Below are 72,089 nucleotides of genomic sequence, written 5' to 3' on the forward strand. Positions count from 1 at the left end.
AAATCTATAGAGTTTATCAGGTCAACGACCTGTCTAGATTTTAAGTGCTTATATATATTGTGAAAAGATTACTGACTATACATTATAATGAGGTAGATTCGGGCTTGGCAGTTTTCTGAAGATCAAACATTTCTTTCACTTTTTTTTTCAAATTGCAGTTTCTGTTGGAATTACCTTTAAATGTGAGATTGTATATGAAATTTACATATGCATTCTATTCACAATGACTTAAGAAAGAAGATAAACTTTAGTGGTCATGTTTTCATCCATGAGCATTTTAACAATCCCTGGAAAAATCTATTCCATGTGCCATAATTAAAATTAAGGGAACTTATTATGGTCTACTTTAAGTTTCACCTGAAGAAATTAATAAAACTCATTGAAAAATCCCAATTTGGAATATAGAAATATTTTAATATTGACTTCATGAAATGAGGTTTTATTCTATATATAACTGCTATTCTTATACTCAGTTGTGTCAATCATTATTATTTGGAAACATAAAGGAAATGAAACTCAGTTATACCATACTCTTATTAGGCCATCTAATTTTGGAATCTTGGTAACATTAAAAAAAAATGACCCAATTGAAATCTTGATTATGTGACGGACATTTTCAACACCTGGATGTCCTAATACGTTTTATAATGCTGCTTCTCTCTTCTACATCAATTCCAAATTCAATAATATTATAACCACCTCAAAATTTAACATTTCAGGCTACCATTCATGTTTTAGCATAGTTTAATAGAATTAAGATTCTTTGCACTGGTATATATTTAATATCTGTTTTACAGTCTACATGTGATCAAAATATCAATGCATCAAAGTAGTGGCTTTACAATCAATCTACTATAATTACGTCTAGAGATATAGCCTAATAAAACAGAGTCAGGGAAAAGAAGCACATAAAGCAAGGTGACAATTTACTTCCAGTAATATGGTCTGGCGATGAGTATCAATCCTACTACTGAGCAAGATAAAATGTCTTTAGAACTAATAAAATAGAAAACAATTACCAGGGGACGCCTGGGTGGCTCAGTCGGTAAGCGTCTGACTTAGGCTCAGGTCATGATCCCACGGTTCGTGGGTTTGAGTCCCGTGTCTGGCTCTGTGTTGACAGCTCAGAGCCTGGAGCCTGCTTCTGATTCTGTGTCTCTCTCTGCCCCTCCCCAGCTTGCACTCTGTCTCTCTCTCTCTCTCCCTCAAAAATGAATAAACATTAAACAAATTAAAGAAAAAAAGAAAATAATTATCAGGACAAAATCTAAGAGAAGGCAAGGACCCCAAAATTGGAAACCTGGAATTAAACCCAAGTTACCCTGAGAACACTTACTGAAGATGAAGCAGAAGCAGAAGCAGAAGGAGAGGAACAAGAAGAAGAAGATGAAGAAGAAGAAGAAGAAGAAGAACAACAACAACAACAACTATGAGACTGAGCTAGTGTGTAGCCAGCTTCATTCATGTGGAGAAAGGAGTAAAAATGCACATCAGGGACCACGCCCGTTTTGCGTTGATGTTGGAATTATCTGACACCTGTTGCAATCAACTATGTTTCAGGTCAGACAGTAAAACTTAAAATCTTAGCAGAAATTCAGACGAGCTGGCATCAGTCGATTTGGGGAAAGCTAAAAACCTTTTTACAACTGCAACTAAAACGAATAGACTCAAGAATTCAATTAGGGGAATTTAGGGCTTTCAGTAACTAAGACAGCTAAAGCGTTAATTAGTTAACCATTGAAAGAAGCGAGAAGGAATGTTTCAGATGGCTTGAGCTAGAACCACAGTGATAGAAGACGTCTAGGTGAGTGTGGCAACTGAAACGACTCAGTGAGGAGGTCTAATATCATGTGATCAGTACAGTAGAGAAAGCGAAACTGCAGAGGCAAAATTTGAGGGGAGGAGGGCTGAGGATTTGCCGGACGTGACAAAAGCTGCCAGTCCATGCATTCCAAAGCAGCAGTGAATCGCAAAGAGGATAAATAAAAGAAATTCACACCTGGACAGATTCAAACCGTGAAATTAGGGAACGATGTGTTCAAATTCTGGAGGGAAAACAAAACAAAACAAAACAACAAAGAATGATTACCACGTATTTCCGGAGAGCGGTCACGGACAGACCACCTGACAAGGTATCTCGGGGGTTTCCGGGGCTTTATGTATGATTTCTTAATTTTGGTGATTGATCCAGGAGCCCTTTAATTATAATAATTGTACACCATTTTAATGTCTATGTTTTTAAGAATGTATTCTTTAGGGCAGCTTTTGTTTCACAGCAAAGTTAAGAAGAAGATAACAGGCATTATTTCATAACCTTCCTGACCTCACATATGCATAGCCTTCCCCACCACTGACGTCCCCCACAGAGTACATTTATTATACGTTTGTTATAACTTATTATAATAAATGCATTTTATTTATTTATTCATTTATTTATGTATTTATATAATAAATGTGTTTATTATAAATAAATACATGAATTTATTATAATAGATGAACTTAAGCTGGCAAATCATTAACATCAGAATCCATAGTTTCTGAGTACACTCTTGGTGTTGTGCATTTTATGCGTTTGGACAGATGTATAATAACGTATATTTATTGTTAAGTATTATACAGAGTATTTTCACTGCCCTAAAAATCCTCTCTACTTCACCTATTTATTCAGCCCATCCTCTCCCCTAACCATGGCAACCACCGATCATTTTAACTTTCTCTGTTTTTCATAATATTACAGATCTGGGATCATAAAGTACGTAGCAGATTGGCCTCTTTCACTTACTGATATTCATTTAAGATTCTTCTGTGCCTCTTTATGCTAGATACCTCATTTCTTTTTTTTTTTTTTTTTAAGTTTATTTATTTATTTTGAGAGAGAGAGAGAGAGGCGGAGAGAGAGAATCCCACGCAGGCCCCATGCTCTCAGCCCGGAGACCGATGCAGGGTTCGAACCCATGAACCGTGAGATCATGACCTGAGCCGAAAACAAGAGTCAGATGCTTAACCGACTGAGCCACCCAAGCGCCCCACTCATTTCTTTTTGTCACTGAATAGTATTTCATTGTCTGGCTGGACCACAGTTTATTTATCCACTCACCTGCTGGAAGATCTCTTGGTTGCTTTCCAGTTTTGACAATCATAATAAACATCCGTGTGCAGATTCTTGTGTGAACACGTTTCCAACTCATTTGGATAAATACCAAGGAATGCGACTGCAGGGTCATGAGGTAAAAGTATTTAATTTTGTGAGAAACGGCCACAATGTCTTCCGAAGTGTCTTGCTATCATTCCCAGCAGCAGTGAATGGGAGTTTCTGTTACTCCTCATCCTCACCAGCATTTGGTGTTGTCAGTGTTTTGGATTTTAGCCATTTTAATAAATGTCCAGTAGATTCTCATTGTTTTTTTTTTTTAATTTGCATTTCCTGATGACGTGAAATATGAGTGTCTTCTCATATGCCTCCATGTCATTGGTTTATCTTTACTGGTGAAGTGTTAAGATCGTTGGCCTATTTTTTAAATTGGATTGTTTGTTTTCTTATTGTTGAAGTCTAAGAGTCCTTTGCTTATTTTGGGTAACAGTCTTTTATCAGATATCATTTTTGCAAATATTTGATGCTAGTCTATGGTTGTTTTCGTATTCTCTTGGGAGTGTCTTTCATAAAGCAGAAATGTTTAGTTTTTATGAAGTCCAGTTTATGAATGTTTTTCTTTCCTGGATCAGGCTTTAGGTACCGTATTTAAAAAGTCATCAGCAAATCCAAGGTCATCCAGATTTTCTCCTCTTTTATCTTCTGGGAGCTTTATAGTTTTGCAGTTTACGTTTAGGTTTGTAATCCATGTTGAGCTAATTTCCGTGGAGGCCATGAAGTTCATGTTTAGATTTTTTTTTTTTTTTCATGTGGAAATGCAGTTGTTCCAACCCCACTTGTTGAAAGGCTACTTTCGCTCTCTTGGGTTCTCTGTGCCTCTTCTTGAAAGATCAGTTAACAATGTATAAGGGGGTCTATTTCAGAGTTCTCTATTCTGTTCCATTGATTTATTTGTGTGTTGATTTACTGTCAATACTTCACTGTCTTAATTACTATCTTCATCACCCATCATATGTGTGACTTCTATTACTCACAGACGTACACACACACCACAGAACCTCATAAAAAAACAAAAGAGGGGTGCCTGGGGGTCTCAGTCAGTTACACATCTGACCTCGGCTCAGGTCATGATCTCATGGTTTGTGGGTTCGAGCCCTGCGTCAGGCTCTGTGCTGACAGCTCGGAGCCTGGAGCCTGCTTCAGATTCTGTGTCTCCCTCTCTCTCTGCCCCTCCTCTGCTCATGCTCTGTCTCTCAGAAATAAATAAACATTATAAAGTGTTTTTTTTTTTTAAATTGGACCTATAAACCAATGAAAAAAAAAAAGAAGAAAAATATAAGTGGTCAGCACCCAAAGAAAGGAAAATCATGGATCAGTTAAAAATAATCTCAAAGGAGATCAATGAATAAAAATTTAACCAAAATTAAGGAGATTTGAGATTAGCACAAAATTGTTTTCTGAACCAAAATGAAACATGGTTTTCTAAATAAATAATTTACTAAGTACTCGGGGCATAAGTTCAAAGAGGAGACTGGATTAAGTGACTTGGAAGAAAAAAATGGAAGAAATTTGTCAGAAGGAAACCATCAGGGAAAAGATAAGGGACTTGCCTTCAAATATGTCTAGAAGACTTAACATGAAAATAATCGGAATTTCAGGGGGGAGAAAAAAGAACAGATTGGAGACTGTTAATAATTAAACAAAGTAAATAAGTCATAGAGTATTTTCCTTCGCTGAAAAAATACCTCGATCTGTAGATTGTACTCAGGGAGAGACTAATGAGAAATGTTATGCTCTCACTTATTCTTATAAAATTTTCAATATCTGAGAAAAAATAAAACACAAAACTAAAAACAGGGGAAATACACACACTAGGGTTTTTTTGCATTTTTATTAGAAAATCATTGACATACGCCACGTAAAGTTGAGACGTGCAGCATGATGGTTTGATTTACATACGTTGTGAAATGATTACAATAGGTTCAGCTGACATCCATTTTCTCGTATAGATACCAAAAAAAAAAAAAAAAGAAGAAGGAGGAGGAGGAGGAGGAAAAGAAAAAAAAAGGGAAGAAAACTTCTCCTCATACTGAGAAGTCTTAAGATTTACTCTCAGACCACTTTCATATATGTCACAGACCAAACTTAGCTATGGCCGTCATGTTCTATGTTACACTGGTCTTGGGTATAACATTCAAGGAACAAAGCTAGATTAATAACTATCATGGTCCACTGTGAGTAAAGTACTTCTATCACACAATATGACATATATACTAGTTATCATGCTTCAGAGGAGAAGAAAAACACTGTGTTCGTGATAAAAAATAAAGTATCTTGTTTATTAAATTTAAATGAATTGTGGTGGAACTGGGCAATGTAAGTATAGACTCTGGATTCTTACAGCCAAAAGGGCATTTACTGCTCATACTGAGATACTAATTAATTTGAACTAAGTCACCTGGTTAAAAACAACGAAAAGGCTGAAAAAAATTTAGTTTGGTGGTATTAAATTAGTATGGCTGTATTAAATTAGAATAGTGGTATTAAATTAGTATGGTGGTATTAAAATGGTACATGACCTGTAAAAAAAAAAAAAAAAAAGGAAGCTCAAGAAGAAGCTAGCTTTTGGGTCCACTTTCAAATAAAGGAAAAGGAAGCTGAGAAGGTGGGAAGTGAAGGAAACATTTTGCACCTGGGACGTGACAGAGAGAATAGGATGTCAGGGCCACCAAGGTCATGGTAACTGGCCACAACCTAACCACAATCCAGGTAACTCCAACAACCCAAACCTTTATTTAGGGGCCCAAATGGTTAAACCCTCGAGTTAAGAGATTACTTGAAATAAACTAAAACAGAGGCAGGTCAGTGTAATGTGAAGAATAAATGGTTGAGAATTTTCCAAAAGTTATTAAATAAATAGATTTAAAACAAAATCTATAAACTGAGAAGAGAAAAAAAATGCAAACAAAATTTCAATTAAGTAGATGCCAGGAAAACTGCTTAAAAGAAAGTAACAAAAAGAAAATCATTAATGCAGGCAGAGGGTAAAAAGAACTTCATTTAAATAGAGCAACAACATTTTGTTTTGGCACATATCTCAAGAGCATCAATGGATGTCAAGAAATAATAGAATGACACTTTTTTTTCCCAAATGCTTTTAATATTTTATTTATTTTTGAGACAGAGAGAGACAGAGAGAGACACAGCATGAGCAGTGGAGGGGCAGAGAGAAGGAGACACAGAATCCGAAGCAGGCTCTAGGCTCTGAGCTGTCGGTACAGAGCCCCACACGGGGCTGGAACTCACAGACTGTGAGATCATGACCTGAGCTGCAGTTAGACGTTTAACCAACTGAGCCAGCCAGGCGCCCCTGGAATGAGAGTTTTAAACTACAGAAAGAAACTTGCTCTGGGCTCAGAATTCTGTAGCCAGAAGGAAACATTTCTCAGCAGGGAGATTGAATGTCATGAAAACAAGGACAAGTATGGAAGCAACACCTCTAGGATGGAAGAGAAGTCTAGAGAGGGCTCACCAGGAGACAGTGCCGAGAAGGACCCAATCGCCAACGTGCATTCCTAGTAGCCTTATCACACCTGGGAAACGCAGAGCATCTAACAGAGCAGATGTCAACATCTAGGAAGGCCATTTCACCTCTTGGCTTGAGCCTTTGTGCTGCCTGGGAGGAAAGCATCGCCCCTTCCTTGTCAGAATTCCACAGCAGTGTGTTAGGGCAGAACGTCGCTCCTTCCTAGCAGCTAGGTTTTCGGGTGGAGGGCTAACCACAAATCCTTCCTCGGCTATCATCAGAAGCTTTCATTGCCAAGGTTTGCGGATGCAGCTATGTGACCTAACAGTGCTAAGATTCACATCAGCATTCATGGTTACTAAAGCCACCCCCCTCCCCCCACCACCCAGCGTGTTGGAGTAGCTTGGGTCTAAGACTGAGCTGGACAAAGATTGAAGCCCTCACGCTGGGCCTCAGCCAGTTTCCATGGAGATTTTGCAGAAGTAAATTCCTTTCTGGGACTCCAGCCTACCCAAGATCTGTGTTGGACAAATAAATAAATAAATAAATAAATAAATAAATAAATAAAAAAAGTCACATACCTCTTGGGGCGCCTGGGTAGCTCAGTCAGTTGAGGGTCTGACTTTGGCTCAGGTCATGATCTGGCAGTTCGTGAGTTCGAGCCCCACGTCGGGCTCTGTGCCGAGAGCTCAGAGCCTGGAGCCTGCTTTGGATTCTGTGTCTCCTTCTCTCTGTCCCTCCCTCACTCATGCTCTGTCTGTCTCAAAAATAAATAAATGTTAACAAATTTTTTTTAAAAATCACATACCTCTCAGTGAAATAAATACATTTGCAGAAGAAAGGACCTGAGAGAATGTGTCACTAGCAAAACTGCAATAAAGAAAGAAACAAAACATAACAAACACTAAAGGGTATTATTGGTAAAGAAGGAAAATTATTCTAAGTGCTGGCTCAGAAATGCAGGAAGGGGGGCGCCCGGGGGGCTCAATGGGTTAAGCATCTGACTTCAGCTCAGGTCACGATCTCACGATTTGTGGGTTCAAGCCCCACATTGAGCTCTGTGCTGATGGCTCGCAGCCCGGAGGCTGCTTCGTACCCTGTGTCTCCCTCTCTCTCTGCCCCTGCCCCACTTGCTCGCTCTCTGTCTCAAAATAAATAAACATTTAAAAAAAATGCAGGAAGGAATAAAGAGACATTAAAAAAGAGAAAAAACAATCTGTGTTACTTGAATTAATATTGCCTTAATAAGAGAGTAATAATGGGGCGTCTGGGTGGCTCAGTCAGTTAAGCATGCAACCCTTGATTTCGGCTCAGGTCATGATCTCATGGTTCATGGAATCGAGCCCCATCTTGGGCGCTGTTCTGACAGTGTAGATCTTGCTTGGGATTCTCTCTCTCCCTCTCTCTCTCTGTCCCTCCCCTGCTCTCTCACATGTGCATGCTTTCTCTCTCTCTATCTCAGAATGAATAAACAAAAAGAAAAAGAAAAAAATAGTAATGATAATATCTTGTAAGGTTTTTTAACATACATAAAATTAAAATAGGTAACCACAATAACAAGTAAGTCAGGGCAAAGTGCACTGGTAAAAATGTGTTTTTAGAAGAACAGATCCATAAATTCACTGGAAGCATAACATACAAATTCATCGATGGTAGAGTTGTAATACCAGGGTTTCTCACTAAAGAAAATAAAATAATGTATGCTTAATAAGGAAATAGGTCTGAAAATGGATAAAAAATAATGCTGAAAAGTAAGAAAAGTAATATAAAATTGTGAAGACAGATAGATCAGGGATAATAAGCAAATGACCCAGTGTTTCAATTAAAAGGCGAAAGTTGGCTGACTGTCAAAATTCTACTGTATACGTAGAAAAAAGTCAACAGTGTGGTCAAAATGTTCCAAGTAAAAAGATAAAAAGACACCAATTAAAAGGAAGTTTGTGTAGCTTTATAAACATTAACTACATTAGACTATGAATATTACTAGAGATATAGAGGAAGTTTTTTACGATAAAATGGTCTATTCAATGGGAAGATGTAAGAATTCTTAATGTGGATGCTTTTAATAATATAACCTCAAAAGTTATATAGCTAAAAGTAAGGGACTAAACGTAAAAATAAAATATCCACAGGGCCACCTGGGTGGCTGACTCTGTTGAGCATCTGACTTTGGCTCAGATCATGGCTCAGATCATGGTCTCGCAGTTCGTGGGTTCAAGACCTGTGTTGGGCTCTGTGCTGACAGCTCGGAGCCTGGAGCCTGCTTCGGATTCTGTGTTTCCCTGTCTCTCTGTCCCTCCCCTGCTTGTTCTCTCTCTCTCTCTCTCTCTCTCTCTCTCTCTCTGTCTCTCTCAAAAATAAATGAATAAAAACATTAACAAAAAGAATAAAAAATCCACAATCATAATGGGAGATTTTAAGATATGATCTCTATTAGTGGACAAAACAATACCAATAATATGCAGTAAAGCAGTAAACTTGCTTTGGACAACACAATTAAACATGAATGCTTTGGTCTTTATAGCACACTGAACTCAAGAACTAGATAACACACAATATTTTGCAAGTTCAGGTGGAGAGTTTATAAAAGTTGATTTTACACACAAGTCGGTGAAGTATACAGAGTAATTTATTTACTTGCCATTTAATTAAGCTATACAGCAATTGAAAACACCAGCAAAAAAGGATGTAAACCCCTTATGTTGGAAATTAAGCAACCCATGGGCCAAGAAGAGACTGTATTTGACATTAGAATATATACTGAAAGTGATTTAATAAGAATAAAGTATATGCAAACACTGATACAGCATGTATCAAAAAGAATATTCTGAATATCTGTGGTCTAAAAATTTTTTCTGGAAGTTAACAGTACAATGGCAAATTTGGTACAAAACAAAAGGAAAATATAAAATACAAGCAGAAATTAGTGAAAGAAACCTGTAGTGGTATAGCTCTTCACTTTAATTTGTAAAATGTTATCTGCCAGTTAAATCTCAATAAAGCTGGAAAAGAGCTAATAAAAAATAACTAAGATGCTCTTAAAGTACACGCTGGAGGTCATTTTCCTACAAGTTATTATGACATATTTTTAATCAGTAATGATTTTAAACTCTCACCACAAAAATACTTATGACATTTAATATATGACTTGTATGATATATATATATATTCCACCCCATTTGTGTAAATATCATTCTTTTTTTGTTTGATCTTTTGTTTTGCATATGTATGTGTGTGGCTGTATATGTGTATATATTTTTACATATATATGTAGAAACAGAGAGGTAGTATGCATATAATATCACAATTTTTAGGATTAAAATGAAATTTATATTAATAAAATTATATGTAGAAAAGTATAAACTTTTAATGAAGGGATGAAACAAGGTCTGAACCAACAGGCATGCCTTTCATATTCTAGAATGGGTTGAATTAATATAATAAAAATTCCACTTCCCTAAAAACTAATATATCCAACAGCATGCTAGAAAATGGCTTTTTCCGTCTTATTTCAACTTGGGTGCCGTCTGACACAGATAAATGAATGAGTACGGAACCCTCATTCTGTACTCAACGTGCAGCTCATACAAAGAGAAAGAGTGAAAACCTCTTGTGCACTTACTGGGGCACTCAGATAAAGATTGCAAAAATGTTCAAGTCTTGGATATTGGTAGAAAGATTTCTTCTGGTAACAGCGTCGAATCACCTTTCATCCCATATACTGACAAGGCCTATCTTCTGTCACTAAGATCGCCAGGCAATCCCTTTCGGAGAGGTGTGGATCGTGCAGGTGGCTTAGGAAAAAAGATAGCACTATGGAAAACTACTCAGCATAAATGAAACGAAAAGGAGCTATAAACCAGCCCGAATGCCATGGCTCACATATCACAAACCTTGCAACGGTGTAGGTGCAGAGACGCGCTTGAAGGCAAGGATGGGTTCCCCCCATCCTCAGGGAGCCTGATGATAGTGGAGGAGCGATCAGCCAGCATTTGCAACTGCATTAACCAAAGTGGGCCTCCTGGGACTGGGTCATCTGTGCCATTTGTGTGGCATTGGGGGCTGGGGACGGCCCCCAGAAAAACGTGGCAGAGTAGCTCTTCCCTGAGCAATAATTAGAGGGCAGGCAAATTAACAGAGTCACGAAGGGTCAATCCAAGGCAAGGAAAGAGGCCGCATGCCAGGACTAAGCACAGAAAGATGATGGTGCGATCAAAGGCTAAACGTAGTTGGGATTTTCTGCGGCGCAGAAAGAGAATAGAGAGTGAGGTGCGCTGGGGTCGGATCACAGAATGGGGAGAATTGGAAACAGTGTCCGTGCGTGACTATTTCCTGAGTTTTTGGTGCATGACGACACATTTTCTGATCTGACTGATTTTTAAAAGGACCCTGTGTTCCAATATTAAGGTAATGATCGGAGTTCTTCAGAACAAGCTACTTGGGTCGGTCGTGTAACTCTTTCCAAACAACGGACAAAAAACGGTGTCACAGTTAGACACGGGCCTGTGCGGGTTTTGGTGTTGCCGTTGCTTGTTTTGGTTTGGGGTTTTCCCTGGAAGAATCTATTTATCACTATTCCGAAACAGGTTGCCTACTTGCAATAGAAGGAAGCCAGTTAAATATGAGCATTTGACACCTTTGCCGAAAGAGAGAGACCTGGGAGACTATAGAAGGACGTGGCCCGAAGAGTTCACAAGGAGGAGCCTTCCTCCTGGAGACCGATGATTGGGCTTCTGATATAAAGCCCTGGAGCTGCTGTCACTCAGAGAAACACCAAACCCAGCAGGGACAACTCCCAACCCCCCAGGGGAATCCTCACAAATGACGGGGTTTCCTCCGGGGAGATAAGTGCATTCACTCACCCTGGCGAGTTAAGCAATGAGTGAGCAACTTCCACAACGCACCTGAATGACAGAGAGCACCTCCCACGTGGCACCGGTGCAAGGCGTGCGTGCAAGAGCTGGGGTGTGTGTTGGGAGCCCAGGAAGGTGAAAGAGACACAGACCGAGGTCCCGGCAGCCCTGAGAAGTGACAGGGCAGCTCATCCTAACGGCACGCTATGACACAGTAACAAGTCCACATCGATTGCCAGGAAAATGATGGGTTTGAAAACGTACCAGTAGAAAACGGTATATTTGGTTCACACTGCAAAGAAAAGGATCTCCTAGTAAATTGCCAGCTTCTGGAGCAGAGCCTACAAGCCGATGTCAGCCTGCCTTAAGAGATTTGTACGGGAATGTTCATAGCACCATGATTCGCCACAGCCAAAAAGCGGGGGGATTCCAATGCCCGTCAACTGATGGATGGAAAATTACGACCTGTTCCACCCACACCGCAGAGTGTTTCTCAGCTGTATGAAGGGAGGGGTGTTGACGCAGGCTACAACATGGATAAATCTTGAAAACATTTTGCTAAGTGGAAGAAGCTCATCCCAAGAGACCACGGGCTATATGATTCCATGTGCATTAAATATCCAGTAGAGGTAAATCTGCACAGACAGCAAATACATTAGAGGTCTCCAGGGGCTGGGAACAGAGGAGAAGGAGGTGTGACTGCCGGTGGGCATTGAATTTTAGATATTTTTAGGGCGAGGGCTTGGTGAAAATATTCCCAAATAAAATAGTGGCGATGGTTACGCAATTCAAGGAATGGATTGAGACCATTGAATTACATACCTTAAATGGATGGATTTTGTGGTAAGTGAATTGTATCTCAACAAATCTGTTATGAAAACCAACGTAGGAAGAATAAAAAAAAAAAATCCTTGCCAGACACGAGAAATAGAAGATTATAGGAAAGTGTACGATCACTTTTATGACTTGACAATTATACCACCCCCAGTGGTAAATTTAAAAAAAAAAATATCTGTGAAAAATAAAAGCCCAGCCTTCTATTTCTAACAAGGGCAACGAAGTGATTTGCATAAACCTTCAAATGAATACAGTTCAGAAAACCCGATAAGCGTGTTTCAAAATATCAGGTCCTTCAAAACAGTGAAGAGTGCCAAACTATGAAGAAACTACCCAGCTAAGAAATGAAACCCTGAGGACAACACTTAATCCCCATTTAACCTTGGGTTCAGTATGTAACTCTTCTATGATTGGAAGGCAAATAAGTGAAAATAGAAAAGCCTGGGGCCCCCAGGTGGCTCAATCGGTTGAGCATCCAACTTTGGCTCAGGTCATGATCTCACAGTTCATGAGTTTGAGCCCCGCATCTGGCCATCTGCTGTCAGTGCAGAGCCCCCTCTGGCTCCTTGTCCCCCTTTCTGAGCCTGTCCCACCTGTCTCCAAAGTAAATAAACCTTAAAAAAATGATAATATCAAGTGTTGGTCAGGATAATAGCAACAATATCTCTGGTGGGAGTGCAAACTGGGAAAGCCAGGTTGAAAAAGAACTGTAAGAGTGACAGCAACACTTAGAAACCTAACAAACATAATTGTGAGAAAAGAACTAAACACAGAACACTGCATACATGTATAGTGTTATGTAAGAAGTTGGTGAGACAAATGTTGAAAAATACAAGCAACTATTCGTGGAAACAGTTTCAGATAGGGTCGCCTCTGTCACACGAAACTGCAGACAGCTTTGCTTGCTATGAATATTTTATAGGGAGGGAAGCAAGCAGTGTTCACCAACAGGAAATTTTCAAAACCGAAAGTGGTTACAAAGCTGAGCTGTCAGCAGTCACAGGTCAGGGTACAAAGCATGAGTGAGGCCCCCCCTTGTTGTGTGACACTTACTGGAAGCTCCCCTCCCTCGCTGAGCAGCAGGCTTACCGGGCTGTAACTGTTGGGCTTGGGGACCGTGACGCCATGCTGACTCGAAGAAAGAGAAAGTTCTGTTTCAGATCAGAGTCCGCATTTCGGGGGAGTCGGGACAGTGCAAGTTTCAGTTACGTGGGGATGGGGGTTTAGCCTAGAGGAATTTTCAACCCGTGGCCTCTGGCCTCTTTTCTGGTTTCTCTTTAACACTCTTATTAGAGTAGAAGAAGAGTCTACACGTTCATACTGATTACCTTCGTGGTGGATCATTAAGATTCACTTTAATCATAATTAATAGTATGTATAAATTTACACACACATTACTTACCATATGTGTGCACACTTTTCTGTCTATATTATAATTTACATTAAGAAACTGAATGCCCCATCTCAGTATATATTGGAGCATCTGCAAAGTTTATTTATTTATTTATTTATTTATTTTGAGAGAGAGAGAGAGAGAGAGCTGGGGAGGGGTGGAGAGAGAGGGAGACACCGAATCCGAAGCAGACTCCAGACTCTGAGCTGTCAGTGCAGAGCCAGTCGTGGGGCTCGAACTCACAAACTGTGAGATCATGATACGGGCCAAATTCCTATCTGAGCCAAAGTCCGATGCTTAACCCCCTGAGCCACCCAGATGCCCCCCGCGTTTCTTAGTTCCTTGAATCTTGCAACTGCTGTCTTTCCACACGGGGTGGGACCTTGAGCGGTTGACTCAATTTTGGCTTATTGTCCCAAGCTGATTCGCACAGAATTGTGAGTTGGGAGATGAGTCCTGTTGACACCAGAGAGGTGACCAGTAGGGGACGGACAGCATTCTGATCAGTAAAATAAGGCACCTTGGCCTCATTCAGGTGTTTCAGCTCTTACTTGGATTCTGTGAATCATCTCAGTAATCTTATAGTAAATTTCATGTTGTTTTCATACACAAAAATTTAAAATATAAGAACAATCTACCAGCCCACCAAAAAATCTTAAAGGAGCTGGATGCAGTGAATTGTTTAGAATGAAATTATTTTACTGATATTTATATGTTCAACTATAATGTGATTGTATTCGTTTTAGATACTCCTCTTTTAGTACAAGAAACCATTAAAAACTTCCAATTATGTATTGACATAACAAAGATCTAAATTTGGTGTATGCACTATTTATCATTCTACCCTTAATTAGCCAAGATTGAATGTGTTCTTAATTTTGGAAAAAATTACCTTGGATGTTAGTAAATTTTTGATAAAATTTAATGAACATATATGTTAAACCCAAATGTGCCAGATTTCTGTTCTTGATATGCATTATACCCATTTCACTTTTTTTGTTTTTTTAAGTTTATTTATTTATTTTGAGAGAGAGATGCAGAGAGCGTGAGCAGGGAGGAGCAGAGAGAGAGGGAGAGAGGGAGTTCAAAGTAATCCCAGAATCCTTTGAGAGCGCGGAGCCTGACAAAGGGCTCGATCTCAGGAAACCTTGATACGATGACCTCAGCAGAAATCTAGAGTCAGATGCTTAACCGATACAGGCACGCGGGCACCTCTATACTCATTTTATAAGGGATATCTGACATGTTGATTATATCACTCAAGAATACGATATTCATGCTTACATAAATTATCAATAAATTTACCTAGCATAACTTCGGGATTTGTTCAAACTAAACTTTATTGACTACTTTTATTCTAACGAGAAAATATTGAATTTATAACACAGAGAACATGCTGAGTTGCACAGGAGCGGCATCTCTTGGTCACAGACCAAGAAGATTCAAGGGTACATAACATGCTGAATCATAGCATTTAGTTGAATCGTATAGTTTAGTTTTCAAAGTGTTACATTATTCAAGAGAAGAATATACTACAGAAAATTATGAGTGACAACGTTAGATTAAATTGTAATTGCATAAATATTCCATCATCGTCAATATAACATAATGTTCAGCGCTCATCAGCAAAATATTTTTTTAAAAATCTGATTAGTCAGAACTGATGACTTAATGAGTTGGAGTGGAGAGCACTTACTGTCTGCTTTCTTTTTGATGGACGTTCCAATGATCAAAGATTATCTTAAAATCTCATAGTAAGAAAACACAGTGGGGAATCCGTTGTGCTTCCAGTAGATCAAAATGAGAAGTAAAATGTTTTACTCATGGATGATTTGTCTTAGGAGGTAAGACTCTATCTTTAATACACTTACATCATATATTCAGGTACATTCATTGATATACAAGCAGGCTATTCATTGATAATGTAGTCATAAGGACTTCAACACTTTCGTATTTTGTTTCAAAATTACATCAGCAAATTGAAATCTTGCTTTTCTTTCCATAGGTTAACAGTAACAAGGGTTTGCCAAACCTCCACTAATACAGTGATGAAATTCTAAGACATTCCTTTTAATTGTTGTGCCATTTACTTTTAGAACACTGCTCTTTATAATCAATTAAAATATATATCCTCCCAATTTCAAATTGTATATTTTGTTCTATTCCATTGGACTACATGGGCAAAATGCATTCTTTCACACACATGAGTTTTCTCTTATCTTTTGAAATGATTTTCTCACGTGTGACACATTACAGTTAATTTATGAAATTTTGTGTCTGCCTCACTTTTTTAATTCTCTCTTTATCCTCATTATTCTTCACTAAATAGAATTTAATTTGCTGGCATTGTTTGTTATTTTTAAGTTTCTTTCTATTTATTTTTTCCCATCTCTCTGTGTTCTCAGACGATGCAAAGGGCTTTACCGTGTTCGTGTAACACAGTAATATGTGCAGGGAAAGGTCAATTTTCCTAGGTTGCAGAAAACCTATCTAAACCTAAGTCTTCCCTCATACCTCACTTGTCCTATCCCACCTTGACAGAAATATTCACTGTCTCATGCATCACATACATAAAAGCCAGGAAAGGAATTTTGCTGACTCAGCACACCCAATTTCATAGCACCCTCCTGACCTCATGATTCGTGTTATCTGACTCTGCCGTCAGATATTGCCGTCACAGCCACTCCATGGTTATTCTTTCAGAATTTTGGTGCCTGTCCTTCCCTCGTTCTGAGTTTTGTTTTTATTTAAGACACATCATGGTTTAGGTATACTATCTTCTAATTCATGCTATAGATGCCTCGAACTTCTTAATCCCTAAGACATTTATCTGTACTTGACTTTAACTAACCACTTACCCCAAGATGCCACTCCAGACCTAAAAATCACACACACAAGAAGACATTTAATTTAAAATATCTCAATTGGCATGCTTCTCTCTATGTCCACAATTTCTGTCCATTGGATTTTCTTGGCTCTTCTGTGCAAATTCATTTGTCTTTTAACATCGTCTTTTGCCTAATCTCTTGATGTTTCTATTTTCTTCCCAGTCTCTAAGCAACTTCTTCCTTCTCTTACTTTTAAAGATTTATTATTGCAGGGACACCTGTGTGGCTCAGTTGGTTGGATGTCAGATTCTTGATCTCGGCTCAGATCGTGATCTCAAGGCCTGCATCAGGCTCTGCATTGATGGCACGGAGCCTGCTTGGGATGGTCTCTCCTTCTCTCTTCCCCTCTCCTTCTTGTTCTCTCTCTCTCTCTCTCTCTCTCTCTCAAAATAAACTTCAAAAAAATAAATGTATTATTGCAGTGTAGTTGGCATGCGATGTTATATAAGTCCCAGCGTACAACTTAGTGATGTGACAATTCCATACCTTACTCAGTGCTCACCATAACGAATGTAGTCAGCACCTATCACTATGCAACATTATTATCATATTATTAATTATATTCCTTATGCTGTATTCTTCATCTCCATGACTTATTTGTTTTATAGTTGGAAGTTTGTATCTCTTAATCCTTTTCACCTAGTTCGCTATCCCCACCTACCACTTGTCTAGCAACCACTAGTTTGCTTTCTGTATTTATCTCTTACATCTTTTTCCCTGGATGGTATACTATAGTGGTCTTACCTAATTTTCTCTTCTTTTCCTTTGTACGACTATCATTCCAAAATGTGCAGGGAAATGTGCACCCCAGCAAAAGCATGACTTTAATTACATTACTGGGGAATGCTATTGTCTAATTTCTTCCTTTTACACTCAGATTACTGAAAAGTACTGAGAATAGGACACATCATGTCCGTTAATTTCAGGGACTCCAAATTCAGCTAGATCATCTGTACTGCTGACCATCTTTGATTTGTTTTGTTGTTAGTATTCTCAGAAAGCTGAGATAACAGGGCAACCAATCATCTTGGTAGTAAAAATGATTGCCTCTAAGGAGAGGCGTCAACACTGATTCACGTGGGGATGAACCCAAGAGGAAGACTGCTATTTAGGCAACTACATAGAATTTAGCTACTTAAAAAAAAAAATGCTGAGTGTAAGTGAGCATGAAAGCAGAGACCCTCAGGGAGCTGCAGGAGAAAATAGTGTTTTCTTCTATTCATTGACTCTTCTGAATGGACCTTCACAACATGCTCACAACAAAATACTGGAGAAAGACTGGAGAAAGCTTTCCTAAATGTTGAAAGTCTAGAAGAAAAGAGCAGATGTCTTAGTGAGAAAAGTAATACATCTGATTTGCACTCTTCTTGTGTATGGATCAAAAGTCTTAATTTTCAGGGGAAGAGAAACAAACTTATCATTCCTAGAACTAAAGAAGAGAATAGTAAAACATACAATGAACTACCTCTACCTTTGGATGAAGAAAAGAACACTGAAATCATATTAAACATACACTATTAGAGGCACCTGAGTGGCTCAGTTGGTTGAGCGTCTGACTTCGGCTCAGGTCATGATCTCACAGTTCGTGAGTTTGAGCCCCACCTCGGGCTCTGTGCTGACAGCTCAGAGCCTGGAGCCTATTTCAGATTCTGTGTCTCCCTCTCTCTGTGCCTCTCTCTGGCTTGTGCTCTCTCTCTCTCTCTCCAAAATAGATAAACATTAAAAACAACAACAACAACATATACCATTAGAGATACCCAACCATTTGAGGAGGGTTAAGATTGTTGAAAAAGTCCCTCTTCCAAGACCCAAAGCCCATTCCCACTCCCTTCAAAGGTGTAATAGAAGAAAAGCCATGTTTGTTTCCAGACATAAACACACACACTCTGTGTTTCAACCGAAAATTTTCAGAAAGACACAAACACAAGGAGGAAAATGAAAAGAAAATGTGTTGTCAGTTCACAAAATAATCAAGAGGATTTGACTCAGATCTGACCCAGATGTTGGAACTATCAGCCAGAGAGTTAAGAAGAGTTGTGAGTAATATATTAAAGATGCTAGGAGAAAAGATGTGGAAAATTGCACCAAAGAGAGGGAAAGAGATAAATGAAAGTACCAGATGAAAAAGCAAATTGCTCACATATGAAGAATACCTTGGGCGTGCTCATCAATAAATTCTTGTTGGACTGAAATAGTTTAGATCAATAAGAAGTGTTGGGGCCGCCAGGGTGGCTTACTTGGTTGAGTATCTGATGCATGATTTTGGCTCAGGTTATGATCCCAGGGTCATGGGATTCAGCCCCATGTCAGGCTCTGTGCTGTGTGTAGAGCCTGCTTAAGATTCTCTTTCTCTTTGTCGGCTCCTCTCCCCCACTCATGCTCTCTCTTTCTCTCTAAAATTAAAATTAAAAAAAACAGAAAACAATAAAAAAAAATTTGGGTGAGCAGGGAAGGGACAAAGAGAGAGAGGGAGAGAGAGAAGGGACAGAGAAAGAGGGAGAGAGAGAATCCCAAGCAGGCTCTGTGCTGTCAGCGCAGAGCCCTGACGTGGGGCTGTATCTCAGGAACTGTGAGATCATTGCCTGAGCTGAAATCGAGTCAGACGTTTAACCAACTGAGCCACCCAGATGCCCATCGAGTGATCTTTTTAAAACAGATTTATTGAAGGCTAATGTGTGTATCATAAAAGCCCCCTGTTTTAAGTATATACTAAGCCTTTTTGTCAATTTACAGAGCTGTGCAAATATCACAAAAATCAATTTTATTGCATTTCTACCACCCTACAAAAATTCCTTATACCAATTTGCAGTTATCTATCTATCTATCTATCTTGCATGTATTTATCTATCATATATCTTATCTTTCTGCCTATGTATCTTTATGTTATTACAAACTGTTTTTATTAATTTTTATTTATTTTATTGTGCACATGCCATGTAAAAGGTACTTAAAATCTCATGTTTACCTTATTGTCCTTCATCTTAATACAATTTCCCTGTGTCTATTCTTGCTCTCTATATGAATACACACGCATACACACACACACACACACACACTCACACACTCACACACACAGACAGATGGAATCCAAAAACATTATAAATAGAATCAGATTGAGTGACCTAATCAAGAAACAACATGTGTATACCTACGTGCGCTGTAAAAGTAAGTGAAGAGACTCATGCAGAAATTCAAATGACTGCCATTTGGAAAGTCAGGGGTAGAGGAAAGGCGAATCTTAAAAAATAAAAGCTGAATTCAGGTGAAGACCTTTTTATGCAGACCCAAAAGCTTCATAAGCTGCTGCATCAAGGATGAAAAATTAAGTCTGAACACAACAAATATTAAACCAATGAATACTAGGGCTCAGCGTCTCCATAATGTAGTCATGTCACCTGGGTTTATTCCAATTAAGGACACTAGCTTCCTGAATAGGTGAGCATTCCAACTTATTTTTAGGTGTGACAGATGGAAACAAAGCTTCAGGATAAAGAAGGCACGTTTGTGATCATGTTAATGGATAAACCGGCAACAGATGTGCTCTGTGGGGATGTGCTAACTCCCCCAAAGATTAAACTTGCTGGCAGAGAAATTCTCATCTACGGAATTTCCAGGGGCGGTCCCACATTCGTCCTGACCCAGCGGTGCCTTCGCAGTGAGAGGGTCAAAGCCCGAGAACGGGTCCTTTCCCTGAATCTGCAATAAAAGAAGCAGGAATAAAATCACAAAATCTTAGGCTATACCTTGAATAGAGAAGAGAGATAAAAATAGTCAAACGTGGAAATATTTGCCTCCGCTTAAGAAGTTTCAACGCAGAGGAAATTGGTTTTCAGAATATCCCGTGAATTCAGATTTGTCTTCCTGCTACTAATTGTCTCACCTGCAGTAAAAATGTACTTAATCCATCTTCAGTTTTCAGCACTAAGGAGTAGGATTCTTACACCATCTGTAAAAAGTGAAGCAACGTAAATAGAAGCCACCTACAATATTTATGAAAAAATGTATGCAGAAATGTATTTGCCGCGGTCCAGAATAAACAAAAGAAAATATGAAGCGTAAAAGAACCTGTAAAGTACAAAAAGGGAAAAAATAGCATTAAAAGTAAAGTACATCTTTCCCAAAATATACGTACTCCTGAAAAAAATAAATAAATTGTATGCAACATTTATAGGAGTTCCAAAGTAAATGAAAAGTGCATTTTATATACACGTGATTCAAAATTGAGATGACCCGAAAACAGTTGAAAATAAAATGAAGCAATCCATTACAAAATAATTTAGGAGGGGACACCTGGGTGGACCACTCAGTTAAGCATCTAACTCTTTAAAAAAAAGAATTAAATTTATTTGTTCATTTACAGAGAGACAGAGAGAGCGTGAGCAGGAGAGGGAGAGCCAGAATCCCAAACAGGTTCTGCACTCTCAGAGCAGTGCCCAAGGCGTGGCTCAAACTCACAAAACCCCGAGATCAATGACCTAAGTCAAAGCCAATAGTCAGACGCTTAAGCAACCGAGCCACCCAGGTGCCCCAAACATTTGACTCTTGATTTTGTCCCAGGTCATGATGTCATGGTTCGTGAGATTAGCCCCAGATAGGGCTCTGTGCTGACAGCATGGAGGCTGCTTCGGATTCTCTCTCTCCCTCTGTCTCTGTCCCTCCCCTGTTTGTGCTCTCTCTCTCAAAATAAATAAATAAACTTTTTTTTTAAAGAAGCCTTTAAAAAAATAAATAATTTAGGAAAATTTAGAATCAAAGTCCAACTAAACATTTTCACTAGCAGAAGAGACATCTGATGCCAGGTCAGTAAATTATGGATGCTTCTTTTAGAAGAATATCACAACGTACACGGTCCAATAAAAAGATGAGCAACCCAAATCTGCCACTTTTATTGAGAAAAAGCAAATGCCATAAAATGAAGTGCAAATATCACCAAGTGAAAAGAATCAACACCTAAAGAATTACTAGAGCACACAGATGATTCTTAAGTACCTTGCAATATACTTCACAAAAGCTTTTTAATACTCACCGGAATTATATAAATACCATCAAAAATCATGAGAGACGTGTAAACAAATGGAGAGTCATGTATGTTTCTGAATGGGAAGCCTTTGTACCGTAAAGAGGTCAATTATCTGCATGTAATGTAATCAAAAAAAACAAACCAACAAGTTTCTGCAAGTAACTATGTAAGATTATACTAAGATTCACTAGGGAGATATAATGAGTATGAATAACTACAAAACTTTGTAAAACAAAATTAGTTCAGAGTTGTTATCTATGAGATAACACAAATCTTTACTAATCAAAACATTTTTTTGCTCGGACATATCTAAATAAGTCAATATAACACAATTATAGAATGCATGGGATTTAGTATGTGATAAAGGGATGTTTTCAATTTACTGCCGAGAGGGTAAACTGTTCAATAACTGAACTGGGACATGTGGCTAATAAGTTACTCTTTATCTCCAGCAACCAAAAATATAATTTCAAAATAGGTTGACTATCTAAATATGAAAGCTGAAGTGGATGAAAATAAAAATTATAGCATAATATTTCCATAATTCTCAATCTGAAGTACTATTCCTTTTAAAGACATAAAAATCATAACATACACAGAAAAACATTTGCAGAATATATGTCAATATACAGACCACCGATTTATTTCAGTAAGAAGAGAAAACTACAGGTTCTGACAGTATTTCACAAGATACAAAATACAAATAACCAACAAATTGGAAAAGTTGCTTAACTTCGCTAATAATTAGGCAGAAACAAATTAAAGTGTCCATTAAAATCATTTTCTGTCTGTGGGACTGTCAAATATTAAAATATATTGGTGAAGTGAGCACTCTTATGCGTTTGTGGGATTGTGAACTGCTATGAATGTTTTGAAGAGAATATAGCTGTCTCCGTTAAAATTAAAATATAAATATCATTGGGATCAGCTCTTCTATTTCTAGAAGTCTGTATTACAGACATGCTTACACCTGTGCTCAAAGATGCGTGCCTCGAGACAACCAGCAGCATCCAAAAAAAAATGGAAGCAAACTTCATGTCCATCTTTACGAGAGTGTTTGAATAAACTGTATATGTTATATAAATAGATATACCACACAGGCACATATAATACATTAAAAGTAAATATGACATTGGCATAAAAGTTCCCAAGATGTATATTTAAAGGTGAAAGTTGCCACCAAACTCAGAACACTTGTTTACAAAATGTATTACAACAGTACTTGTGTACATCATTATCTATTTATATGCAGAGTCAGAGACAGTGAGGGTCCCGCAAGTGGACACAGAGATGGTAAGTCTTCTGTTGAACAAACTGTTAACGGTTCTATCTGGCGAGGGCATGGACATAGGACAAGTGCCTGTATCTCTGCGGAGAAAGCACATTGCAATTATGTATTAGGTGGCTAAACATCGCTTCAAACAATCTTATCTAGAAAAAAATAATGTTTATTCATTTTTGAGAGAGGCAGATGCAAGCGGGGGAGGGGCAGAGAGAGAGGGAGACACAGAATCCAAAGCAGCTCCAGGCTCCGAGCTGTCGGCGCAGAGCCCGATGCGGGGCTCGAACCCACGAACCGAGAGATCATGACCTGAGCCGAAGGCGGACGCTTAACTGACTGAGCCACCCAAGTGCTCCGCTTCAAACAATTTTAAAGACAATGGTTCATATAATACTTTTGTAAATGTTTAAAAGATAACAGATCAAGAATAGTCGTCTGGTGAAGCCTGTTTTATTTTCTAGAGTATAGAGAGTGGAGAGAGTGTGTTAGGTCAGTACTATTTTCACAGAATTAGGAACAATGCTATGTTTAGTTGTCCTTTGCCTCTTGCTTTCTCATATGAACTTACTCCCCTGAATTGTTATGTGTTAATTAAAAATGAAAAACTTTGAGGCAATATATTCTACAAATGCTTGACGACGATTAGAATTTTATTGCATCAAGTTCATTAAGCAAATTCTATCGGACTGTGAGTTTATTGTCAATTTTAACTTGTTCAAATGTTTCAATTACAATTCCATTTTGAACTGTAATAAGGTGGCTGATAAATGACAATGGTTAACAACTGCTATTAAAACTACCCAGGGCAGAACTCCATAAATGTGGAACAATTAGAGTAACAAATGAGAGTAGCGATATGCTATTATTTTTACATTATTCGGTTGACATACTGCGGCATTTAAATTGTTCTAGCTGAGAAAAAAAAATGTTCCACTTGTTTTCACTGTTTTGTTTTCATTGTTTTTGAACTGATTTTATATCTATTTTGTTTATAGCACAGAATAATCAAACTTAGGATTTTGAGGAGCAAAGATCAAATAACATGGAAAAAGTTGTGATTCACTGACTTTGCTATGGTCACCAGGATACAGAGGTTAAGGTTTCAAGTCGATGGCAGTTTTCTTTGGGTAACAAAACTTAAAAACAAGACTAACAATGATTTTGCTTTTCTTTCTTCCAACTTTCGAATATGTGAAGAGGAAAAGATCGCATACGTGCTTAATTGTTTTATTTCTTGTCCTTAAGATTATCTATTTTGATGTACACTTCACCCTTAGTGGAAAATAAAGATGTCACGGTGTTTTCAATATCTCAGAACTACAATTGTCATGTTTCATTCATCCAAGGAATTAGGTAGAACATGCACAAAGTTCCAGTATCCTGAATATTTATGATTCACAAATAAAATAGTATTTAGCTAATGGAAATACATTCATTCTGTTCCTAAAGTTCCCCTTAACAATTCATTTATAAATATTTATACGTTGCTCAAAAATTGTTCAGCATTCTCCACAGTTATATTCACTGAGTATCAATCCTGTTGGATCATTAAAATTTTTTGATGAGTCTGTTTTTTCTTTTCAGAGAAATTGCTCACACTTTAATATGTCTGTTGTGTTGAAGAATGACTTAAAATGTAGCCACTTTTAGAATTCCCAGTTTTGACATAGTGATAAAAATTCAAGATTGGCTTTCAAGAAAAGATTCCTGAAACAGGACAGAACACCGGGTTTCAAATAATAACTAATTATTGGAGAAAATCTCCTAAACATCTATTCTTCTGAGAAAATTCTTCCGTGGTACATAAGTTTGAAACTAAATGTTTTTTTTTTAATTTTTTTAATGTTTTTATTTATTTTTGAAGGAGAGAGAGGGAGGAGGAACAGAGAGAGGGGGAGGAACAGAGAGAGAGGGAGACACAGAATCAGAAGCAGGCTCCAGGCTCCAAGCTGTCAGCGCAGAGCCCGGTGCGGGGCTCAAACCCACAAACTGTGAGATCACGACCTGAGCCGAAGCTGAACGCTCAACCGACTGAGCCACCCGGGCTCCCCTGAAACTAAAAGTTTTAAGAATATGTTGGATTTGTAATTAATTTTCCTTAAAATTTTATACTTTGGAGAATACCTTGCCACAGATTGAGACAGCAATATTGAATTCTTTTCAAGAAGATATGATAGAAAATACCTTCTCATAATAACAGAAGCAAATTTAAAATACTTTTTAAGAATCTTAACCAAATAATTCTCCGATATCTTCTAATATCATAGAGTCTTCTGATGGTCGCTGAAACTAGAATGCTTAAAATTACTCAAAACCTAAGAGTTATTTTGTGGGATGAGGTTATAAAACTTTATTTACTTTAAATCATATTGTGGCTTTTAATGTTTTAAATAACTCGCAAGCTCACTACTTTTGTACCTCAACTCATAAACCATCTGAGAAGGCTGAAAGCTTTATGGAACTTAAATTGTTCAGGATTTATCATCCTGAGATAAACTAAAAACAGCTTTGGTTTAAACTGTATACAAATTCTTACTCATCTGTTGGTTATTTGGGTTAGTATTCTATACATACGGGCCATGCATGTGACTTCTAAACGTCTCAGGGTAACAGCATTAGCTATATTATTCTACTAATGCTCATTCTATATTTTACATCACGAAAAGTGAAAAAGACAAGTTATGTCTAACTTAAAAACCCATAGCATCAGAATGTAGACAAAATAATAAAATATTATGAAAACTATCAGCTAAATACTAAATGATAAATTGCCAGTATGAGTTTCATCAAAATCAAGAATAAAACTCAGTAGAGACTTTCAATATGATCTTGGGTGTTCTATCTCATCCAGTTAGGGAAGGGAATTAATGTTCAACAAAGTAAATTTAGCTGCATTTTACGATTATAAATTTAGAAAAGACTTTCCAACAAATATCCTCATGATGAACGAGAGACTTTTAATGTGGCTGAAGATTCGACGAAAGAGCAAAAATCAAAAGTTTTAAGACTTTACAAGAACTGCTCTGAATTTCAAATGAAACACACATTTTAATGACAATGTAAAATATATGTGAAATATCCTGAACAAATTAAATGAGAAAAGTACAGCCCTTGTATTAAGACAAAGACAGATACCAAATCTTGTTCAATGAAATAGACTTAAAGGTCCTTAACAGAAATATCAGTCGTGATTTTAATGGTTTAAGTGCCCACAGAAATTTATTATCATTCTAATCAGAATGCTATAATATAATTTAAGCTAAAAGAAAAATGCAACGGTGCTTACTTTAAAGGATACCGAAGTGTATTATGAGTGATCATATAAATATGGTGTTAAGGAAAAAATGGATGGATTAGTTGAACAGGATGAAACTCTGAAAAAGGACCCAAATACTGTACGTAGATATTACATAGGAGGAGGTTTTACTTGGATTCAGTGAGACATACAAATTTATTAACTACAGAATGTGGTTAAAAAGTAGCTGCTCAAAGAGAAACAAGAGAAATATTCCTTCACGTTAAAAAAAGAAAAAATACATTTCATGAGGATTGTAGGTTCACTAGAAAAAATCAACAACTGATGGTTACCAGGGGTGGGGGGGGGGGGATAGATTAAACAGGTGATGAGGATTAAGAAGGCACCTGTAGTGATGAATCACTACATTCTACATCTGAAACTATATTACACTATGTTAACTAACTGAACTTTAAATAAAAACTGTAAAAAACAGCAAAAAAACTGTTGAGGAGAATATTGTTATAACATTAAAAGGTTGGAAGTTTCTAAGCTAGTCAGAGAGTACCATGGTCATAAAAGGGAAAAAGAGAACTTTAAATACAAATTAACCTGCCGCATATTTGCATGGAGAAATACACAAGAACATGCAAGAGAACTCTAAGATCAAGAAAAAAGAAAAATAAAACTTTAAAAACAGATTTTTTTTATGTTTATTTATTTTTGAGAGACAGACAGGGCGTGAGCAGGGGAGGGGAGGAGAGAGAGGGAGACACAGATTCCGAAGCGGGCTCCAGGCTCTGACCTGTCAGCACAGAGCCCGACGCAGGGCTTGAACTCACAAGCCGTGAGATCATGACCTGAGCTGAAGTCGGATACTTAACTGACTGAACCACCCAGGCGCCCCTAACCTTTTTATTCACAGGAATCATCATGCTGTATTTCGATTTACAAAACCATGGTCAGATTTATGTGATTAGAATAATACTATTTGATGTACACATACTTACCTAAAGGGACATTATTCAAAATATTTTTCAACCAGGGTGTTAAAACAAATTAATATATAAACATGTTCTCTTGTTTACAATATAAACCAAAAATCATATTCTAAAATTGCTTAGCGAATGCCAGGTCTCAGTTTTAATGGGAATAACTCACAATCCATTCCAATATGTCTTCTATAATTTACTGAATTTTTGGAATTGTTAGTATCATCTTCCTTTGGTGCGATTGTTAGTAAGCAAATGCCGTCCTTTTCTGAGCCTTGGTTTGACAAACAGAACCGCACCAAATCTTTCCAGAGCCTCCTCCTTATTACCCATCACGAGCTATGTGGCTGCAGACACTTTACTGCTGTGGAACAGCTGGGCCTTCTGTCCATGCAGCCCACAGGCCAACTCACACACCCGAAATCCACTGTTTTCATGTGCTCTGGTTCTGGGGAGCCTGAGCTATTAATCCCCTGTGGGTGCCTGGGCTGTGGTCCGCCCCAGAGCCGCCAGGGGCTCACGGAGCCAAGTTGGCATCACTTAATACCAGCCTGTCACCTGCCTACTGGGCCAACAACAGATGCCGCCATTAGGCGACTCATATTCTCAGTAAGGAAAAAAATTGTCTTAACACCAACAATATGGTTTATAGTAACAAATCCTCTCTCCAACTCAGCTGAGCTCAATAAGAGCCATCACGTTTTAAAAACTGCTAATCTCTGCAAGGCCTGGGTCTCTACGAAATAAGTCACGCTGAGGAAGGAAGAAAAGTTGGCAATGGTTGTCATCTCATTCGATGACAAGTAGTCCAAACGAACAAGTTTATGTTAGAATTTTAATGAACTGTTTAAAATTATTGCTTACTATGTATCAATGGGTAGAAAATTTTGAGTATACTTCTCCGTCATGGCCGTCCATTCAATAAAAACAAGACAATGTATGTCAGCATAAGATTTTGCTTTTCTTTTTTATTAACTTATGAAACAGCATCCAAGCACCCTCGAAATGGGTCTATTTAGCATCACAATGGTAAGAGATTTGGAGGTGTTCGTTGTACCAGAAGCTTCCATTTAGGTTTCTGAAATGTTGGCTCTGCAAAACACAGGGCAGTTAGGTGAGACCCACAGGGGATATGAAAGCCTTGCTATGTACACCAGACTGCCGTGAAAATATCATCATCTCTGGGTGCCACAATGCAAAGTGAACAGAATCTCTGCCCTGTACTTGATCACAGGACCTGTTACCAAGCTATAAAAGAAATTGTTTAGCTGAATGGCATAGTTTCCTTTTTATGCTGTAGTTATTTCTGTTTCTTTTAATGACTAAATTGGTTTTGCTGCGTTGTGATTTGATCTTTGATCAGCAACGTATCAGTGAAAATAAATCGTCTTTTCATCATGCAATGCCACCCCATGATTATAGGTAACCTCTAATACCTCCGGAGTCCATTTAAGTTCGTAACCACATCGAAGGATTATAAATAGCTCTTAAATCACTGGTTTTCTCTTGGAAAAATAAAAATAAGAATCTCTGGATAATTCAGTTACACGTAGAGATTATCACTGCCTCAATCTTTGCCCTAAAGCATATAAAGAGGAAGAAATCTCCTTGCCTTCAAAAACCTGATAATTGAGTTACAAAGAAAAGGCAAAAACTCCAGAAACATAATTACATCACTTTGTCTTTGGGTAAAATAACCAAAGAAGTAGATATTAAAAATGCAATCTTTATTCACTCAGTAACATTTTAAACAAGTCATCCTCTAAGTGCATAGCGAAGATGAAATGTATTTGTTGTAATTTGGCATCTTTTTGGGGGGGCTGTAAACATGTTTCTTGTTTCAGTTATGAAAAAAAATGTTTAAAGAGGCTCATAAGGACTTCTCAGAAATGTCTTTGGAAACTGCTCTGTATCGAAATCACTTTCTCCTCTTCCTTGAAGGCTTGGCTGGACCACGTCTCATCTAGCCTTCCTTGCATTGAGGCAACCGCGTTGATTTAACTACGTTTTCAACAGTGGGAATATCATTACTTCCAGACAAAACCCGTACATCTCCCCAACACCTTCCACGGTGTTCTCTTTCTGCTTTGCACAGGCCGGAACTGTGATGACTCTAGAAGCCTTAGAAATAACCAGCTGAGGATGCCAGAGACCATGGGCCTGGGTGTCTGAACCAACGGAAGGAAAAGACCCTCCCTCAATCAGTAGTACCTAGCGGGGACTGGTATATGAGCTAGAAATAACCTATTTTCTTTGGGCTTTGGGATATTGAGGCCTATTTACTTTAACTATTTAGACAAACCTAAATAACCTAGATAGCCACACAAACACCTGATCACTTAATCCAGTTCTGTTGAATTATTAGAGTTAGCTAGATGAACTCGCAGGACTGTGCAGGGTAAGGCAGCTGCTGTGCCGATCATCATAGGGGGGCGGGGGGCAGTCTCAAATCCGCAACAGGATCCCTGGAGGAGCTGATCTCCCATCCCAGCAAGACCCTGATACTCAGGGATCTATAAAGCGATAGGAGCCTAAGCCTTTCTCCCAGGCTCTGTCAGCAGGAGTCGAAAGGGGGCTCCGAAACTTCTTCCTCTGCCGTCCCTTCCCCACCAATCAGAGCCTCCCCTCTTTTGTCTTCTGTAGGAACATCAGGATATATTTTAAAATGCTCTTTACCAAGTTCATTTCAGTTACCAAAAGAAGGCAGGGACTCTAATGATCCGGACTCTATACTCCACTTCTGCTCAGAACCCTTTGGCACCTCCCCTCCCTTTTTTGGAAACCTTTTAGCGTCTGGTGCCTCCTGTAGTCAGTGCTCTTGCCCTCCCCTCGCCCCCTCCTCTCTCTGGTTTTCCGCTGTGGGCTGGGTGCCAGGATCTCTATGACTTGATACGGAGGTGGGGGGCCTGTGGGTTGAGGAGCAAGATTTGAAGGATCATTGACATCCATGATATTTGGCTAGGAAAAAAAAAATAAGACTTATATAGGAAATGCAATATGTGTCCAGGGAAATCAACATTCAAGATCTATAAAGATGTTGAAATTTCTGTGCAGGGGATTAAAACTGAAGGCAGCTTCTTGTGCGTGGTGACTTTTAGCTTTAAGAATGAATAACATACAGTAGGAATAATTAGAGAAGGGCTGGTTTCCTCCCCAGCCCTCAGTGTCCCGCTTTTTTGTTTTGCTTTGTTATTTTTTATTTTATTGAAATCCAAGTTAGTTAACATGTAGTGTAATAATGGTTTCAGGAGTAGAATTTAGTGATTCATCACTTACATATGACACCCAGTGCTCATCCCAACAAGTACCCTAAATGCCCATCATCCATTTAGCCCCCCCCCCCCCCCCCCCACTGCACACCCCTCCCATAACCCTCAGTTGGTTCTCTGTATTTAAGAGTCTCTTATGGTTTGCCTCCCTCTTTGTTTTGATCTTATTTTTCCTTCCCTTATGTTCATCTGTTTTGTTTAAGTTCCACGTATGAGTGAAATCATATGTTATTTATCTATATAAAATACATGCTTGGTAAATATTAAGCAAAATTAGGTTGTTTTAAAAAACTATCAGCATAATATTCTAGGATTTTGTAGTTGTGGGTACTTCTATTTAAAACTACGCTTCATGTAAAATGCTTATTAATGTACCTTATCATCTGTGTTGTAATGTTTTAAATAGCTGCATTATAAAAGGCATTTCCAAATTTATGCAATCATTTTTAACTAAAAATGTTCAAACTGAATAGATAGAGCTTCTAAAAATGTAAATGCTTTTAATATCTCATTTATTTTTTCAAGATCAGCTTCTTGCTGGCTAATAGAACTATTGATGTTTTTCATGTACTTTTTTAAAAGGTTTTTTTTTTTTGTTTTTTTTTGTTTTTTTTTTTTTTGTTTTTTTATTGAGAGGGTACAGTGGGGGAGAAGAGAGACAGGGGGAGAGAGAGAATCCCAACCAGGCTCCACGCTGTCAGTGCAGAGCCTGGATCAAGGCTCAATCTCATGAATTGTGAGATCATAACCGGAGCCGAAATCAAGAGTCAGAGGCTTAACTGACTGAGCTACCCAGGTGCCCCTTGATGTATTTTGAATCTGTCATTTGACTGGATCCTCTTCTTGGTTTTAAGGAAAATTTTCAATTGATTCCTTTGATTTGTTTTCCAGTTAGACAATCGTGTCTTTGCAAATAACGGTTTATCTTTCCTTCCAATAGCTGTAAATATTTTCTGTTGCTTTCTTCCCATAATTTAAAACTCCCAGTGGTAAAAAGCAAATATTCTTGCCTTGATTCAATTTTTCTTCGAATGCTGTGGTAGCTTCAGTCTAATTCTTTTTTTTTTTCCTTGTTAACATAAAGGGATATGTTTTTTTTTTTTTAATTTATTTTTATTTTTTAGTAGGCTTCACGCCCAGTGTGGAGGCCAGTGCGGGCCTTGAACTCCCCACCCTGGGATCAAGACCTGATCTGAGAGCAAAAGTCAGATATTTAACGGAATGAGCCACCCAGGCACGCCAGGGATGTGCTTTTCAAAATATGGAGCCGTTTTCCTGTATTTTTGTATTTGCACAGAATTATAACGAACAAGTTGTGAATTCTATCAAACACACTTCCAATGTCATACACTCCTTTGACAATGTGACATGAAGAATTTCAGTCATCCTTTGCCTAAGTTTTCACTGAATTTCAATTCTGGAATAAAAACTAAGCTATATGGTTACACATCTAGGTTAAGTTTGCAAGGAGTGAATTACGTTGTTTTAATCTGCGTTAATTCAAATGACTAGGAATTTTTGTAACCCCTCTATCATTTTCACTTTCATACTAAAGATTGTGTTCTCTTTATAAAATTACCTGGGAGAGGAAGATTCAGGGAAGACGGTGAAGTGAGAAGCAGGAAGAAGTCTCCACCTGGACAACAATCGCACGGGCAGAATCTATCTGATGTAACTATTTTGGAACTCTGGAATCTACTGAAGCGTTGCCACTGCCATAGGAAGGTTTGGCGGGCAAATTTGGGTTAATTTTGGTCAATTTTGGCCCGTGGCACACAGCTCTTCCCCATCCCCGGCCATGTGGAAAGCAGTTGTGCACCTGTGCTTGGAGCAGCCCATGTGCTGTTTGTGGGAGCCAGGGTGGGCAAAAAAAAACACAGGTAAACAAGCAAACAAAAAACCCTGTTCTCCAAAGATCGGCAATCTGTGCTCTGATTGCTGATTTACATTTTGTCTACCATTTGTATCTAAGTAAAGAGAGGACATGAGAAAAGCTGATGGTACTATTCTTTTTCTCCATTCCTCTGTGTATTTTGAATAATCCATCTCTAAATTTTCAGATTATTTTAATCTGTGGCAGAGCTTTTTTTTTAGGTTTTGCTTTTTATTTTTTTAATCAAATACAAATTTATTTATATTTTAATGTTTATTTTATTTATTTACTTATTTATCTATTTACATCCAAGTTAGTTAGCATATAGTGCAACAATGATTTCAGGAGTAGATTCCAGTGATTCATTCCCTGTGTATGACACCCAGTGCTCATCCCAACAAGTGCCCTACTTAATGCCCCTTACCTATTTAGTCCACCCCCACCTCACCACCCCTCCAGCAGCCCTCAGTTTGTTCTCTGTATTTAGGAGTCTCTTATGCTTTGTCCCCCTCATTGTTTTTATATTATTTTTGCTTCCCTTCCCTTACGTTCATCTGTTTTGTATCTTACATTCCTCATATGAATGAAGTCATATGATTCCCTAGGTGGCTCAGTCAATTAAGTGTCCAACTCTTGATTTCGGCTCCGGGCATAACCTCACAGTTCTTGAGATCGAGCCCAGCATTGGGCTCTGGGGTGACAGTGTAGAGCCAGCTTGGGATTCTCTTTCTCCCTTTCTCTCTCTGCCCCTCCCTTACTCAAGCTCTTTCTCTCTCTCTCTCAAAATAAATAAATAAACATTACATTTTTTTAAAAGCTACATATTTTTTGAATTTTAACTAACAACGTTAACCAACATGTTTAATCCATGATGCTACACATACTGGATTATTTTTGGTTCTCCTTATAGTAAATTATATTTTTAGAATGATTCATAAGAAATGGCAATCAAAGTTTATGCTGTAAACAATAAAAGAAAAAAGTTCTACAGAGGTATAGCTAACGAAGCATGTATATACTCAGAATTTTGTGATGCTTGAGTTAGGTGTCTGCTTTTAGACATGTTTATTATTTCTTAATTTCTTCTGTATTTTAAACATAGACTCACTTTTGTATTTAATTTTATTCCCATGTGTTGTATTGTTTTTCTTAAAGAGAGAAACTGATTTGTATGAGTTTGAGATCCCAGAGAATATGGATCTATTGCTGGATTTATGTCTTTGTTTGCTAATGTTACAGTTTAACCATGTTAATGCTTTAGTGTTGGTTTTCTTTCTCATATCCAAATATGATCATCACTTTAAATCCATGTTAAGGGGAGCCTGGGTAGCTCAGTCAGTTGACTGTCCGACTTCGGCTCAGGTCATGATCTTGCTGCTTGCGGGTTTGAGCCCCGCATTGGGCTCTGTGCTGACAGCTCAGAGCCTGGAGTCTGCTTCGGACTCTGTGTCTCCCTCTCTCCTTTCCCTTCTGCCGCTCACATCCTCTCTCTCTCTCTCTCTCAAAGTAAATGAACGTTAAATCCATGTTAAAAGGAGTGGAAAGCTCCAGGGAAAGAAAAACAGCCTGGAATTGCCGTTTGAAAAATGAATGGTTTCTTTTTACTTTACTTTTATTTTACTTTTAGTTTTCTTGAATTTCAAAAATAATAAGAAAAATCTTTACTCTCAGCACACTTCTGACTTTGGATGCACGGTATCTTGAGGTAAAGGACATTTTGTTCTTCATTGGACCAGCTAAACATACCTGGTCCAAAATAAATTATTTTATTCACATTATATACAATACATTTTACGGACACTGAAATAGTTTCCATGATAGGAAAAGCATGGCATTTTTACATTGTTTTCTTTCCCCCCTATTCTTTTATTCAGAAGCTCTCACTAATTCACCATTCACATTCCCTCTCTATGGCCCTGGAGACATGGTTATATTTTCCAGATGGCTTTTTTCTTTTCTCTCTGAAGATCAAAAGCCACCCCCTCCCTTTTTTTCAGGATGTTCAAATCACTGCGCCTATTGTTTAAAAAAACAGCTTGAAGTGTTAATGATTCAATATGTATAACTCAGAAATAGGACTATGTGGAAGGGATCAATCTGGAAAAAAAATAAAAGATCAATGATCTGCATAAAACACAGTGTGGGTAAAACAAATAAACAAACAAACAAACAAAACCTTAAGGGGCGCCTGGGTGGCTCAGTCGGTTAAGTGTCTGACTTCGGCTCAGATTGTGATCTCTCAGTCCGTGAGTTCAAGCCCCGCATCGGGCTCTGTGCTGACAGCTCAGAACCTGGAGCCTGCTTCCGATTCTGTGTCTCCCTCCCTCTCTGACCCTCCCCCGTTCATGCTCTGTCTCTCTCTGTCTCAAAAATAAACGTTAAACACACACACACACACACACACACAGTGTGGGTCTGTGATGCCAGATTGAACTAGGGGAAATTAGGAGACTCGGTAAATGCCCTGATCACTCAAGGTGTGAAGATAAAGAAAATTAACAATACCTCCAATGAACACATTTTCTTTTTAGAAAAAATAAGCTAGGATTTTTTGGCTGTTTATTTTTCCTCAAATATTTTAAGTGTGAAAAAAAAAGTGAAAGACAGGTAAGAAAAAAGAAAGAGTAGAAATGCCTTTCAGAGCTAGTCGGGCTTTATAATCTCAGTAGGTGTGTTTCCATCGAGTGAAATAGAAGAGAATTTTTCTACTTCATTAAGAATGTCTCTAAGACAAGTTACATTCTCGCCATTAGCCATAAAAATCATAGGGTCTGCCTACACCACCACACACACGAACCCCTTAAAAACAATATTAAATCATATGATAATAGGCTCCATTTAAAAACTATTGTGGAGAGGTTGAGCATTTTCAGCTGCTGATTAAAGAATGAGGCTGCAAATGCTTCAGTAATATTATTTTTTTAACTGTAATACTGAAGTTTGGTGATAAAGGGTAGGATGTTGGTAAAAAGAAATGGCGTATGCCGCATTTTTATGCCCACAGAGGAGAGAAAATGTAACAACATGACAGCAATATCCTGAGAACTTACACGTGTCCTACCCGTCACTCAGTTGTCCTCCCCATAAGACCACTAGCAGAACTTGATGGATCGATCGATTGATTGATCCCACCCCAGAACGACAGAAGAGCTTTCTAAGCTATAATAATAGTGATGGTATTTTTATGCATCACGATGAGTTGACATTTAATTTAGTTGGCTGACAATCAATAATAGTGCGTCTCCTTAAGCCTGAAAAACATGTCTTCTTTCTCTTATTTAATATTTTGCGACAACGAACTATCCCGCCTCTATGACATGGCTACATACTAGTGTGTTGGGAGATGTACATCATTTTTGAGACCCCTAAAAATATAAAACTCAAATGCATTTGCAAAGTATATATGTATACAGCTCTCAACGAGCTATATAATGGCATTGAAATATTGCATTTATGAAATCCAGAGTCAGACCATCAAAGCCCATTCGGCTATTAGTTTCAGCCACCCCTTATACTTTACCAGAAACCATGAAAAAATATATTTAATAATATTCCGGAGCAATAAAGCACCACACTTCCCTTCCTGACTCATTAGTAAACGGTAGCAGAAACCAAAGGTGAACAACAGAGATTAACCAAAAATAAACAAAAGACTGTTGATGACTCATGAAAATAATGAACTTTTTTCTACAGATTATATCAAACTAAGACCTTTTGTAACTGTGGCTAGGGAAGCAGCATGATCTTTTAAGAGATAGGGGATGAAATAGCAATGGCTTTTAAAAGTAAATGCTTTTGGAGCGCCTGGTGGCTCAGTCGGTGAAGCATCCGACTTCGACTCCAGTCATGATCTCAGGATCCGTGAGTTCGAGCCCCACGTCGGGCTCTGTGCTGATGGTTCAGAGCCTGCAGCCTGCTTCAGATTCTGTGTCTCCCCCTCTCTCTCTGTCCCTCCCCCATGTGTACTCTGTCTCTCTTTCAAAAATAAATGAACTTTAATTTTTTTTAAAGTAAATCCTTTTGGATACTCTTTATTTATTTATTTATTCATTTACTTACTTACTTATTTCAAGGGTCCTTAATTCAGAATCCGTGTACCTCCTGAGACACTATAAAAAAATCTCTGTGCACCCATGGCCACCGCTTATTAATGAGAATGTGTGACTCAGAAGAAGTTTAGAATCAACGATAGTGCTGTTCAAAATGTGTTAACAGTTATTGACTTTGGAAATTATTCCAAAGCTAATTTAAGAGCCATGAAGCAAAGTATTTCATTGGATCACATTCAAACATGGTCTTTGACAAAAATGTAATTTCCACTTGCCTGACATCAGATTACTTTTTTCCATGAAACAATATGGCATAACAGAAAGAACATGAACTTTAGAGAGAGCCGACGTTTTGAATTCCTGTTCTGCTTCGTGAATTAGAGCAGGCTATTTAAAATCTCTGAGCTTTGGTTTCATCATCTGAGAAAAAGTAAATAATATGTACATTAAAGGCTTGCCATGAGGAACATATTAGACTTGATGTAATAAGAATGTACTTGGCACATAATAATCATTTCATAAAAATTAGTTTTCCTTATTGCCTTCCAACAATGAAACCCACATTTAACTAGAAAAGCACTCCATCACTAAGTGCACTAAGTGAACATAAGGAGGTAATTAAGAAAAATATTTGATGGAATATTCTAAGGAATGGCAATATTTTTGGGAATAAATTTACATAGCAACACCCTTAACCCCCATAAATTAGCAAGTTTAAAATAAGATACTCATTCTGAAGGAACGGTATGTTAGTATCATCACAGGTAATCCTCTCGGCATTCATACCTCCGTGCATAAGGATGGCCATAAAAGAAATGCAGCTTTCCCTTCCGTCATAGAAACATAGGGGACCCACCTACCTTTCTTCCTTGCTTATGCTTTAAAGCCCTACAAAAAACAGAACAGGTAGAGTTACCGGTGGATGTTGGCTAAGAACATTATATATGTTCACTAGAGGCATATCTTGCTTATGACATTTTTAGCAAAATTGGCTTAACCAGTCTTAGGTATGTGTACCGTAGAATAAGCCAAGCCATCACGATGCAGAGGGAAGACAAGATCCACAGTTCACAAACCTTTTAGAAAGGTCCTAAATTTAAAGTTGACAACAGTATGTTGTTGAATTTGGAAGGTAAAGGAAAAGAGAAGCCTACACTCAGGCAGATTCATTTTCAGACACAGTTCAGAGGTATGGGGGAAATTTGAGTCTGAGACTTGCAGAAACGAAAGAAACAGAGGTCAGTCACAGCCAGAGTATAATTAGGGCCAGCCTGGAAAATCTTTTCCATACTGCTCTTCTACTGTTCTTTCTATCTCCTCTTGGGGTTGCAATTTTAAAGATTTTCTTTTAGTTGTTTTTCTTTTCTTTTTTCCTAAATCATTTTATATTATATTATATTATATTATATTATATTATATTATATTAATTTTTATTTTATTTTATTTTATTTTATTTTATTTTATTTTACTTTATTTTACTTTATTTTATTTTATTTTCTTAAGGGAAGGAGGAAAAAGTGAACTGAAAAATGAGACACATCTCTCCATGCTGTCTACACTGTAATTTGTTCTGGGATTTCACTTTCCTTAGAAATGCCCCTGGAGTCAAGGATCCATTCATTCTTCTTAGCTAACTTGAAGTAATTTTCTGCATTTCATGGAGACAGATGTGAAAATGTAAGCATTTCTTCACATCGACTAACATATGCCTGCTGACGCCACCATTTAAATCTGATAAATGTAAGTTGCTCAATATCATCAAGTAGCATATTTCAAGCTACAGGTTTACCCAATCGTACTGGACTCCTTTATTTCAATTAATTAAATTAGGGAAGCTATTAAAAAGTCTGTTCTTGAAAAACAATTATTTTTGATAAACTCTGAAGCCATTTTTCCATGATGCGGCCTAGGATTTTAAATTCTGGAGATAGTTTAGAGCTAAAATTGTATGCAAACAAGCAATACAATTATTTTATGGTGTTTGCCTCTGTATATTCATTTTCTGGTGGGTGATCTCCTGCATACGAGGTTCAGATTGTACCTTAAAACTGAACTCCAGCTAAATATTAAAGTTGAAGAAGCTTCTGATCTCCTTGTCTGATCATCTCAGAGGAGAACAAGCCTGGAATCATCACAGAGAAATGCCACGTGTCATAAACGGACAAGATTGCAGTGGTCGCGGTGGCTCATTTTGAATCTTCCACAAAAGTAGATGGAACATCCAGAACAAGAAAACAACAGGGCGCATACCTCACCGTCAGCATATCCCACAAGTGGCATTACCAGATATTTTCACAGACTTCAGACTGTGAGGTGTGTGTGTGGTTGGGAGGGAGAGGCCAGTAGGGTCCAAACACTGACTATTGTCGTACAGCAAGACCACATCGTTTTGGCAACTACGTTAGAGCGTGTGGATAGCAGACACACGGATTCGCGAACTGGGGAACCAAGAAAACCAACAAAGCCAACACCCCAAGTCGAGGAGAACCTAGCTCAGCCTGACAGCCCAGCCGGGTATTCCGGGAAGAGCATCTAAAAGCAGGAGAGGGTTTCGCTACGCCTTGTGCTGGGAGCAAAGAGAACCTCGGAAAATTTAAATGGAAAGAAACTTTCATCTGAGTCCTGTGAATGCTGCGTGCTCGGAATTCAAGCTTCCAAGGCGAAGCCTGTAAGAAAAGCAAGCGTGCTCGCACACACCCACACGCCCACGACGCACACCGGATACATCGTGTGCCAAGAAAGCTGATGGCCTCTTTAAAAGGGAAGCGAAAAGCAGGAGAGGCGGACTCGGAAACTGAAGTGCATTTCTTCAGCGCTTAATTGATTGCTTTCCCTAGAGTCCCCCATCGCAGCTCAGCATTCTTGTATGTTAACGTTAATAACAAGACAAAACGCTTTTTTTCTCCAGCAAGATTTGCCTGGGGATCCTATAACAGAAAAAGTTACAGTGTTGCTCCTGGCCTTTGTTTTTTATTTTATTTTATTTTATTTTATTTTATTTATTTTATTTTATTTATTTTTTAACTAACATCTTTATTTGGCGGTAACTGTAAATTCACATGCAGTTTCGAGATAGTACAGAGAGATTCCTTGTAATCTTATCCAGTTTTTCCTAATAGTAAGGTTTTGCAAAGTCGGATATCACAAGACCAGACACTGACATCGATAGAGTCAAAATAAAAAATGGTTCCATTGACATAGGATCCCTTCTGCGGCCTTTGTATAGTGACATCCGCTTCCCACCCACCTTCCTTCCTCTTATTAACTCCTAGCCACCCCTAGCTTATTCCTCATTTTATGATTTTTGTCATTTCGAGGATGCTGCCTAAATGGAATCATACAGGTTATGATATTATCTCTTTCCACTCAGTATAATTAACCACAGGTAGTTTGGATGGTCTGGGCACCGATGGCTCTCATCGTTGAAGGTACAGATCCACGACCATTCAGCCGTTAAAGGACCTCTGAGATGTTTCCAGCTCGGGTTCTTACAGCTGCTATATTTTCCAAATTCTTGATTTCTCCGGGATATGCACAAGAGTACATTTCTGGGTCTTAGGAATGTTGCAATTTTAGTTTAGTTTTTTTTTTTTTTTGTTTTGTTTTTTTTTAATGGAATGACAAACTTTTTTAGAGTGATTATATCATTTTCCATTCTGGCAGCAACATCTGAATGACCTAGTTCCTCTACTGCCTTGATGTGTACGATTCTGTCCTTTTTTTTTTTTTTCTGATAGCCATTCTAATAGGTGCGTAGCAATATCTTATTGTGGTTTAAATTTGCATTTACTGAATGGTTCATGGAGGTGAAAATATTTTCATGTGTTTATTTGCCATCTGCTTATTCTTTTTGGTGAAATGTCCTTTTATGTCTTATGGCCATTTTATAGTTGGAACATTTGGGTTTTTTACATTTGAATTTGAGACGTTATATATATATATATATATATATATATATGCTGTGAGAGATTTGTATATAACCTAAATGCTGGAGATTCATCAGAGACGAGAGTTCAGAAATGTCAGGCCAGTCCCCAGTTTATTTGCGCTCTTTGATTTTGCTATTTTGCTGAGCAAACGGTTTAAATTTTGAAGTCCAATTGATCAGTTTTTCCTTTTATGGATTGCAACATGGTGACAAATCTCCAAACTCTTTTCCCAGGCTTAGGTCTCAAAGATTTTCACCTATGTTTTTTCCTACAAGTTTTATTGGTTTCATATTTTACCATTAAGTCCATGATCCATTTTGAGTAAACTATGTATGAAGTATGAAGTTCAGGTGAAAGCTCACGTTTTGCCTACAGATGACTGATTGCTTCAACATGACTTGTTGAAAGGACTATTTCCCTCCATTAATTTGTTTTTGTACCTTTGTCAAGGTGGGGGTCTATTTCTAAGTTCTCTGTTCTGTTCCGTTAGTCTATATTTCCATCCCTCCGCCACCAACACATCTTTGATTACAATAGCTGTGCACGATATCTTGAATTTAGCTAGACTGATTTTTCCCACTTAGTTCTTTTCAAAATTAGTTCAGTTGTTCTACTTTATTTGCTTTTCCATATGATTTTAAATGAACCTCTTCTGTACCTAGGCAATTTGATTGGATTTCTATTGGTATTCTGCTAAACCTGTATGTCAGTTCGGGGAGAATTGACATCTTTACCATGTTAGGTTTTAAAATTCATAAAAATGATATAAGTCTCCATTAATTTAGAATTTCATTTCTTTCAATATTGTGGCATTTTCAACATATGAGTTCTGTACATTTTTGTTAGATATACATCTCAAAACTTCTTTTTTGAGTGATTATAAATGATGTACTTTAATTGCAATACATGTGTTTATTGCTAGTATAGAGAAATATAATGATTTTTGAGGGTTATATTTTACAACCTTCCTAAACCTCTTATTAGTTCAAGGAGATTTTTGGAGATTCTTTGGAATTTTCTACACATACAATGATCTATAAATATAACTGTATTCCTTAATTTCCAATCTATATGTCTTTTATTTGCTTCTCATGATTTATTGAACTAGTTAGAAATTTCTAGCACAAAGCTGAATCAGAATGAAGAGCAGAAATCTTGGCCATATTTTCCACTGCAGGAGGAAAGCAATCAGTCATAGAATATCAAATATAATCTTAGCTGTAGGTTTTTTCTAATGTATGTGTATATATATATATATATGTTCACCTTATCAAGTTCAGGAATTTCCCCTCCTTTCCTACTTTTCTGAGACTTTTTATATTAAATCGTTGCTAAATTTTGTCAAATGCTTTTTGTGCATCAATTGATATGATCATGTGATTGCCCCCTCCCCTTTTAAGCCTGCTAATATGGTGTAGTACATTGATCGGTTTTCAAATGTTGAACCAGCCTTGCATCATTGGAAGAAAATTAACTTGGTCATGGTGCAAACTTTTCTTATAATTGTTAAATTATATTCCTATTATTTCATTGAGAATATTTGTGTCTGTATTCATGAGGGCTACTGCTCCATAATATCATTTGTTGTATTGTCTTTGTCTGATTTATTATACCAGCTAATACTAGCTTTATAAAATAAACTAGAAAAAGTTGTCTTTTATTTTTTTCTGGAGTAGAATGTTTGCAACTGGTGTTCAGCCAGCTTGGTGAATAGTCAGAAGGGGATATTGAGAATATTCTGGCCCAAGAGAATATTCTCCCCCACTCTCCTCTCTTAAAAGTATAGAAAACCTAATTCACAGAAATTAGAACAAGAGAAAATGTTGACTCTTATACACAGCTGTTACATGACAAAAAATGATCAACAGATTAATATTCCTGCTAAAAATTAAAGAATGCCACAATAGTGTATCAAAGAAGATGAAAATGCTATCTTAATATCTAAAAACAAGCAAAAGAATTTAAGAAAGTGAAAGAAGTATAAATTAGAACAAAATTATAAATGTTTGGAATAAATAAATATTGAATAGAGATTTGACAAAATGTAGAGATAATTTTAGATATAACATTCATTTCAGAAATAAAAGTAAATGAAATTGAAGATAAAATGTATAAAAAAAGAAGCAATAAAAAATAAAGAGATAAAAAACAATGAGAAAAACCATAGGTTAAAAAAAGGCAGTAGGAGTCCCTGAAGAAAATTTAAATAAATAAATAAATAAATAAATAAATAAAGCAAGCAAGCAAGCAAGCAGCAAACAATGGAGCAAAGCAAAATTTAGAAATGATCTGTTAAAAATGTTTTGGAGTTAAAGAATAACTGAGCCTATATATTGAAAGGCCACATGCATCCCTGAACAATTTATCAATAATGGCTGACACCATGACGTAGTCTAGTAAAACTATTTGACTTTAAAGGAGCTGAGATACCCTTTGGGCCCGTAGGGAAATGAAGAATTCATTTATCGTGAAAAGAAAATCAGACTGTCATCAATGTTCCATAGCAGTGCTTTATGCCAGAAAATAGCAGACACGTATTTGAAATATTCAAGGAACAAAAGTATAAGCCAAAGACTGTATATCCAGACAAACTTGCTTTTAATTGTAAAGGCCAGACAAAATATGTTATGAATATTAAAGAATATGGACAGTGAGATTCTTCTAAGAGTTTCCTGGGGAATATACCAGAAAATACATTTCCAACTTCCAAAATAGGTACAGAGATATCAGCCTAAGGAATATTGTTGATGGCTCAGCACATGTTTACCTGTAAAATTAAGGTACGATTATGTCGATAAAGGAGAGGGCAGAGTGCATGAAGGTCACAGGTGCTGACACTGTAGATGCAGAACTATCAAAATAATGAAAGGAATCAAAGGAGAATAAATGGAAATTCATGTACTGACTGCTTCAATGGGATTAACTGAGAGAAAAAGGAAATTACTTCACATGAGAACATGACGGATGGGGAGGAGAATGTGGAGAAAATGTATTAGTTAACTTCAATATTGTTCCTCAAAGGAAACTGATGAATTACCCTTCCCCCCCCACACACACACCAAAACATAAAAAAGAAAAAAGAGAGGGTAAAGAGAAACATCTGATGGTATATTTATCTTCCGTGAAAGAAAACATGATTAAAAACAAGGAGAAGAACATGAGAAACTTGAGGGACACTGTTAGATTGTCGCAAACTTATCTGACTGGAGTCTCACAAGCACAGATTCAATAGGTGATCTTATAATGGCTGAGGTTTTTCCAAACTTCATTGGCTGCTAGAAAGTGTCTGTATCTTAATCTTCACGGATGTAATATGTGAAAGTCATTGAGCTGGATGCCAAGGCCAGCCGTTTTTAAAGATTTTACTGGCCAAATGTTGTCCTTTGATTAAAAAAATGGACAAAGATAAATAAAAAAGAGCTCTGCAAAGCAACTATCTCAGTTGACTGTCCTGAGAAGCAGATGCTGAGACCAGGACTCCAGTGCAAGTGGCTTATTAGGGAGGTGCATATAGGGAAGTTAAAAGGTAAAAGGAGAGTGATTCCGTAATTTACATTTTAAGTCCTCATCTACTTAAGTCCATATGCAATATGGAGCTCATTGCTACTGGGGAAATTGTGACAGCAGAAAAAGTGTTTCACTGTTCTACCAAATTCCTGTCACTGGTTGAGAGACTATCCCTGGGAGGACTTTAATTCCCTGGTATTTCTGCTTTGCCAAATGGGCAGCCAACAGTCCAGCAGCAAGTGAAAGCCCCCAGGAAATCAGCGGGTGGGAGTCAGGTGTTGGGCTCTTGGACACTGACGTGATTGGCTGTAACTTCAATAGCATCTGATACAAGAAAGAATCAGAATGTGTGTCTCACTTACATCCCAACTCAAACCATCAAACAACTTTCAACAAAGTAGATATTTGGTGCCATCAAGGAATTAATGCTAATTTTAAGTGACGTAAGTTATTGGGTAATGTCATAGCAAGTACATTTAAAACATGCATGGTGAAATAGTGTATGTGTGGTGTTACCTCAAAATGTAGCAAGGAGATGGGGGAGAATTAGTAGAGGGATGAATGAAATACCGTGACATGGGTCAATAAGAGCTTAAGCTGGGTGATGCATGTATAGGTTGATGATACAGTTCCTTCTGCTTCTGAAGTATTCAACAATAAAATTTACTTTTTTTTAATAAGAGAAATACAGGTGGCAAATAATATCTAATAATTTAGGGCATCAAAATATAACTAGTTAAAATTTGGAAATTTCTAGCGATTAACTCTTAACTTAGTGACTAAATTTGATTAAGCCCCATGGTTAAATTTGAAGAAAAGCTAGCCTTGAATATTAATATTAATTAATCAATACTAATTGAAATTCTAATATAAATTAATTACTCCATAGTCTTTTTACTTTGTGTATAAGGAAATATTTGGATGGCATATATAAACCACATAGAGGAATTACATAACTTTGTGTAAACAGTATGAGTTTCCATTAAAAATTCCTACATTGTTGGGGCGCCTGGGTGGCTCAGTCAGTTAAGAGTCTGGCTCTTGGTTTCGGCTCCGGTCGTGATCTTACCATCGGTGAGTTGGAACAGCGTGGAACCTGCTTGGGATTCTCTCTCTCCCTCTCTCTCTGCCCCTCCCCCAATCTCTCTCTCTGTCTCTCTTTCTCTCTCAAAAATAAATAAATAACCTTAAAAAATCTGACATTTATTACATGACATACAATTCAACAGTTGTCTTCTTGGATTCTTACATCCAACAGGCTTATTCTTAAGTTGTTTATCTCTAAGCCATGCAAGATAAATAAACTAGAATCTAGCATGGAATATAATAACAGAATCATTTCAACTGTGAAGCAAAGAGTAAATGCCAGTTCTCAACTGTCTGATAATTTCACACAGTTCAATCTCATCATTCAGAACATGTCCCTGAGTATTTTTCATACTTCTGCTGAGAAATGTACAGCTAGACTGAACCATTTATTAGTTCTGGCTAATTTATATGGTTCTGTGATTATTTAATACAAAGAAGGATGTGGTTTCTAAAGTGAAGACACATCTGACATGACTCAGTTTCTAAAGTCAGTGTATAACTCAAAATTTGTATAAAATGAAATAGAAATTATCCATAACATCCCTTAAATCGCTGTAAGTTAAGAATCATCTGTTAGTAAGCTGAGCAAAATCAGGTTTGTCTATCAATGTGTGGGTATTTGTGTTTGTTCAAATTTCTTTTTTTTTTTTTAGTGTTTATTTATTTTTAAGAGATAGAGACAGAACATGAGCAGGAGAGGGGCAGAGAGAGAGGAAGACACAGAATCTGAAGCAGAATCCAGGCTCTGAGCTGTCAGCACAGAGCCCGATGTGGGACTCGAACCGTGAGATCATGACCCGAGTGGAAGTCGGATGCTTAACCTACTGAACCACCCCGGCGCCCTGTTCAAATTTCTTAAGCTATACATTTTTCAAAAGTGAAATTTGGGGGAGAGGGGTGTCAAGGACAATGAATTCAGACAACAAACTTTCTATTTTCATTGTGGTTGTTACGGATAAAACATGCAGCCTTGGTAATATCAACATCTTACGAAAGTGGAAACAAAATATTCTGTGCTAGAAGAAAATAATTTTAAGAAACAAATGCATTTCAGCTACATATGCTTTTAAAATAAAAGCTCTTCCACTCCCAGAATAGTTCACTGCCTGACAATAGTTCAGTAGTTGACATTTTATAAAAATAAAAACTGGCTGGGTTACCTTTGTAGAAAGGAAATCAATACTTCTTATTTTGAATCGTATAACATTCAAAATCAGTTGTCTCAGATTTTTATTTCACTAAATAAACAAGTCGGTTTTAATTTAACACCTCTTCATTCAATTGCATTAGTATACAAATGGATACTGTGAATAACAAAAAGATTGTGAAAAGATATTGATTTGGTCCAGATAATTAAAATATTTTATGTCAGTCTATAGGATTCTTAGGGTTAATATGTAAAAAATCATCTGTATATGTATTTGAAAAACCCTGAATTATATGTATAGACTATGATGCAAAATGCTAAAAGAGTTGTGAGATCAAATACACACAATAAAGGAGGCATATAATGTTTCCAGAATGCTGAAAACATTTTAAAGAAGAAAACAAGGGGCACTTGGGTGTCTCAGTTGGTTGAGCGTCAGACTCTTGGTTTCAGCTCAGGTCATGATCCCAGGGTCCTGGGATAGAGCCCCATATGGGACTCCACATTGAACATGGAGCCTGCTTAGGATTCTCTCTCTCTCTCCCTCTGCTTCTCTCCTCAGCTCACATGTTCGAGTACTCTCTCTTTCTCTCTTTTTCTAAAATAAAGAAAAATGTTAAGAAAACTAAACCATTGCTTTGTTTACAATGTGATGAACAACAGATTGGACTGCCTTTTTCTCTTAAAAATATTTTTTTAATGTTTATTTATTTTTGACAGAGAGAGAGAGACAGAGCATGAGTGGGGGAGGGGAAGAGAGAGAGGGAGACACAGAATCCGAAGCAGGCTCCAGGCTCTGAGCTGTCAGCACAGAGCCTGACGCAGGGCTCGAACTCAGGGACAGTGAGATCATGACCTGAGCTGAAGTCACTCAACCGACTGAGCCACCCAGGCGTCCCTTGCTTTTTTCTCTTGTATAACCAAAATAGAGACTTCCATCTCCATATCGCCTAGTCGATGTCACAATACTGAATGCTACAAAATACTATAAATTTGGCACAAACATAAAAGCTCACTTAGTATCCATTTAAAACAGAAAAACAATTATTTGCAATTATGGCTATAGTAGTCATTAAGAAATTAAACACTCATTTGAAAGTCTAAATAAAGTATATGTTGATCGCCCTCACTGTCTTCTTCTATCGTGATGACTATCAATCAGAGGACAAGTAAAATCTGAAGGTATCCAAATGGCCAGATAGATGAGGGAGCTGATTTGCGGGATCCATAGTAGTCTGGTTAGTCATTGAAGCACCAAGCAGACACCATCAGACCAAATGAGCAAAGACTGTCCTATATCACTAATCAACAAAGTAGGATTCCACAGATAGTGACTTGAAGGCCTAGAGTTGAGACCATATACTTTCATTCCTTGCTGTTTGTGTCCAAATCCATACGTGTGAATGATCATGATTGGTTTGTAACTAGAATCAGTTACAGGGGAGAATAGTTGCAGATCACAGAAGAGGCAGGGTTTGCTGATTGGTTTCTAAAGCTGTGCATCAGAATCCGCTCAGCCATTTGTATAAATCTTTATTTCCCTGTTCCTTCTTGTGCTTCCTGGCTGGATATCTAGAGGTGGAGCCTAGAATTTATATTGAAACAAACGGGAGACAAAACTCTTGATGATTTGCATGCATGACCAAGTTTCAGGAATGTTAATCTAAAGTAAACTTTTTTATAAGCATGTGTATGTGGTCAACCCTCACATGCAGCCTTCTGTGCATGAATGCATACGATATGAGTGTCTCTTAGATTTAAGAAATCTGATTTTCAAAAGTTTAATAGGATATAATGACGATGAAGAGAGGAAGGATTCCATGACCATATTTTGCTCCTTGTTTTTAGCCTCAACATCTGATATTTGAAAAATTCTAAAATACTCCCCAGTAACATCACTCAGCTACAATAGACTGGCATTGTGTGTAACTGTCAAATGGGTTACAAAAACTCTTCCTTGATGTTTAATGTCCCCAAAGAATTTGTAATTCAATTAGCATGGCTAAATTGAGAAATATAAAGTGATGGCTGGAAAACCATGGATTCTTTTGAAAATACTGAAAGGGTTGGGGAGGGCTCAGAATCTTTTAAGAGTGTAGATGTAATAAATTGCCTCTCTCTGAAAGTAAATATTGATATTATTTTTAATTTGTTTCTGCCACTCAAGGTTTATAACATATTCATTTAAATTTGATTCATTTAATTTAATTTTGTTCATATAACACATTCATTTAATTAAAGAAGATTAATTTAAAAGGCATTTGTTCACTGATACTTACTCTTTGCACTTAAAATAGTATACTGTAAAAGACAAAGGCTGTCCCTGTAAGGTAAGGATGTTAAAATTCTCAGACCAAAAATACCTACACCACTCAAAAGAAGGCTAATAGCCAAATGAATTCTAACTACAACAGAAAGTGCTCCTAAATGAATGACATAGTTCAAACACGGGTAAGTGCTCTGAATTATATATTAAAGTGATATCCAAAATCTTGTTTGAACTGACTCGGAGATAATCAAATCCACTTGGCACGAATTCCTAAGCTGCTCCCCTTTTTTCAGAAGGTGGGCAGTCAGTCTGGGTATTCAGGCCAGATCCGAAGGTAAGTTAGAGTGAATCAAATTGTATTACCTCAAAAAAGACCCCGGGAACCAGTATCCATGATGTAACAAGATTATATAATACAGAATTCATGCTACTAGAAAATCCATTTTTTTTTAAATTTTTTTAACGCTTATTTATTTTTGAGACAGAGAGAGACCAAGCATGAACAGGGGAGGGTCAGAGAGAGGGAGACACAGAATCTGAAACAGGCTCCAGGCTCTGAGCTGTCAGCACAGAGCCCGACGCGGGGCTCGAACTCACGGACCGTGAGATCATGACCTGAGCCGAAGTCGGCCGCTTAACCAACTGAGCCACCCAGGCGCCCCTAGAAAATCCATTTTGTCCCCCACAGTTTTTCAAACTTACCCTGGTTCATACATTCCTTACTCATCAGTCAGACGCCATCTGCACACTTGGCAGTGACTCACATCCCGCGTTCCTGGGAATGTGGAGATGGTCCAAGCTCCTTCGTTCTCACTTGATAATTTGTTTTCTCGGAGTCTTTTACGAGTGTGCCTACCTGATGGGTGTTCGCTGTTAAATAATCTATTGTATAATTTGTGCTATCTTTGTTAGGTTTGTAATTCATGCCTTTTGACTTCATTAAATTTCAATTTTTTTAACGTTTATTTATTTTTGAGAGAGAGAGAGAGAGAGACAGAGCACGAGCAGGGGAGGGGCAGAGAGAGAGGGAGACACAGAATCTGAAGAAGGCTCTAGGCTCTGAGCTGTCAGCACAGAGCCCGATGCAGGGCTTGAACGCACAAAGCGTGATATCGTGACCTGAGCTGAAGCTGGATGGTTAACCAACAGAGCCACCCAGGCGCCCCTAAATGTCAATTTTTTTTAAACTGTTGACTATTTTCTAATAAAAATGTTCCATTATGAATAGAAAAATATATAAAATGTTGGACCATTGAACTTTGTTTTTGTTTTGAGGCAATACTTAGATTTTTTTGTTGTTGTTTATTTTAAAATTATTTATCTTTCCTGATTACTTACTCCTGTTCATTGTAGATGCTGTTGCAGGAGATTTAGGAATCACAAAATCACTGCCTTCAGAAAACTTAGATTCTTATAGAAGTAGGAAAACAAGCAAACAATTGAGAGAGTAAACTGAGAGAGTGGAAGAGAAGGCTATGTTTTAATAGGATGGCCAGAGAAGGACTCAGCCAAAAAGTTGATTTCAGCAGAGACCTGGTAGCAGAAGTTTCTGCATTACTCACTACACCCATCTCCCACCTTCTTTTTGCACACACGGCTGCCTAGCTACAGGCTACCTTTTCTAATCACCCTGGAAACTATACGTGGCTATTTGCACCGAAATATCACTGGGAGTAATGCGTGTGATTTCTCCCAAGCTTTACTTCTTTTAAGAAACATTTTGACTTAGATCTTCTCTTTCTTCTTATTCATCCATGTGAGGGGCAGTAATGACTAAAAGAAAAGACAGAATGAAAACAGAAGGAACATGTATCTCTCAACAATGATGTGGAACCGTGATATGCCTGCTATTGGAAGAGTGTAAATGAGTCAGATATGAATATTTATCCTTTAATATATTTTACTTAGGATCTCTCATCAAACCTTAGCCTTCACCTCAATAACACAGGTTAGTAAGAAGTAAAGCTGGAAGATGGGGATATTTGGGAGCAAGGTCTCTGTTGTCTCTTTTTATTTTATTCTCTTTTTTAATGTTTATTTATTTTTGAGAGAGAAACAGAGTGTGAGTGGGGGAGGAGCAGAGACAGGGGAAGACACAGAATCCGAAGCAGGCTCCAGGCTCCCAGCTGTCAGCACAAAGCCCGATGTGGGGTTTGAACTCATGAACCGTGAGGTCATGACCTGAGCCGAAGTCGGACGCTCAACCGACTGAGCCACCCAGACGCCCCGTATTTTATTTTTCTCATCATGAAATCCCCACCCTCATGTCCTCACCTAAATCTAATTACCTCCCTAAGGCCCATCTCTAAATACCACCACACTGGGTGTTAGGGCTTCAACACATGGATTTTAGGGAGAGATTCAGCCCATCACACCCTGTGTTATTTAACACAGTGTTTTCGACATAGTAGTTTCTCAGTACATATGTACTGAACGGAATCATAACAGAAAATTTTTCAGTAAAGAAATTGGAGACAATGGTGGTAATGACAATTTTTCTGACTTCCAGCTCCCTTCTATAGCAGCCACACACACACACACACACACACACACACACACACAGCAGGGAGAGGGAAAGTGAGAGGGAGAGAAAGAGAGAGAGAAGAAACCCAGGAAAGAACTCTTATTCTAAAGATTCTCCAGTGGGAAGGCAATTCAGCCTTACACCTAACAGGTAAAGAAAGGACCTTGGTGAAGCAATTTAAAACTCATGTTTGGAGCCACCTGGGTGGTTCAGTCAGTTAAGCATCTGGCTCTTGATTTCGGTACAGGTCATGATCTCATGGTCTGTGAGCCTGCTTGGGATTCTGTCTCTCTCCCTCTCTCTCTGCCCCTCCTCTGCTCTCTTTTTCTCTCAAAATAAGTAAACATGAAAAAATTTAAAAACATAAACAAAACTCATGTTTGAATATACTCTACTATTTTGCAGAACAATTTAATGATTTAGAAATGTGTACCTTACATTTGAAAATATGGCTATGATGAGAAATATAATGGAAATTAAGAGAAGTTAAATACTAACCATTTTGAAACAAATCTCAAATTAAATCTATGTAAATAAGCTCAGATTTTGTCTATTCTGGCAAAATGCCTCGCAGACCTAATTTGCAATTATAAGCCATATCATTATGCTTGTGATATTCTATATGGAAAAGCCCCTTTCCTTTCTAATTTTATAGATCATTATTCTGTTTTATTCTCCATTGTATTCTCAAACAAATCTATGCTATAAAAGAGCTCATTATTTTGTAGTACATATTTAAATATTAAAAGAAGTTATAACATTGTGTGATAAGTATTTAGAGAGAGAAAAGAAAACATAAGTCTCCCAAGAGAATTAAGGAGGTCATTATATAAAAAGACCTATGATAACCTGAGGTCTACCAGTTTTCCTCAAAACATAAGGGCTACAGTTTAACAGTGAAACACTGAGACGTTTCAATAGTTCAAACCCCTTGTGAAATTCATCACAATATTGCAAAGTATCCTGTACTATCCAGGTTATAGGAACATAAAAGCTATCTTGGAAGTAACCATATGTTAACAGGTAAGATGAGAAAGAAAAAGAACACAGGCTCAGATCGAAGGAGATTGTGTAAGTATGAATAGTACTGTGTTTAAACTATAAGCTATGTCCAAATGTTATTCAATGTCTGTCCTGTTTAAAAGAGAAGACAGACTGAAGATCACTGCATTTGAGTGTAGCAGGAAGAAATGATTGCAGTCAAGAAGGTGGGGACATTTGGGGCGCCTGGGCAGCCCAGTCGGCCCGACTTTGGCTCAGGTCATGATCTCGCATCTGTGAGTTCCAGCCCCGTGTCGGGCTCTGTGCTGACAGCTCAGAGCCTGGAGCCTGCTTCAGAGTCTGTGTCTCCTTCTCTCTCTCTGCCCCTCCCCCACTCATGCTCTGTCTCTCTCTGTGTGTCAAAAATAAACATTAAAAAATTTAAAAAAGAAGAAGAAAGAGAAGAAGAAGAAGAAGAAGAAGAAGAGAAGAAGGAGAAGGAGAAGAGGAAGAAGAAGAAAAAGAAGAGGAAGAAGAAGAAGGAGGAGGAGGAGAAGAAGAAGAAGAAAAGAAGAAGGAGAAGGAGAAGAAGAAAAAGAGGAAGAAGAAGAAGAAGAGGAAGAAGAAGAAGGAGGAGGAGGAGGAGGTGGGGACATCTGATTGGGCTTCCTTACATGTCCTACCCCCAGTGTGTTGACTCTTGCTGCCACATGAGAGCTGAGTCACTAAACACCAATAGTGATGATATGGGATTCTACAAATTTGACTTTGATTTCTGCTTTCCAGTGAATTCTCTTGATTCCCAGAAGAAGGTAACCTACCACGAATCTCAAAAACCCAATGGTTATTCCATACTGATGTGCTCTGACCCTGAGATTGTCGACACACACATTTCAGACTTATAAAACGCTGACGTGTAAACCAGTATGGCAAATCGCAACCTTGCAGCATAAATTCAGCACTTTGGTATGGAGGCAAAGACATGAGCTCTGGAGACACAATTGCCCGGGTGTAAGCTCCAGCTGGACAACTTGCTAGCCAGTTACTTAAAGACTTGGTCGCAATTTCCAAATTTATAAACAATGGGAATAATAGCACCTATCTCACGCACCTGCTGTGAGAATGAGCTAACACTTATAAGATACTATGAACAGTGTTTGGCACGTGGTAGACATACAATAGGTTGGCACATGAATGATTTTAGATTTGTGAGCAATTAACGGAAATTATTAGTGCTAGTAATACAGCAATGCCTGGAAAACTAAAATTAAATAACCTGGTTCATCTTTTTCCTGTAGTTAATTTCACTGGGACAGTTTTGGAAATTATCATGTTTTTGTTTGTTGAATAAATGCTTATAAAACAAATTATGTTTTCTCTCAGATTTTTTTTTGAATAAAGTCATATAAACCACTTGAGCTAACTTCCTCTAATATGCAGATAATGCCTTTCACGTGAATTGGTATTTTCTGTCTCTAATTACAGGGAAAAAGGGACATCAGTTTTTCCAGATATTTAAAAAATAAGGGATGCTGGGGTGGCTCAGTGGGTGAAGCGTCCGATTCTTGATTTCAGCTCAGGTCATGACCTCAGGATTCCCAGACTTAGCTCTTCATCCGGCTCTCCAGTTGAGCGTGGAGCCTGCCTATGATTCTCTCTCTCCCTGCCTCTCTTCGTCCTATCTCTCTAAAGAAAAAAACAAAAACCGATATTATTTCCCCCATTTTGAAAAAGATTTCCTAAGAAACCCTGTTCTCTGTACTGATTGCCGCATGTTTAAAACTTGTAAGCCTGGTATTTCTCTAGGCAGGCAGGCTTGGTGATATTGTATCATATTAGAGAATGGCTTCTGTGAGAATGAATTGGGTATTCCTATTCAATCTGTTCCATATGTTGCACACCGTTTGTTGTTTATAGTCATGTTTACGTCGAGCACTTACTAAAATATAAATGGCTCAATACACACTGTGGGCTTAGTCATTTTCAACAAATCCTTTATAGCTTTTAAAGATTCCTCAGTTAATGAATCCTTCAGACATTGCTAACTGTAGACATTTGAATTGATGAAAAGTGAATGATCAAAGTCAAAACTCTTGCACTTGGGTAGGCAAAGGTTTTATTTTCGGTCACCCGGCTTCTGTGCCCCCCTCCTGTTTGGAGACCCCCACCTTCAAGGCAGCCAGCAGGTGAGAAGGAGGAGTGGTGCAGTACCCACTCTGGCCAGGGGAGGCGCGGTGGAGGTAGTAGTGGCTCCTTCCAGGGGCTCAAAGGAGGGCAGTTCTCAGAGGAGCACCAAGCTCCTCCCACTGGCGAGTGCACAGGGCCCGCTCCTGGGACTGTGCCATTTGGTCACAGCAGCACGAAGAGAGCTGCTGTGTGCTCTGACATTGGACGTGGTTCCTCACTCTGTTCTCTGGAGGCTTAGATCTTGTACCCTCCCAGACTCTGTGAAGTATGCGAAATCCTGGTAACAAATCTCACTTCTTCCCTAAAGGGGTGAGACTCCGGCTACCCATCAGGAACACTCACCAACGCCTGAGCCGAAGGATGTGCCTCCTGAAGGCAATCTGTCCTCACCTGGGCAGGAGATTCACTGTGCTCTCTTCATCTTGACTTGTGCCAATGGTATGGAAAATGTAGACTTTTCCACACTTTAGTATTTTTCAAAGTAATGCGTTCTTCTCTCAGACCTTGTTCTGCTAGGAGACTTATTATTAATTAAGCTTTCCGGTTATTCTTATACAAGAAAGGAGTCCTTTGGCTACATGCACTCAGGTCATTCTCTTTCATATTCTCCAACCACCTGTGGAGAATCGTGTAAATAAGTCTTCCCAGATTTAGTCAAGTTCAAGACACAAGACTGAATGACCCTAGGACATCCTTGCATGTTCAGGAAATAATCCTTCTGGGGTCAATAGCCTGCCTATCAGTGGCTCCTTGCAAACCTCACCAACGATTTTCTGTTTCTGGTTTGCCTTATCATTCTGGTCTGTTCTACACAAATATTGAGATTTATAACTGGTTTTGCTACAGCTAATAATCACCATGATCACATGATTCTCAGTTTATCAGAACGGTGGGTGGCTTTGATGTATATGAGTCACTGATGAGAAGTGATGGGATATTTTCTCTCAGAATATACCAAGCCCATGGCTGAAGCCTTCTCTGCTGGGAACAGGGCCTGGTGTCTCAAGCGTCTCCTCTACAAAGGATTTCTAAGCATTCAGCCCAATGGATGAAAATAGAACCGTATCACATTATACAATTTTAGAATACTGTGAGCAGTGAAAAGAATTTGCAAGCTTCCTCAGGGAGGGAAAGAAAAAAAATATTAATGAAAAGTTTAAAGGATCACAATAGATTCAATATCCCAAGTACAGAAACTTCTATATTTCTTTCTTCCAAGACGGAAAACTAGCAGCAAATTATTCCCAGCCGAAGTGGTCCAACAAACCAATAAGTACACAAGAAGGACCTGGGAAAGCTTTCTTATAAAAAAAGGAATAGAATGTTTAATTTATGTGAGCAAATTAAAATATTTTCACAAGTGAAAATAAATTGGTCCTGAACTAGCAATAAATAAGAAAACTAAACATGCAAACATACTACAGCCATCAAAATACAGTAATTGGTTTTAGTCAAAATACTTGTGCAGGATAGAAAAAGCAATCAATGATTGCTTTATGGTTCAACAAAACAGTATTTGCATAATCATATTAATATAAACACTGATTACTGGTAAACAACATTTAAGATAGAATGAGAGACGATGGTTGTAATATACATTGATACGTCAACTCATCTGTTCCAGGCTGTGTCCACTCTGATTGGTCAGAGGAGGGCTTCACCTGTGATTAAATATTTTGGCCAACAGCTCTGAATGAACAATACAGGAAAATGTGGGACATGTGGGAATGAACAGGCATGTGTAACGAGCATGGGAGGGGTGTGTAGTGAAGGAGGGGTCGTCCTCATCTTTCAAACTACTTAATAGGCACTGTCTCAAAGTGGGAAATTAAAATATTTTAATACAAGCCTGCTATTTTAAAAATATGTCAGAAAAATGATAAAATATATGAGAAGGGAGGCACAGGGAAAATGTTTTTTTCAATATGAAAAAGTATAACAAAACCCCATACTTGTCTAACTCTTTAAAATACATACATATATGGGGCACCCAGGTGGCTCAGTCAGTTAAGTGTCTGACTCTTTATTTTGGTGCAGCTCATGATGTCACAGTTCGTGGGTTCCAGACCCGCATTGGGTTCTACGTTGATAGGCGGATCCTGCCTGGCATTCTCTCTCTCTGCCTCTCTGCCCCTCTCCCTACTTGTTCTCTCTCTCTCTCTCTTTCTCTCTCTCAAAAATAAATAAATATTTTAAAAAATACATGCGTATATAACTGTGGTAAAAGATAAATCATAAAAAGATAAATTATGAAAGATAAAAGGTAAATTATAAAGGTTTCAATTCTTGAATGCCATTTGATTTGCATTATTACTGGGTGTTGGGTTAGATCTCAAATTTTAAAATAGATCATAATTAGGTTTGGAATCTTCCCTTAACAACAAACCCTCAAGATTTACATCTTATACAAGCAAACAAGTCACAACCACAGTTACCAGTGCTCGTTCACTTGTATACTTTCTCTTCCTCTATCTCCTTCACACACTCACATGCACACACATGTGCACACATACATGATTGGCATATAACAGGAAAATAGGAATTAAACTGACAATAAATTCCATACTATAGGGTGATATTTTCTCTACAGATTTGATGCCAATATTTCTAATTGTTATTTTAAAAGAAACGTCTAAATAGTACACCTTTCATGTTGCCCGAGAGATTTAAAAATAAGAGGAAGAAAGGAAGGAAGGAAGGAAGGAAGGAAAGAAGGAAGGGAGGAAGGAAGGAAGGAAGGGAGAGAGGAAGGAAGGGAGGAAGGAAGGAAGGAAGGAAGGAAGGACAGAAGGAAGGAAGGAAAGGAGAAAGGCAGGCAGAAGGCCCTTCTGTCCAGTCAAGGTAGAACGATTTCAGAGGAAAAAACTTCATACTGTACGTAGGTAGACAGGACCGTCTACAGTTACACTGAATTTCCTCTACCTCCATGGCCCAGAAGAAGCCAGATAACCTGTGTGTGCACAAAAGTGGCACAGAGTGACAGAGAGAGCCACCACCCCAGAGGTTAACCTGCACTGGGGGCATGAAAAGAGTTTGCAGGGGTCCCTGTGGAGTGTTGATGGAGCAGTCTTAACAAGATGTTGGGGGAGCAGATGACTGGCTGGTCCCGACGCCAGACGTCTACCGCCTCTGAGCTTGCCATGCAGAGGCGGTGCTCGAGCAGACTTAGGACTTATTTGAAACCCTAAGAAAATGGGAAGTAAGATTAAGTTTATGCTTCTCCAAAAAAATTTAGTTTGTAATTAATAGGTTGATCGAGACTAGTATGTTTATATTTGTAATATGCCGACTATATATATTTATATATACACATACATATACTATATTATATGTACTGTATATGTATGCATGTATGATGTGTAATATATACATATATACACATGCACATATATACATAATACATATATACCTAATGAATATATATGTGTTTGAGGAAAAATATATGTATATATGTATTTCAATATGCATATACATTGTTATGGACTCAACATTTATACCCCCTCTCCCAATGTGATGGTAGTAGGAGGTGGGGTGTTGAGAGATGATCAGGTTATGATGATGTACTCTTCATGAATGGGAGTCATGCTGTTATGAAAGCGGCCTCAGAGAATCTCTCAAATTTTCATCATGTGAGAACACAGTGAGAAGAGGGCCATCTGTGAAGCTAGAAGCAGACCCTCACCAGACCAGATTAGCCAATTTGATCTTGGATTTCGCAGTCTCCAAAAGTGTGAAAAATACATGCCATAGACCGCCACCCACTCTAAAGCATTTTTGTTATAGCAACCCAAATGAACTAAGATGTGTACATTTAATTTTTTTTTGATTTTATTATGTATTTGGGTATTAAATGTTAAAAGATGTAAGATCAATTTAAACACAAATTAAAAATAACTTATGATAAATATATTGCACAATCAGAAAACATAGGTAAGTCATGGATGCGCGTCTCTATTTAAGCAGAAAATATACGAAATTGCTAAAATAATATCAAAAATGTCCAGGAAAACAAATCTTATGATAAATTCACATAACTATTTGTAAAGATATTTTAAAATGACTTTGAGAACATATCCTTTTCAGAACAATTGGCAATGATTTTAAAATATTACAATTACATATAGAACCTAAAATATTTTTTTCTGAAATCTTAGCATTAGGAGGAAGAATGCAAAAAGGCATCAAGTCCAACCCTCTCTCTTTGTGTGTTACATACTTTTTCTTGGAGCTGTAATAATTTGCTTGTAACGTGTATTAGTCTGCATTAATCCTGCCTTAACGTTGTCATTGTCCATCTGCCAGGTGATCCCGTAATCACTGGGCTTCACTACGACCCTCACTAAAATGCCACTGTTCACTTCTGTGTAGCTAAGGTCCCTCTGGCACAAATTGGAATCCATGGCAACTCACCCTTTTGGAACCCGGCGCTTTTGTAAACTCTTGGATCCACGTTTAAATTGCAAATATAAACTAATCAAGAAAACAATACTATCAAGTGACAAGAATGCGACAGGGCCCTCCGAAGTGCAGTAGCAAACTTGAAGTCAAGGCTTTTCAGAGCCTGATTTATGTGCTTCCATCAAGCTGCTGATTGAAGAGTATAGTGTAGCCTCCATGAGATGAAAAGGATGCAAAATAGAGAAGTTTGCATATTTAAGAGTATGCATTGCTACATTCACTGGATGCTGAGTCCTTTTTTCCCTCGACTCCACAATTTCATGTTTGAGGAGCACATGTAATATGAGAGAGAGTTTCTTTTTATTTTCCAAAAGCAACCAGAGTTTGCATCATTCTCTCCACTTTTTCTTAAATCTGTTCATTCTTCAGTCTCTTGGATGGTGATTTTGTATATTTTCTTCTCTCTTCAAACCTCTAACTCTTCCTCACCTAAACTTATTCTCCCATGTGACTGTTTCCTGCTTCACTGAGAAAATAGGCTCAATCAGAAGAGAACTTCTATAGGCTCCTGAGGTCGCCATACCACCCATGAGGCTCCCTCTCCGTGAATTCGATCCTCAACCCTGTTCATCTAGATGCATTTTCTGCCACTGTGGGCAGTTAGTTAGGCTTGTACATTAGATACTACTCCTTCCCGCTTTTCCAAGCATAAAAGTCCAGAAATTCTCCCCATTATCTCCTACATAATCACATTTTCTCGGGGCAAGTGAATCATTATCTTCAGCACCAAAAACCTTTCTGGTCTTGAAAAGACCTCTTTTGCTCCCCACATCTTCCTTGAGAAACTTCCCCACTTTTCCACCCTTATTCACTGCCAAACTTCCAGAAGGGTGGACTGTGTCTAATTGCTTTCCTTCCACTTTCTCTTTGATCCATTTATAGCCAACATTTTCTCCATTTTATCCTACCGTTTTACCAAACTTGTCACTAAAAGATCTTAGGACTTACATCTTACAAAATCAAAGGGTGCATTCTGAGTCATCACATGAAGTGATCTGTTAGGAGCATTTGAAGCCATTAATCCCTTAGTCCTCTTGGAAACTCTTTCTTACCTTGGTCCAAAATGCCGCACTCTGCTGATTTTGCTCCTACCTTTACTGATCCTGCCAAGGGTTTTTTGCTTGTTCTTCTTTTCTCCCTATCCACTAAACATCGGGATGTCCCATTACTTCAACCCTCCCCCCCCCAACTTAGTCTATTCTTTATCTTCTCCAATCCGATAGTTTTAATTAATATGTCAACACCTTCTAAATTATTCTGTTCTAACTGGCTTTCTCCTTTAAACCTCAGGCTCAAATACGCAAGAGCGCACTCAACATCTCTACTGGGAAGACATAATAGACATCTCAAAAAATTTTGAACTGAATTAATCATCCCAATTCTCTGTCGCTCCACTTTGTAGCATCTCTATACCAGGTGCTTAGTCCAAAATCAAAGGTAATTGCATTCTTTTATCACCATCAAACTGTATCAATATGCACCTTCTAACCCCTCACTGCTACTACTCTGGACCAAACCACAAATATCTCTTTCCTACTTTTATTTTAATAGGTTTTTAGCAAATATTCCTGCCTCCTTCTTTACTTTCCTATAATCTGTTCTTAATACAGAAGCTAGACTGAGCTTTGAAAAACATGTCAGACTATGTTGCTGCTCTGCTCAAAACCCTCCCATGGTTTTTCATCTCATTAAGAGTAAAAGTCAAATCTTCGTGATGGCTCATAAAGCCCTGCATAGCTGAACCTTTAGAATTTCTCTGACTCATCTGCCATTATTCACCCTTTTCTCACCTCACTCTGGCTACACAGAATTCTTTGCTCTTTTGTACCTGGATAGTTGTTCCCCAAATAATCTGAATGACTGCTCTCTTTCATCTTCTTTAGGTTTTTGCCCACAAGCTACCATTTCAATGAAACTTAATTTTCCAACCTGTTTACATCAACGCGCGCGCACACACACACACACACACACACACACACGGTCTATGTACTTCCTACACTTCTTTGTACTTTACATTTTTCAATAGAAACTGTCATCACCTGAAGCTTAACATAATTACTTACTTCATTAGCAACTGCCCACCTCAACGGAATATAAACTCCATGAGGCCCAAGAACATTTGTTGGATGAGTGAATGAAAAACAGTTGGTAAAATGAGGGTGCATCTTATAGCTGAGAGCCCTTCAGAATGCAGCAAATATGGCGAATCCTACATTTTAAAGCCTAGGCTTCCCATATTACTGTTGAACGAGTCAGGAACATAATTGCGAATATTCGCAGTACAGTCAAAATGCATCTTATTATAAATAACTGCCTCTAATCTCAGCTCAGCCCTCGGTGATATTCAGACATGTTTCTTCTAACCTTGGTCATCTCTAGATTATTTTCCCTGGAGCATCTATTGTTTTACTACTGGTCTTGTTAATTCTCTTACATTTCTTACATCACCTCACTCCCAGTAGATAATCCTGGCTTTTACTTCAAAAAGAAAAGTCATTAAAGTGAAAACACCCTGGCAGCCTGAAGTTCTGCCTTGTAAAGAAGCTGGTTTAAGATGCAAAGTCTACAGGGTGGGAGGGGAGTGTGGACAAGACACTGAGAGGGAGTTCTGATTATATTTTTGTTTTCTTTGTAGTTATACTCAAGAGAAGTACAACGCATCTGTCATTCCCACAATTTCATCCAAAAATTTCTTCCTTCAGAGTACCAGTGCTGACGCATAGATATTTATTGTATATTCTAGCTTATAATCCAGTTAGACTTCATTTTCTGTTCAAATTGTTCCAGCTTTGACCATTAGTAAAGCTTTCATTTGTCTCCTGTGCCCCACTGATACTATCGTGGGCTGGTGTTTTTTTTTTTTTGTTGTTTTTGTCTGCTTTAGCACTTCCTCACTTTTTGGCACTATAATATTCTCGAGACTTCTATGTCCCTTGCCCCAGTCCTGGAATCAGTCATATCTCCAAAGAGTCTTAATTCTTATTCTGGAAGGATGATATGACAAACCAAGATCTGGGTGATCTCAGCTGACAGAGAAAGGAAATATGTGTGTGTGTATTGCCCTGTGTATGCGTCATTATCTATAAACGTGTCTATATGTAACCATCTCTTCATATATAACGCGAAACATGAACTTGTCCTGATGTGTCCAACTCTACTCCATAGCCATAGTGATCTTTCCAGCCTTCTTTCTGGCTTACTTGTTATCTTCCATTCCGACACTGAGAAATGTCGCTCTTACCACGTTTCAGCCATTTACATATTTTTCAATTCATGTATAGTGAATATAACCAAATACATGTATAGTGGTTTAAGAATTGCTATCCATGCCCCAGTGGAAAACAACATTGCTAACCAGCGTTATTAGAGTTATTCTGTGTCTTAGATTTCTCCTTTGTGAAATGGAATAACAACCATATCTTTCAAAGTTGATATAAAACAAAAGTAGAGCTTATTTATATATGGACACGGTCTATTCTACATGTTAGCTATAAAATTGTATACGTACATCTTTACTTATCAACCTATTCCTATCTATATGTCTATATCATACAACAATTTTCAAATACTGTAATGATTGGTAAAACTGCCATATTTTGTGGGGGGTAACGAATTCACAGCCTATTTTTTAAGAATATCTTTGTTCATTTGCAATCGATGCCCAATCAACTAAACATGTGTAATTATGGGTCAGTCTTCCATGCCTTTGTCTTAGGTTTCCTCTAGTTTTTCTATCATTTTATCCATGTTACAGATATCTCATAACATGAAAGATGTGATATTTATAAGAAGGAGCATTTTTACCCCTATCCTGATACTTCTTTTTTGAGAAAGGCTGTTTCTTAAGCCTTTGGAAACTCGTCTCAACCTTTATTCCTCTTGTAGATGCATTGTTACCTGGTTCCCTGGTTGAAGTCAGTGGTTCTTCTGCCTTGAGTGATGGGAGCCAATTTCTGCATGGTCCTCATCACCCATGAGGGGATGATTTTGTCTGTTTCTCCATCTCATTCTACAAAAAACAAGATGTAACTGGGTCAGAAGGCGCTGCTTTGTAACCTTCCCCCAATGGTTTGTCTTTAGTTGACTTTTCTGGGGGGGAAGGAGAGAGCAAGGTCATCCTGACCAACTCATTCAGGGCTGATGTTCAACAGGTATTCCAAGCGGCTTGCCTTTGTTTTGCTTAGATGTTACCATTTTAAATGGTCTAAGCATTGGGCACGTGGCTGTTAAATATCTTGAATATCAACTCTGCCCTAAGTGACATCCTCTGTCTCAGCCTTTAGAAGTTAGAACAGTGATCATTTTTATTCTCTACTTACTGAGTATTCAGTTTGTTTCTTATTTAGCAATTCATTCATAACTCAGAGAAAAGAAGGCTATTTATTGGCTCCATGGGAAACTTCAGGGTGCCATGTTGCACTAATCCAGGGATTAGCGCTCACACTGTCTTCAATGATAAATGTACCCCCTGCGCACAAGTATGCAATATCCCAACAAATACGTCAAGTGAAAAATTACCTGTCTTTTAGTACAAATGAGTATATTGAATTGCTCTTTAGAGACTTAAGAATTATTTCATAAATACACAATTAATTCTGAACATTTAGGTCAATTCTTTTTGTCCATGTTTTTGTCTTAAGGTACATTATGTTAAACAGAAGTAAGTAACTGAAGGTGCTAAAACACACATGCACGCACACGCACACACACACACACAAACACACACAATTATTCATTTCAAGGCAGCAGGTGTTAAATCTGGACTATGGTAAATCAGGTCTGCCATTCTGTCACCTGAGTTTTGTAGGATCTTGAATTGCTGGCGTTTGAGAAAGGAAAGGAAATAGTTACCTGTGGATCTTGCTTCCTGTTAAGCTTGGATCTGTTCTACACCACAAATATCATCCTCCTGATTGACAAAGGCAAGGGGCCTATAAACAGATGGCTTTTTCATATTTGCCCCTCTTCCCAATTTTTTTAACTAGTTTTGTTTGTCTTCAAAGCTGTCTTTGACACCTGTTTTGGTTCAGTACACTATTTATAAAAATATCAGGAGTGGTGAAGTATACATCTAGAGAAACCAGAATGCTTGTAGTATGAATTTTTCCAAGTTCTATACACTGTAAAGATGACTCTAGCTATAGAAAGCATACATATCCACAAAAGTACAGGGCACAGTCTCTGACCCCAGAAATCCACTGTCCAGTTGGGATTACTGAACCCAAAAGCACAACATAGTTAATACGCCATATTTGATGGAGAAACTAGGGAAGGAAAGAATTGAGAATTCATTCCCTTTAAGGGAATATTATCTGCTTCTGCTTTGCTAATTGTGCATTTCAACTTTGTAGATCCATATGACCAGAATACAAGTGACAAGGCTGAACATGCAAAGGAAGGTTTAAGAAGTAATTGATTCAGTTGTGATTTAATAGCCAGTGCATGAAATTTAGATTAGGAATGTATGTGTGTGTGTGTTCATGTCTGTGTATCTAATCAGTTCATCAGTTCTTACCAGATTCTTCCTCACACCCCTAGTTGTAGATGCCAATAAACCAGTAGATAGGTAGATAGATAGATAGATACATGATACATACATACATACATACATACATACATAAAAGAAACATAACATAAATGTAAAAACCTGAAAGATTCCATGGAAGAGGAAGAAAAGAAACTTCCATAACCTCTTTTGTTTGTGATACAAAGAGTGTAATTATACTCCCGCTAAGAGGCTATAAAAGAAAACTGATCACTAGCTTGAATTATGTGGTAAATAATAACTGTTCTTAAGGTTCAGTAAAGCCCCTCATCTTCTTGTGGTCAACTGTGGCCTCACACAGGCACCTGAGAATCAGCTTACAGTTAGGACTGGACCTCTGGTAACCTTTCTACTCAGAACCAAACACAAGGTAGAGAATGAAGTGAAAATTTACATTTCCTGATAGGAGTGCCAGGTTTTCCACAAGCAGTATCTGTTTTTCCCGCAGCAGTGCTTGCATAGCTTGAAAGTGAATCACTTGAGTGTCTTGTCACAAAGAAGGTTCCGGTTTACCTTTGTCAAAAAAGAGTCCGATAACTTCATTCCAGCAAAATCCCAGGAGATGCCAATGCCCGTGGGAAGTTTCGGTAGCAAGGCTCTGGGAGCTTTCAGTCTCAGGGAGGGAGGGTAGGTCTGTCATAAAATAATTGACTCAAGTCTCCTGTAGCTAGAAGCTTTGTAAGAGAACCAGTGAGGGGACCCACTGTGCCTATTCCAAGTGTGTTCAAATCCAGATAAAAAAAAAAAAAAAAAAAAAAACCTTTATAGATGGTGCAACCGAACTCAAAAAGTGAAGCCTAGTGGAAAAGGAAAAAAAAGTTATTTTTTTCATTTACTTAGTGGTTTTCTAATTCAAGAAAAAATATGGGCCTCACACTTCTGGAAATGTCTTTCAAGATCTGTCTCTTCTGATTCTCACTCTCATGCTCGTTCTCTCTCTCTCCCCACTCCTCCGGCCCCCTATTTTTTCCCTCTACATTTCTTTACTATGAGATTCCTTTCTATTGACTCCCTCTGGCTCTTGTAAATTCCAAGTGTTTAGACTGTTTTCTATTTTTGCAATTTTTCAGTAAATTTGAGATTATTTCCCAACAAAATGTTCAGAAAAGGTCTCATGCAAAAAAAAAAAAAAAAAAAAAAAAAAAAAAAAAAAAAAAAAAAAAAAAAAACAAATTTATATAATCACAACTCAAAACCATTTCTGTTGAGTCAAATTATTTTTTCATCATCTGATTTTCCATTTCATATATATATATATATATGCATACGTATATGATTAAGCTTACATTTTGCATATGTATATACACTTTCTATATATGTATGTATGCTTAGATTTACTTTTGGTAAGCAGTTTTATATATCAAATGATTTTTCTATTTACTGTTAGCAATATTTCATGCAGGGAGGAACTGATTAGTTATGATTATAATCAGTACTGCTCTCATAGAAATAGCTTTGCCCCATTTCTTTCTTCCCTGGGACATGTTGACAATTATTACTGCTGATGTTTTGGAAAGTAGGTTAATATCTTAAAGTCACACTTGGCTTCTGTTTATGATACAGCTTTTATAAAGTATTATTTTGCCTATCTTTGATCTTTTCAATGATTATTACATTAATATTTCATGATAACAAACAAGAAAATCACTTCATTTATCACTCTCTTTTTCTTATACTACTTTCAGTGTAAAGATAAAGCACCTAAACTTTTTTAGATGCAGAATCACCTGTTGTCAGCAATTTTATCTTAGATACATCTTACATTTCCTCATATTCTTTGGGGTTTGGTCTTAAAAATAGATTCTGGCTTCCCAATCCAGTTTTTCCTTAAAATTCTTCAATTTAACAACATTTTAAGTTATCTTGGCTCTAATTATTATAAAAGTCTAAGCTAGTGTTGATGCTTTGTTGGCAATAAAGTTGAATGTAAAACATTTTTTTTTCCAAGGAAGCGTAAAAGTAAATCACTTTAGAGGGAGAAATTTGAAAGGATTGTTAATAGCTTTATAAACACCTCCACAATGTTAGAAGAACTGTAGGGAGTGTTTTTTAATAGTTGGGCCGGGAAAGAGAAAAACAGAAGAGATGTTACAATGCAAAAGGGAATTGTTAAATTTGTTTCCAATGACAGTGGAAGCACTTCTTGAAAATAAGCAAATCAATCTCCAGATGTGCCCCGTGTGCTGCGCCAGGAAAACCAAAAACCGAGATGGATTAGAAAGTGCAGTCAATTGTCTGCAGCGGAACCTTGTAAGTTCCGTTCATGTACATTGGCTTTTTCACAACAGGCACTTAAAATCTTCAGAATTCAGTTCCAGTGGCAATTGCATATTTGTTCATTTGCTTGTTTGCTTAAGTGGCCTTGATGGACAGCTCTAATCACTCTTTGCATGGAAATGGAAATCATGACATTTATTCTAAGAAATTCATAAAAACAATTACTTTATTCACGTATTAGTAAAATGAGCGATTGGATTATTCAGTTTTACGTCTTTTTTTTTTTTTAATTTTTTAATGTTTATTTATTTTTGAGAGAGAGAAAGACAGAGCAAGAGCAGGGGACGGACAGAGACAAAGGGAGACACAGAATCTGAAGCAGGCTCCAGGCTCTGAGCTGTCAGCACAGAGCCTGACGCGGGACTCGAACTCAAGAACTGTGAGATCATGACCTGAGCTGGAAGTCGGATGCTTAACCGACTGACCCACCCAGGCGCCCCAGTTTTACATAGGCTTTTAAATCATTCATCTATTTTTTTTTTTTGAGGAATGTGAGTCCAAATTGGAAATGAGCTTACGTTGTTATTTTAATTAAATATAGATAAAGGATATTAAGTAGATTTATGTTGGTTTACAGTCATGGTACTAAATTAAAGTGGGTTTAAGTGGTTATTAGTTATATAGATTTTCCAAAATCATATTAGAAATTCTAGTTTAAGTCTTAATTTCATGGCAATAAATTGTATAATAATCATATTAATTAATTCGTAATGAGTTATTATATAGTAGATATTTTTATACATTATATCTAATCCTCATAAGAACTGTAAAATAAAGATATTTCTCTTCATCCCAAAACAGTCCCAACTTTAATAAAAAAGCTGTATAGCGACTAAAATGAATATTGTCGCTCCTTTTACCTCCAAGCTCCCACACTTGTATTTCCTGGGTTGAGATATTATCTCCTAGTCAAACTTCCAATCTCCCGATTATCTTTTTTTTCATCCTTGGAAGTCTCAGCTTTCATATGTACATTTTGTGTAAATACTCCTCTTCCTCCATAGACTAGGTCACTAGCCTCTGCCCTAAGCTCCCATGTGACATTCTCTGCTTTCCTCATATTGTTTATTTGGTTGTTTAAACCTTCCTCGAATCCTGATTCTGTGCAAGCAGAGGTCCTAGCTTCTGCTCTTTAATGCACCCCTGGGTTTAGCTTGGGTGTTTGGTGCGTAATCGTGGCTCACTAACCATGGGTTTGTGTGTTCGTGGTAGAATTCCCATTTCAGTTGAAAACTAAACTAAAGTTCAAGGCAAAAAAGTGAGCACGAGAAGTCCGACATCCGGGAAGTGTCAGAATTAGGATCCCAAGCAAGGTTCTCATTTGGATCCTAGGTTGTCTTCAACGATACAGGTCCCCTTAATATGGATATATGATTAGTTTATGAACACAGAAGTACCCTGTGGCCTAATTTCTGGAAAGATATAATTCGGGAGAATATTAGTGCCCAATTCATTCAGATTTAAATATCTAAGGCTACGTACATGCTGTTTATCAGTAATAATGGAAAAGACAGAACATTACAAAAGTTCATTTGATGTTGGACTGGATATGAACCACCTAACAGGAACCTTTGGGAATATATATGATGGCTTTCATCTGGTAAGTAAAGTACAATAGGAATCAATATAGAATGATGAAAGATTGACACAAAATGTGGTAAACAGGTATTAAAATACCCTTGTCCTAGATTAAAATATGCTTTATTGGCCTTGTACTTGTAGATACTATACTTACTACCCTGTTGCTTTTCTAAGGTGATTTCTTTTACATCTAAAAACAGATCCTGTAAAACATCCAGGTTTTTTCCTTTTGCAATGATAAATTCTTGGCCAGACCACAGTAATAAGATGTATATAGAATTACTTTCAAGTCTCATCTAATGTATCTGTTTTCCTATTTCTATAAACAGATCTCAACCACTTATATAGTCTACATTTACAGCCTCAAAATTGTCAGACAAAGAGCAGATTTAAAGAAAATTTCCTCATCTTCAGCCATTTGCTGCTTTACTCACTCTTTTCTTGGCAACTTATAAAGATACTTACTGATCAGACCTCCACATGCTTTGGGTTTTGTTATTTATTAAAGTTCTCAGTCTCAGTGCTTATGAGTTCTATAGCCTCTGAGAGGTTGTTTTCAATTTCCCTTTATAGTTACTATTACTATTATGATTACTGCTGCTGTGGTGGTGATGTTAATGACGACGATGACAACATCTAAGGCAAATGACACAAATGCATCCTTTAGTGACTACCTAAAAATCATAAATATTGCAAACGTCTTTGACTCTGAGGGTGTCTTATTAAATTTAGGGCACAAGGCAATATGATATTGTATTGCTAGAATTGGGTTGCCCTTGGCCAGGCTTCCTTCTTCATGTTGGCTACATAATAGGTTCTCTTCTTGCAGGGACATAAAGGAAACTTCTGGTCACTTGACGTTTCAACAGAAATGCACTATTCAGACACTTACTGTCCAACTAGGATTGGACACTGTTCTCAAATCCCAAAGACCCTAGGGAAATATCTTTAAAAAGTTCGGTTAGGGGTGCCTGGGTGGCTCAGTTGGTTGAGTGTCTGACTCTTGATTTCGGCTCAGGTCATGATCTCACAGTCTGTGGGTTCAAGCCCCACGTGGGGCTCTGTGTTGACAGTGTGGAGCTTGCTTGGGTTTCTCTGTCTCCCTGTCTCTCTCTGCTTTCTCCTTCTTGTTCTCTTTCTCTTTCAAAAATAAGTAAATAAATACATATTAAAAAAGAAAAAGGCTCAGTTAAACTCATCATTATTTTCTGTCCTATTCCATTCACATACATATGCCTACCAATCAAAGCATTTCTCTTTATTCAATGCCACAGGAGAGAAGGAAAGCCCAGAGGAATGCAAATCTTCGAGGTGAAAAGAGCCATGTAGTTTGAAAAATCTTCTCTCAATGAGCTTCCGACGTCCTCGGAGGGTGATGCGAGTTAGGACTGGCCAGCCTATCCCATCCCAAAGCAATACTCATCAGCAGATGATACAACGTAAAATAACATATAAACATAAAAGTTCCTAGTGTTTTCTACCCAAATACCTCAGCCAGTAGTTACTCCTGAGCTTACTTATCCTGATTTTTGTGCGTTACAGTGTCTGTCTCCAGAGCACTTTACTATGTGAGGTGCACGCAAGTCACAATAGTGTGAACAATCGCACACGCTTCCCTTTGTCTGCAGACGATCAGATATATACTGTCAGGTTATCTCTTGAACAGTGTGTCTGGATGATGCAATCTGTCAATCTCCCTCACGGAGCTGGCTGGAGGGTACGACGGGCTGATCTCAAAGAAACAAAAGGCTTTGTTTTGATCACTGAAAGAGGACCCACGACTGCCTTTATTGTAATCTTAGCCCTGCACCTGGCAAATCCAGATATTACAGAGACTTATTGTTCAGCAAAGCAAAGTAGGACCAAGTAATGTGATTCTGTCTTTTCATATTTTTTCTCACAGACCCAGTTCAGTTGAAGGCTGCGATGCAGAAGGATGTGTTAATTTGCCATATGTGATTCTAAAACGATATTATTTTCTTTGAAAATTTTAAACTTGAGGGAATACTGAGGACTCCCTTTTGTTTGCAACAATTGGACTTACTGGCAGGCATGATATTAAGTGATTTCAAGAGTGATTTCACAGTCCTGTGTTTGAATCCAGATCGACATAGCAGCAAAAACAGCGAATTAGCAATAGAACTAGACGCAGGGTGTGGAGAATTAGAGTTTTATGACCGTGCCATGAACTGTTGGGCGACCTCGAACACGTCGTTTCGGTTCCCTGGGCCTCCACTTTCTCATTTGTAAGGTCTGAATGGCAGGAAAACTCATCTTGTATGGGTAGTTTTTAACTACGACTGAGCGGAATTACTTGGGGATCTTGTTAAGAGTACATGTTCTGAGGCAAACCCATGGGGACTCTGATTTAGTAACTAAAATGAGGTGAGCGAGTGTGTATGTTTAGGGTGCTTCCCAAGGGATTCTGATGCAGAAGTCTACAGACTGGCATTTGACAGCTACCAGGGGGGATGATCCGTGTGGTCCCTTTACGTTCTAGATGAAATTCTTTCCCAAGGTAGATCATGGCTGCACGTTAGAAATACCTAGTCCTCTTTGGAAAGGCTAGTGTAGTATGCTTTTCTAAGGTTACGGATTCCAGGAGCCATATAATGGCCTTAGTTTATCATTGGCCTGAGGTAGAACCAAGGCAGAGGTGTGCTCCCCGTGCTCCCCACAAGCCACTCGAATGCACAGCCAAGGAGGAGACCCCCTGCTCCAACAGGTTTGCTTGGATTTTGCCTCCAACTTACGGAGGGCCAATTACATGCCCCGTGTCTGCCCCATTGTACACACTTTCTAGGCTAATGGTGTTAGCGCCATTGCACACAGGTGCAGACTGGGGCTGCTGCTGAGTAACTTGCCAAAGGTCTAATAGCTACCGAGAGGAAGAGAGAAAAGATACTTATGATCATCTGTCTCCCCTGTCCCTTCCAGGACATCACACTACCTTGCTTTGGTTTACCAAATGGATACACTGTACGGACATCAGAATTGGACGAAGGAATCAAATTTGGCCAGGTTCCCAGTTTTAGTAATTCCTAGAATGATCAAAAGAGTTTCCTTATGGGAACTAAAATTACTCCACACCATCGGGGGACTCAATTTTCTGAACCATCTCGGGTCCAATTCAACTGACATAATTATGGAAATAAATCTCAGCACACTTATGTGGAGTCCCCTTCTCATGACCCGTAGCCAAATTTAGTACGAGTACAACATCCTTGTGTTAGAAATCAGTCTTTGAGTCCCAAAGCAATTAAAAAATTGCCAAATTTTTTTGGAATAGATCATGCTGGTTCTGTTTTAGGAAGCACCCTAGTTAGACGTTTTAATTAACTCCAACTGTAGGTCAATAAGGCACTTGTAAAAAAGCCAACAGTCAGGTTGAGGTTTTCAAAAATGCTAATTTTATTTTTCTGGAGTAAATATCTCTAGTCCAAAGTGTCAAAATATGGCCAGGTGGTAAAGTCATAATGTCTCTGAACTATTTCTTGCATCTCCTTGGTGAGTTATTCTATAACTGGGGTAAACATTTTACATGTTGAGAGTTAGAATCACTGCCTAAAACTTTAGTGACTGAAAATATCCTAAGAGATGTGTTACATATGCCTTTTAAGATACTTATTCTGGAGGTATTTAGCTTATTTATTCAATTTGATGAACAGAGTCAAAATTGGGTTTACAGTATTGTACCTTTAAGATGTGGAGGATGGAGGTGTTTGGGTGGCTCAGTTGGTTCGGTAGCTGACTCTTGATTTCGGCTCAGGTCATGATCTCATGGTTTGTAGATTCCAGCTCCACATGGGTCTTCGTGCTGATGGGTCGGGCTGCGTGCTGATAGAGCAGAGCCTGCTTGGGATTTTCTCTCTCCCTCTTTCTCTGCCTTCCTCCTCCTCCTCTCTCTCTCTCTCTAAATAAAAAGAAAATAAAATAAAACAAAAAACTTAAAAAAGAAGATATGGAGGGTGAATATCTCTGGTGATGAGATTATCGACCCCTAACGGAGTTCACATATCAACAAGACCTTATTCATAAATCTTTGACTGAATTTAAGGGTGTGGTTACTACTCTTGGTTTTTTACTTTTTATTTATTAAAACTTGTAAATATTTGCTTCAATCTTTAGTCCCTGGCTTCTTGCTCATATCTGATTTGTTCCCTTAGGCTAAATCACTAACCTCAATCTATTGTTGAATCTCCCTTCACATCAGGCTTTCTTAACCCACCAATAGCTTTTTTTTTAGTGTCTAACTTCAGCTTGCTCTCAGTTATTCTACTCCTGATA

Source organism: Panthera uncia, assembly GCF_023721935.1.
Source record: "Panthera uncia isolate 11264 chromosome D3 unlocalized genomic scaffold, Puncia_PCG_1.0 HiC_scaffold_8, whole genome shotgun sequence".
Taxonomy (NCBI): domain Eukaryota; kingdom Metazoa; phylum Chordata; class Mammalia; order Carnivora; family Felidae; genus Panthera; species Panthera uncia.